At 42.1% G+C, this 70,378-nt stretch overlaps 1 protein-coding gene across 2 annotated transcripts; it reads right to left on the bottom strand.

Moving 5' to 3' along the window:
- Positions 1-10,279: 10,279 nt before the first annotated feature.
- Positions 10,280-36,717, bottom strand: LOC126272051 (uncharacterized). 2 transcript variants are annotated; one of them, XM_049974567.1, is made up of 3 exons: positions 36,629-36,717; positions 21,035-21,198; positions 10,280-10,727 (listed from the first exon to the last, which is right to left on the bottom strand). In XM_049974567.1, exons 1-3 carry the CDS (start codon positions 36,641-36,643, stop codon positions 10,508-10,510), a joined length of 399 nt encoding a protein of 132 aa, XP_049830524.1. In that variant the 5' UTR covers positions 36,644-36,717; the 3' UTR covers positions 10,280-10,507. The 2 variants fall into 2 exon arrangements, with proteins under 2 accessions (XP_049830524.1, XP_049830523.1); XM_049974566.1 differs by having other exon boundaries at positions 21,035-21,201; positions 36,629-36,704.
- Between the last annotated feature and the right edge of the window lie 33,661 nt (positions 36,718-70,378).

The following is a 70,378-nucleotide window of genomic DNA, read 5'->3' as shown; positions in this document are numbered from 1 at the left end:
AAATTTCATACGTAATTTTCGTGGTCTGCGTTTCCTTGTGAATATTTAAAAGCCATCGCGAGCGCTCGTTGTGTGTGTTCATCGCTTACATCAGAAATGCCTGTATTTATCACAGTTTCATCGACAGCCATTTCGACGACATCATGGCATGGACAGTACGCTAGGTACATGTCGCACTTTTCTGCAGTGCCATTCTAATTTCTTGGCGGTAACAGATGGGATGCGTCTGCAGGATTCCACATATTTGTGGCATACGAAGTCCCCTGATATACTGCACTCTCCAAAATGCCTTTTGATCATGCTAACACTGTGGCATTTAAATTACAATTATACATCGGCGAGTGAATGGCACTGTGTTCCTTGCTTAGAGCCAGCAAGTCAATAGCGTACAGTCCCGCAGCTAGTTCATTTGTATGAACTTTAAAGTTATCATCAGGGAAATATCTATGTTGCAGCCACTCAATGAATCGCGTTTTAATGCGAAACTTTGTGGCAGTTTTTCAGTGTCTCCTGCGGTAGATGCCTTATAAACAACAATAACACAGCAGACAATTGCTACAGCGCACTGTCCGCTGCTCCAAATGCCGAAGATAATAGCTAGTAACAGCGCTGGTACAGTACGTGCAAAATATCGTGGCCTCTAGATGCGGGGTATTGTTCATCTCACGCCAGGTGTGGAGCACCCTACGTCATAGTGACGAAACACTACGTCATCGTGACGTAAATAACCGAAATCGACTACATGAGAACGTGTATCGACCTTTGCAGTTGTACCGATAACGTCAAAGCTAAATGTAAATACATGTTTACAAACGAAGTGACAGGAGTTATCTATTATGTTCATCCCAGTTGAATTAATTAGTAAGGGAATCACAAATTTAGCATTGGAGGGCAGTGTGGAGGGTAAAAATCGTAGAGGGAGACCAAGAGATGAATACACTAAGAAGATTCAGAAGGATGTAGGTTGCAGTAGGTACTGGGAGATGAAGAAACTTGCACAGGATATGGCAGCATGGAGAGCTGCATCAAACCAGTCTCGGGACTGAAGGCCACGACAACAACTGTAATCCCAACAATTTGGGATCTGCTTGTGTGTTTCAGGAACATAATGAATGTCTGAACGAAGCAACCATAACGAAACTAAAAAAAAGCTTTTAGTTATTTTTTTAATAATCCGATGAATCGTGCATAAATCGTGTGGATATGAACGTGAAATAATTAATTATTAAGCTGCATTCCAAAGAATGTGGGATGTTATTGTGTGTTTCATGAACATAACGAATATCTGAATGAAGGAATCATAACCATAACGAAAGTGTCTAGGCATTTTTAGTCCGATTAATCATGAATAAATCACGTGTATAAAAACGTGAAATAGGGAGAAATTAAAGTGTTTCGTATTCTTATAAAAGCCAGCGAATTGTACATAATTCATGTGGGCAGAAACATTAAACTGAGAAACTGAATTCCGAATGTTGCTGGAAATATTAAACCATCTAGTTCCATTTAATTTTGCCTTCATGTTGTAAATCAACTAAGAACAATGAACAGTGCAGTTTCAAGACGGACACAACAGTCGATAGGACATCCCGTGAAACTCATAGTGAGGTGTGCCTACTATGAGTAAAACCTACACGTCACTATGACGTAGGACTCTCCTCATCTATCGTGAAGTGAATGCTACCCCTAGATGCGCAATGGGGAGAACGGAGAGCGGCAGCGGTAGAGGGATGGTGGTTGGTGGAAGGGGGGGGGGGGGCGCTCAGAGTGCTGTAGGGGAAACGCCGAGCGCTGGAGGGGAACTGCTGTTCTAAACTGAAGCCTGTGCTCACATTTTTTTTAAATATTAAGTCGGCGTCCTCCAAATCACACTTGCATGGTGACGATTCAGAAAGATCTACTGTCACATCTGCTTTCGTTAGTATCTAAAAAGAATTCCGCCGAAAATACAGCGATTTATTTTCGCCTGGCTTCTTCACCATTTGTAACTTTCAGAGAAGCGCTAAGAGTGGCAAATTTTGAGTAAAACCTACACATTTCTCTGGTTGCTGTGTTGAAACTTGATTCTTTTGCCGAAACACAGAGGAGTTTACACTGTCTCACCTCAGTAACATGTTCCACAGATGCAGTTGTGAGAGAATACTGAAACAGCAAATTATTAAATGCGTAACTGAGGAAAGCTGAAGTCAACAGCTTATAAAAAAGCACATCCTCATTATGAAAAACGAGCAATGTCTTCACATTTGTTGTTCCAAAACCCATAGCCTTTCTCATTTCACCAGCTATTGATGGCTCTTAAAAACTACACTCTTTCATTGAAAAAGTCTGTAGTTATTGGAATAATGAATTGTTACATAACAACGAATGATACAATACTCTTCTCTTTGCATGCTTTTGTCAAAATCGCGTTTTGATATCTGAAACCGTTTATGAAATATGAGAAATGTGGATACTTCATTCCGGTTTAATCGCTGGCGCGGCGCGATCGCAAATGAGTGTGCTACATCAGACCAGTTTTCTCGAGATACCTCTACCCAAGTCTAAAGAAAAATTCAATGTGTTAGCTAAAGTTAATATGCAACAACATATTATGTAACATGCACCAAACACAAAATCAAAGCGACCTCTATTTTTCATTGCACACTTTTCCGAAATCCGAGCAGTGTTTTATTTTCAAGTAAATATCACAATACTCTGACCATTAACAAAATGAGGGGCACATCTTCATGAACCTGACATATAAAGCTATAAGTAAAGAAGAGATGATTTTTTTAGCAAATAGTTTCTGTAAAATCGTTTGAGAAAGATTGTAGTGTGCGCTCTTCGACTCTGTCATCACTGACTGGCCGATAGGTGGAAAACTCTTATATGCTTCCCATTCATTCTGAATCAGTGAATGAACTCGCCCAGTGCTTTGAACGAAAATTAGTCACTGCGCATCGGTCACAGTATCCTGCACAAACTGCTAGGGAATTTCTTACAGCCAAGTTTCATGTGTGGTCACAAACTGGTGCCAAAAATATTGTTCGTTTCTCCTAAAACGGGCCAAACATTGTGCCGATATGTCCATTCTCATGCGTTTTTGATCCAGCATCAAGGCTCGTGGCACCCATCTTGCAGACAACTTTTTCATTTCTAATTCTTCAGTTAAAATGTGATATACCCTTTCAGATGATATCTAGAAAGCGTGAGCAGTTTCACATACTTCCAATCGGCGATCTTCTACGACCATTTTGTGCACTTTTGCAATGACTTCTGGAGTAGTGACACATCTTGTCTTACCACTGCACGGATCATCATCTTAGCCCTCCCGACCAAATTTAAATTCATTTGTCCACTGGGCAACAGTCGAATATGAAGGAGCAGAGTCCTCCAGTGTATTCTGGAAATCTCCATGAATGTCCTTTGCTTTCATACCTTTCTTTGCCAAGTACTTAATCACGTCACCGCCACAGCTCTCTTCCAAGAGCACTGACGTGGCACGTTTTTGCAGGCAACAGTCCAACGAATATCGTTGCGCTAGCGCTGACCTCTTTTGGTGATTCAAGAACTTTTGAAAGCACTCTCGTACATCTACGTCACTACTCTGTTGTTGACAGTTTAGCACTTGCCAGAGGCCTCATCGAACCACCTTCAAACTGTTTCTCTACTGTTCTACTTTCGACAGCACTTAAATCTCCCGGATTTCTGTTACATTATTACTATTACCATTTTTCTCTGTGTAGGTGGGTGTCAACCAGGTATTTTCACATTCGGAGGAGGCAGGTGGTGATCGAAATTTCGTGAAAAAGCTCGCCGCAACGAGAAACACCTTTTTTTTAATCATTGCCGCTCCAAATCGCGTATCATATCCGTGACACTTACTCTACTACTTCGCGGTGATACAAAACGAGCAGCTGTCCTTTCAATTTTTTCAATGTCCTTCGTCAGTCCTATATGTTAAGGATCCCGACACCGCACAGTAATATTCTAGCAGAGGACCGACAAGCATGGTGTAGGCAGTCTTCTTAATAGACCACCCGCATTTTCAAAATGTGTTTAGCCCACAAAACGCAGTCTTTGGTTTGAAACATTTTCTGAAGGATGGTTACAATTTAAATCGTAATCCCTAGGCATAAGGGACCGTCAAATGAAAACGAGACATTTGGAAAAAAGTAGGTAAACTGTTTATTGTTTCAATTCTAATCGCCGTAAGAAAGACTGGACGGCCAATGCCTGCATGGAAAAAATGATTGCGGTTGCCTACGGAACCATGACTGGACCCAGGCGTGCACCTGTTCTTCCGAAGCAAATCTACAGCCACGAATATCTTTCTTCAAGGCTCCAAAAATATGGAAATCGAATGGGGAGAGATCGAGACTGCTTGGATCTATTGGTCTTGCTTGAGTTCAGTTCAGTTTGTACTGCAGTTGAAGTTAATTTAAGTGCTGGCATTTACTGTTTTGTGCTGTATGCTGTTCTGATACTTCTAATTATGGATAAATTTGGAACAAGAAAGAAGGAAAAACCTCTTTTGATTTGTCCATTGCCCTATGGTAAGTTAAAAATACATACGCACCGCTATAATGCTGTAATTACATATCTAGAGCAGTTTGATATTAGCACTGGAGTCGTTATTTGGAGACGCCTAGAACTTCAGGGTTGCAACATTTCCGTATTTCGCAAGGCAGCAGAACCGTAATAAACTTCACAAAAACATTAAATTAAAGTCAGCACATAAAAATACACTTGGATTTTGCGTGCCTTCTTTTGTTGTGATGCATTTTATTGTAGTTGGAAATAATGTTCATCAACCAGCTCCTCCAAATTCTCTGCACCTTAATGTACTGAGCAAGTAACCCCTGTGTTCCAGAGGCGAGGTGGTTCGAGTCCATCCGCCGTCAAACCTGAAATATTTTTCTGTGGTATCTCCATTCTCGATGTATGCAGGTACTGGCGTTGGTCCCTTACTATAGGCCACAGCCAATTTCTTCCGAATTCCTTTCGACAGATTCAACCCCCCCCAAAAAAAGATGTAGACACTCTTTTTAAATGAAAAGAGCTTCGTCGAAGGAGAGCCAAATATCTCTTCGGAGTCTTATTCGTAATATCCTTGGAATGGTGAGCCCAACCGTCACAACTTTAACATAATTGTAAATACACGTAAAATAATTGACAACGTATGTTGTATATCGTAGAGGAGTTTATTGGCATTAAAGACTGTACAACCATATTATCATGGACGAATACAAACTCATTTATGAGGTCGTATATATTAGACGTCTAGTTGAAACTAATGCTTGAATCAATGTTAAGATCCCAGAACTGAAGCTCATAGTATTTTTGTGTTCAATTTTGTTTCAAAAATAAATTTGGTTGCTATAGTTTCATGATGAATGTTGAAATAATAATTTAAAAAAAGTCTTGATCACTGAAGGAAATTGAAGAATTTTAATGAAATGAAAGATACTTTAATAGAATTTGCGACTGAATTCAGGAACCTGGGATGCATTGATGTGATGAAGAAAGTATGAATTTGTTTCAGATAAATTGTATTAAATACAAAATTGTAGTAAGAGACAGATAGCTATTGTGGAAAGAGATTTTAAAACAGAAGACTGTGCTTGTTTTGTTAGCAACGTGTCAATGCATCATATTCTAATTTTAATTTGTTTGCCAGTAGAGTGAAGTTACATATTGCCAAATAAAGACATAAGTAATTGTGCATTTGGGTATTTTGTCTATACAGGCTGTTGCGAAACTGTTCGTTCATATTAATGCAGGAGGTAGAGTATATCAAAACAAATATGTTTAATTATGGTACCTACAGTCCCTGATAGCAGTTTCCGATGCGAGGGCCGATTTTCATGGAAGGTAGTTTGGCTTGCTAATTGCAGAAATGGTATTCTCAGGAACTGCTCGAATATGCGGCCCTTGGCCTGCATGAATGCATAAATTCTCGAACCATTGATGTTATGCATGTCCAAAGATTCCTAGCATATCCGCAATGTTACCAGCAGCGACGCCAATTCTAGCCACGAGGTCTTCTTCCAGTTCCACAATGGGTACATACACGAACTGCTTCATGTGGCCCCAGAGGTAGAAATCCAGACGCTTGAGGTCAAGTGACTTGTGTGGCCAGAGCACAGAGCCACCTCGGCTGATCCATCGATTCCTGAAGATGGCTGTCAGATGAGTCCTCACAGAATGCTGGAATGGCCTGGCACCCCACTGAACTGGAAGTGAATCATGTGACTAGCATTCAGAGGTACATCCTCCAGCAGGTCTGGCGACACATGTTCCACGAATACGCGATATCACCATCTGCTGAGGTGGTATGGAATAACGTGCTGTCCAGTCAACCTATCGCCGAGAATGCCGGCCCACACATTAACGCTGAATTGCTGTTGATGAGCATGTGCCCAAACACGTGAACTGTGGATATTTGAATGTCAGTGCACATTCCCAGTCAGTGACACTGACACAACAGTTCACGTTAGCACCACTAATAAAATGTTCCCTGACATTACAAGTTAACTTCAGAGACCACATCTTCCTTGACGAGACGAGATCCCATACTCTGAGGAGTGTAGGGGACGATGCGGGAGGCTCGCACCGCTGTACTAGGCAAGGTCCTAGTGGAGGTAGTTTGCCATTGCCTTCCTCCGACCGTAATGGGGATGAATTATGATGATACAGACGACTCTGCAACATCCATTCATCTCGAGGCAGGGAACTGAACCCAAGACCCCGTGCACGAGAGGTGAGAACGCTACCATAAGACCACAAGCTGCGGACAATTGTTCCTTATCGAAACAGATTTGTTTCAGGTTCTCTGTCTCCTGTATTAAATTGAACGGAGTTTTGGAATGCCCTGTATATTCTTGAGAATATGGTTATACTTTTTTAAAACAAGTTTCATTTTTTTCTTCATTTAATAGACCAAATAGTATTTGTATGAAGGCTTCCCAAGAGCAAATTATGTACATAAAAGCTATAAATAAATGTGTGTGTTTTCAGCATGAAATGAGAAACATGAACCTTTATAAGATCCTTTTTAAAAACTTGGACCCTCCCCCCTCCCCAGGCTTCAGTATAGAAAGGCACTTCTCCTCCGGTGCTCGGCATTTCCCCTACAGCGCCTATCCACAGCCCCCTTCACTGCCGTTCTCTGCACGTGTGCACTGCCGACTGTGAGTCTGCCAGCCACGTTATTCTGCACGCACTCTACAACCCCCGCCCCCCCCCCCCCAGATTCTTGATTTTTTTGTTAAGTTGAATATTAATTTTCCCTGTGTAGGATAGGGATATTACTTGCTTGTAAGTTTATTTAACATTTTAAAAACTACACATCATTGCAGGAACGACGATCTGTCTCCCACACTGTTAACTGACAGGCTGTCTGTGGTATACGGACAATGGCCAAATAAAATGATTAAAGACTATGACGAAGTCTTGCGGAAAGAAATCCTTTTCAAGTAACTAATTTGAACTGTCCTGCTCGTAATAGAGAAAGATGCGGAATATTCATTTCAACAAATTACAAAAGAAAATTGTGAAGAAATATGGAGAGAGTGGCTCGTTTATTCCCTTTTCAAAAATATCGTTTTTTTTTTCAGTTGGAAAATTTTCAGTGATGATACTACCTCACGTGCCAGTACTTAATGGTTTTCAGACTAGAAAAATATGTCCAGATTTCAACCAAGCATGTAAAATCCACAAACTATGTAAAAGCATACTAATTATGACGAGAATTACACTTGCGTTTGCGTCTAGGCAAAATGCTTGATAAATAAAAACCAGATGTTCATTCAAGCTAAGACTGAATATTCATACGAGGTATTACCTTGTGAAAAACAGTTGATGTTGTCAAGGTGTTGGTGTTTCCTGGAATATAATTATACTTTTTAAAGAAAATGATGGGAATTTCTTGAAAGTAACAGAGCACAACGCTACGTTTGATGTGTTGAACGAGCATTTACGAAGGGTAAGTTCTCATGGAACTAATGTCCACCATCTCAGTAAAATAATAAAAATTTCATTCATTATTCTTTTATCAACAAGTATTCAAGATCATGTTTTAAATGAACTTAAAGAAGCAACGTATTGTCCAGTTATTTGAGATCGTACTGTTGACGTTAAGTTACACAAACAAGTGTCACTGGTCGGCTGCTTCGTTGGACACAACATGGTGAAGAAATAATTAGCAAAGAAACGTTTCTCAGCTTTATTCATAACAGAAAAAGTCTGACTGATGTTCTCTTAAACGTGTCGGTAAGACGGAAGATTCTTTTGAAAAATATGTGAGGCGAAATATACGATAACGTATATACATATGGTAAAATTCAGTACGTAAATTCACCGTTTTTCACTCGTCCGATCGCCATTTAAACTGAGTGTGTCATTAATGAACTTAAATTTAAAAAGTTGGATGTTAAAACCTAAACATTTCTGCGATTATAGATGAAGGTATTGGCAGACTTTTATACGAGAGCAGATCATTAGAAAGCTTTCATGGCGTGGGAATGGATAGATTAGTTTTTCGTTCCATAGATCCGTGTTGAGGAGATCCTCGTGGATGTGGAACATGTCACCTTTTTTTTAAGCTGAAATAACAATACTAATAGTATAAATATATACAACACATCATTTGTTTCTATTAAAAAATTCGCCAATGGAGTAGGAGTTGGCCACGAGTAAGTCTTTCAGGCTGCTTTTAAACTGTAACTAAATTTTTTATGCTTGCTGGCAAATTATTGAAGAAGAGTGTTCCTGAGTAGTGGACCCCTTTTTGAACTAAAGTAAGTACTTTTAAGTCCTTGTGCAGATCATTTTTGTTCCTGGTATTGTATGTATGAACTGAACTGTTTGTTTGAAAAAGAGATATATTATTTAGGACAAATTTTATTAAGAAGTAAATATACTGAGAGGCAGTAGTTAGTATACCCAGTTCTTTGAAGAGGTTTCTACAAGACATCCGTGAGGTTACTCCACAAATAATACGTATTACACGCTTTTGTTTGACTTGAAGAGTTACCCCAAAATATTATACCATATGACATTATGGAATGAAAGTAGGCAAAGTATGCAAGCTTTTTCACTTTTATGTCGCCTATGTCTGCTAACACTCGAATTGCAAATACAGATTTGTTAAGGCGTTTCTGCAGTTCTGTGGTGTGCTCCTCCCAACTGAATTTGTTATCAAGTTGTAATCCCAGGAATTTAAGACTGTCAACCTCTTCTATTTGCTCTTCTTCATACTTTATGCATATGCTGGGTGGAAACCTCTTACAGGTTCTGAATTGCATGTAGTGAATCTTTTCAAAGTTTAATGTCAATGATATTCACCATCTGCAGGCGTGTGACGGCGGGAAACAAAATGTGGCATGTCTGACTCTTGAGACTGTATCAAGTGATGGTGATGAACGTGATATTAATGGAAAGGAACTAAGCTATGATGTTCTGGTATTAACACCCACTGTTCCTGCTGGAATCTCAATTTTACATGACAAATAATTTCGTACATTTCCCCTCTACTTCTGCAAGCTTATGACTCCTCTAGTCTTTGCCAGTTTCCTTTACATGTAACATACAACATACTCGGTTGAACTATGTCTTATGATTAGTATGTCAGTATAAAATTAGATGATATATTTTTATTTCTATCCCTTTTTTCTGACGAAAGGTGAAGTAACTTGTAACTTATGCAAGTACAAAAGTTAAACTACTTAAAAAAAACAGAAATTTGTATTTTCAGTCTTTCTGCTGAATGAAATACATGGCAGATTTTAACTGAAGCTAGAATAATTAGTCAAGTTCTTCTTACTTTCACTAATAGCTTTTATAGATCTCAGAAATATTCGTAAATAGATGTAAATGTTTACTCCTTTTAATATTTAGCATTGGAATAAGATTCAGAAATAAGTTTCTGTTCCAGAGGAATGTCTTATGTAATAGTCAACTATTATCTTTGATATTTGTTGCCAAAGCAACAGAAAACACTTGCACCATCTGCCTTTAGGTATGATTTTATTCTTTTACATCAATATGTAGGAAGTTACTGGGCAGAGTTTTAATATTCTACGATAATTCTCTGCTCCCACTTTTCATCTATGACATTCTAAAGACAACCATTGACTGGACAAAACCAGTTCCAGCAATGTGAAATGGTCATGTGATTGTGTTATAAAAACGCAATTAAACAAAAAAACACAATCAGTGCTTAGTGACTGAAAGATAGTTTCATTTCAAACGTAGGAATTTAACTTAAAGACTTAACACTCTCAAAGAAACTACAATATTAAATCAAAAACCAGCGAACTTTATTAGACATTTACAATATATCAGAGTTCTCCAATTTGGGAATGTTCTGTAATTATGCGACTATTGCTATTGAGAGATGCAGCTATTCAGCCGATGGTGTTACCGCCATACAGACACATTTATTTCGAGATCCACAGCGCCAGGTGTTGCAGAAGTACAGTTGAGCCACCAGTTGGAGAAGGTCCGCGATGGTGGACGCAGGGCCTCACTTCAGCCAGCTGCCGTAGTACACGGAGGCTCCGACAGGTGTTGCTGCAGCCGCCGGTGCCGCCGCCACCACGGGATACGTGTAGTAGGGGTACGTGTAGGCGTACGGGACCGTGTAGTAGGGCACCACGCTCTTCACGTCCGAGCGCCCCACCTGTGGCGACGCCGCCACCGTCACGTACGGGTAGTAGGGCCAGTAGTAGGGCACGGTCGTGTACCTGCCGACCATAAGTGGTTCAAGAGTGCTTCCAGTGGCGTCAAATAAGTCTTATGTCAGAAAATCGCATTTGTTGTGGGATGACTTCATAATTGTTACAATGTTCACTATTGCAATTTCGACCTTAGCTGTAGTTAACATCAATAATAGCAGGCATTTTCAATTAGTAATAGAACAATTTTTTTTCTCAGCCAATTTCCGTTGAAAGAAAAGCAGAATTTGTTGTAGGTCATCGTGGTATATTCCAGCTGCAGCCCCTACGGTTTCATGAAGTTCAGACAGGTGGCAGCGTTATACGTAGCCTCCAGATGGTTTCTGTAAGGGATATGGGTACAAAGCAGAGAGCTTCATTTGCTTTTGCTGGAAAATGAGAGCACTGTAGACTTTCATAGGCGCTTGGTGAGTGTCTACGGAGACCTGACAATAAACAAAAGCATGGTGAGTCGTTGGGCGAGGGGTCTGGCGTCATTGCAAGAAGGTTGCACAGACCTGTCCGATGTTCTGCGTGCTGGCCAGCTGCAGACAGCTGTGACTCCTGCATGCAGACACACCTCATGCACAAGCTCTAGCACACTCGCCTACAACTTGGAGTACTCAAAAGGTGTGTGCCCACTGGGTTCTTTCCCACATAAGAGAAGACCATAAAAGGCTATGAAGGACGATCTGTGCAGGTTTAATTGCACGCTACAAGGCTGATAGTGACAATTTTCTGTCGAACATTGTCACAGGTGATGAAACACGGGCTCATCACTTCGAACTGGAAACAAAACGGCAATCCATGCAGTGGCAGTGAACCAGCGCTCCTCTGAGAAAAGAGTTCAGTTCTTCACCCTCAGCCAGTAAAGTCATGGTCACGTTCTGGGACTCTGAAGGGTTATCCTGTTTAATGTCCTCCCTCATGCTGCAATGATCAACTCAGATGTTTATTTTACTACCCTCAGGAAACTGAAGGAACAAATACAAACTTTGCCCTCCCCATGATAACGCAAGGCGTCACACGAGTCTGCACATCTGAGAGGAGCTCACAAAACTTCATTGGACTGGTATCCCTCATCCACCCTATAGCCCAGATCTCGTACCTTCCATCTGTTTGGCCCAATGAAGGGCGCACTTTTCGGGATGCAGTATGTGGATGATGGGGAGGTTATTGATGCAGCAAGGCGTTGGCTCCGGCATCGATCAGTAGAGTGGCCCAAAACAGGCATGCACGCACTCCAAGTGGATCGTGTAAGACAGTCGAATTGAACGGACATCGTGTTGAAAAATAGGATTTTGTTGGCAAAAGCGTGCGAAATAATATGGTATAATGGAATTCTGAATGAAACCAACAAGCTTTCAGAAAAAAGGGTATGCATTAATTATTGAAAGTCTCTCGTAAAAATAAAAATTATGTGAACCTCGTGTCAGTGTTCGTCACATACACCATCGCAATCTGACAGATAGATTAAGAACTCATCAAACTAAATTCCTGGTTACTGCATGTGTACTCCTGTACACTGCACTGAAGGTAATGTAATGTGTTGGTAGTAGTCCAGTTGCATACGCTGAAGCACCAATACATCTACAGCCACAGGGGTGGCCAAAAATATGGAAACGTCAAAAGCACAACCTATCACCATGTCTAACACGGTGCTTGGAAACCGTTGGAATTCAAAACAGCTTCCAGTCCTCTCGGAATGAATAGATACAAATCGTGTATGGTTTTCAAGGGAATTTCATGCCATTTTTCCTGCACAACAGTGACAAGTTCAGGTAACATTGATGGAGGTGGACAGCGGTCATGCACCCTCCTCTCTGAAGTACATCACAAAAACTCAGTATAGTTGAGATCTGATGACTGTGTTGATTAGAGGAGATGCAACGATTGATCCTTGTGTTCGCAAAACCAGCTGTAGACGATGCGATGTGTATGAACAGGGGGCTCTACGTCTTGGAACACTGTAAGGCGTCGTGGTCTCCTGACCTTCATTGCTTACATATTCCACCCTACAATCATATTCCGCACATCAAGACGCTTCATTCGGATCCAAACTCGCTAAGATAAATTCAATGTTGTATGAATTCATGTAAACGATATGCAAATAACTAATAAATCGCAAGTGCACACCATGGTTGAAATACTCGGGGCTGACATACACACCCGCATTCAAGACACGACGGTTACAAAAACTTTTGGTTCAGGAGAGCAACCGCACGCCAGGAGGCCGGTCTCAACCTACCTACGTCGCCCGGTGACCGCCTGTGGAGCGGACAGCGTTTGCGCAAGTGAAAGGAAGAACCCCACGTTCGGCTTAAAAGTGAATTCCTCTACATTGTGTGGGAGCGCCCAACCTACGCATTCTTTACAAATATAGCATGCATATTAAGATATTTTCACAGGAGGCAGCAAACGCCAAACGCCGATGCTACAGATTTCCGGATTGGTCACCTTAAACAAAACGTCATTCTCCCGTTTTAGAAGAGCAATGCTGATTGGCAGACGATATTCCTGACGCCTTGAGCTGAAGGAGTAATGGAGGAAACTGAAAGATATACCCCTTCACGTCTGGCGTGGAGAGTGGCCGTTCCGTTGTCGCTCTTGGAGCGAGAACACGTAACGAGAGCGTGCGCGCTCGTACGTGTGCTCAAAGAACGAGGAACAAGTCTCTCCTCAGTTCTTCACTGAGAGAGCACCTCTGTCAAGAGCAAATCGGAGTGCGACTCTATATTGAGTCCTTGCGATTAAGCGTTATTCACTGTGTTGACCGCCACACTTATTGTGCGGTGTGAATGGGCAGACTTATGATTAAACGCCTGCAAGCGAATTTTTGAGTGGCATCGCGGTGGACTGGTTATCTGACCGGTGTACCACGCCAATAGTTAGACTAGGGGCAAATAGGAGTTCTTGACTTCATCAAGGCGTAGGGAGAGTTTGATTGGCGAAGGTCAATCCAGATAGAACGAGATTTATCTTATTTGTCAGCAGCGAGCGGCGCAGACAGCAGTCATCGCAGCTTACGGTATTGTGCGCTACAGCTATTGCGAGCCCCATATTTCCTCCACAACAGTTCACTACACAGCATTTCGCACGCCACGGCCTCGACTGTACCTAGCAAGATTCTAACGGATAATTATTCAAGTTGAGTAGACACGGCTCTCAGGCATTCTGCCAAGTGAATAACAATCTTAAACTTTGTATAGAAATTTCATTAGCGAATCCTATCCTTAAGAGGTAACTTCACATTCCGAAAAGAACCAGGAAATAACGTGTTCAGTTCATAACCAAAAGTACCATTGTTATTTCTCAGAATTTTTGCAAAAATAAATAATAATTTTCGTTACTTTCATGTTTTTCTTACACTAACTAGCACTACACCAGTACCCAAATATCCCACTAGTTACGTAAGAAATTTTGTGAATTTTTGAGCCGGCCGCGGTGGTCTCGCGGTTCTAGGCGCGCAGTCTGGAACCGTGCGACTGCTACGGTCGCAGGTTCGAATCCTGCCTCGGGCAGGACGACTGCAGCAGATATTTATTGCTGAAAGTTTTCCAGGCATTTCTCTGTAGAACGTTAGCAAAGTCTGTCTGACTTCTGTAGTAGTTTGGCGGTGGAAATCGCATCTTGCAGGAGCCACAGGGAAAGGGTACATCTCAGATTAATCCGTTGCGCAGAATGACAGAATAGCACCCACCCGCTCACAAGACAGCATCACTGTTGGAGAAGAAACACTGTGCCTTGGGATGGGCCCTATCAGTCAAAATGGTTGCATAATCCTTGGCAGCAATGTGTCCTAGAAGAGTATATCGTGAATCCCATGGAATTGCACAATTTGGCTGCCCAAATCAACCCTGATCGCACGTCATGTTTCACTCTTGGGACGTAAACTCGGCCAGAAGTTGGAAACAACAAAATTACATTCGTCCAACAAAATTACATTCTCCCATTGTTCTGTAGTCCAGGTTTAATGACTCCGCTACCACTTTTCACTGATGAGTGGTTTTGGAATTCCAGTGCTCAATGCTTATGGGATTCCATCCGTGCTGTTTTGATGCTGACACTGTCCGCGGGTGTGACATTCAATATTGTAGTGAGATTGCAAATATCGTCCTCTTATTTTTCGTCGCAGTCGTCCTCAATGACTATCTTTCATGGATAGTCAACACATTTTTGTCCACATTGCGACTTAGTGGTTGGTGATTTTCCGCTTTCCATGTATGCTGTATAAATCGCCGAAACGGTACTTTTTGAAAAGCCAAATTTATTCGTCTACCTTGGTTGCGGAAGCACCTACCGTAAGAGCACCAACAATTTTATCCACGTTCTAAATCAATTATAATGGACTCACAAATACACAGAACACTGTTCTGACGATTACTGACACTTCCAACTCATTGAGGACACTGCACAAATGCCGTTCATGGTCAAATACATCAGCGCAACCTGCAGGTTTGACAAGCACCTGCGTTTACGTTCAAGCAAGCATTTCAAGCGATGTTTCCAAATTTTTGTCCACCCCTGTATGTTTACATCTATACTCATCGAGCAGCCTAACAGTGTGTGGCGGCGTGTACATCTGGTGTCACTATCTTCCCCCTACATTATTCCAGTTACGAATGGCACGTGGACTATCGAGTTTCGCTAAGCCTCCATGTTGTTGTTGTTGTTGTGGTCTTCAGTCCTGAGACTGGTTGGATGCAGCTTTCATGCTACTCTATCCTGTACAAGCTTCTGCATCTCCCAGTATCTACTGCAACATACGTCCTTCTGAATCTGCTAAGTGCATTCATCTCTTGGCCTCCCTCTACGATTTTTACCCTCCACACTGCCCTCCAATACTAAATTGGTAATCCCTTGATGCCTGAGAACATGTCCTACCAACCGATCCCTTCTTCTAGGCAAATTGTGCCACAAACTCCTCTTCTCCCCAATCCTGTTCAATACCTCCTCATTAGTTATGTGATCTAGTCATCTAATCTTCAGCATTCTTCTGTAGCACCACATTTCGAAAGCTTATATTATCTTCTCGCCTAAATTATTTATCGTCCACGTTTCACATCCACACATCGCTACACTCCATACAAATACTTTCAGAAACGACTTACTGACACTTAAATCTATTCTCGATGTTCACAAACTTCTCTTCTTCAGAAACGCTTTCCTTGCCCTCCCCAAATAGCTAAACTCCTTTACTACTTTAAGTGTCTCTTTTCCTAATCTAATTCCCTCAGCATCACCCGACTTAATTCGACTACATTCCATTATCCTCGTTTTGCTTTTGTTGATGTTCGCCTTATATTCCTCTTTCAAGACACTGTCCATTCCGTTCAACTGCTCTTCCAAGTCCTTTAATGTCTCTTACAGAATTACAATGTCATCGGCGAACCTTAAAGTTTTTATTTCTTCCCCATGGATTTTAATACCTACTCCAAATATTTCTTTTGTTTCCTTTACTGATTGCTCAATATACAGATTGAATAACATCGGGGAGAGGCAACAACCCTGTCTGACTCCCTTCTTAACCCTTTCATGCCTCTCGACTGGTTTCTGTACAAATTGTAAATAGCCTTTCGCTCCCTGTATTTTACCCCTGCCACCTTCAGAATTTGAAAGAGAGTATTCCAGTCAACATTGTCGAAAGCTTTCTCTAAGTCTACAAACGCTAGACACGTAGGTTTGCCTTTCCTTAATCTATCTTCTAAGATAAGTCGTAGGGTCAATATTGCCTCAAGTGTTCCAATATTTCTACGGAATTCAAACTGATCTTCCCCGAGGTCGGGTTCTACCAGTTTTTCCATTCGTCTGTAAAGAATTCGCTTTAGTATTTTGCAGCCGTGGCTTATTAATCTGCTAGTTCGGTAACCACCATATGAGCTATAATTTCTATGATTTTCTGATAGTGGACGTTTGACGAGACGTAAGTAGGAGGAACCCGAATTCGTTGACGATGTCGATAACACACGCTTGTGCGGTAGCACTCGACACGGAAATAAGCAAGTTCGAATCCTGGTGGTGGATGAAGTTTTCACTACCAGTGTTTGGCTGGCAAGGGGAGGAGAGGTGTTGGCGTAACGTCTCTACGCCATTGTCCTGGATTAAATTCCAGAGCTCGCCGCAAAGTCCCATGAAGTGAGGATATGTGACACTGTTCATGATGATCCGTCGGTCGGGTACGGACGTTAACCTCAGCGGTCCCATTGGTGCCCTTCGAGAAGTGTACTCCATGTGCTGGCACTGGGTTTGACACTGTCTCTTCCTTCCATCCATAACAAAACAAGCCTAACATTAGGTTATGACATGTTCGATACGCCTGCCCTCATTGGCGATGATGTGGCCCAGACGAAAAGCGAAAGTCTGCATGGCCCGCTGAAGTGTCGGAACATCGATGCTGTCGATAACCTCCTGAATGGCTGCTTTCAGCACAGCAATGGTTTTGGAATTATTGCTGGCGGCCAATCGCCGCCCATGTCTGTGGCCTCTGGGTAGCCCAGAGCCAGAATGTGGTTCCCAAAGTGCTCTTCCAGGACATCATTCTCCTGCTTTGAAGCGGTCGAGTTCCGTCTTACATGAATCGCATCTTGTCGAAATCAGGGTCACTCTGGATAACGGGGATGAAATCGTCTTCCAAAACTTTCAGGTATCGTTCGACAGTCACCGTGTCATCAAGGAATATCGCAACGATTGTCCTGTGACTGGACATTGGATACCAAAAAGTCGCCTATTGAGGGTGAAGAGACTTGTTAAATGCCAAATGCGGATTCTCAGTCCCCCAAATGCGCCAGTTTTGCTTATTGATGAAAACCCATCCAAATGAAAGTGGCTTTCATCGCTAAACCAAAACATACAGCGCACGCTACTTCTCATTATGCCCACCCCCCCCCCCCCCTCCCGCCCCACCAACCATGCAGTTTGAATATCCTAACGCAGACCGTACAGAAGTGCTGTCGATTTTATTTCAGTTCAATAATTGTCACCCTGTATGGAACAAATGATAAATATCTCATGAAAATGTCTTCTCCAAATCATAGATAGTTCTTGCAAAGCAAGAGAAACTGCTTCAATACTCATTTCGCAACAGATAAATAAACTAAGTGACAACACGACATGTCAGTAGCTACATAATGCCTACTGTAGTGCTCTCCACAGTATTATTATTGTAGCTGTTATTATTATTACGGGTAGCACTGGTCAGGCACAAAGCATTGGCAGACAGTTCTTCCAATTTCCGCCAGTTCAGAAAGAAGGAGTCCAGCAACCAAGTGATTTACAAACAGTAAGTATTGTGAATACATTTTAACTTAGTTGATTTTAAATGGGGCTTCAGGAGATGGTCGAAGAAAGTGTCGCTAGCGAAATGAGTGGTGCAGGGAAAAGGTATTTTGTAACAAATGTCTACTCCCACAATTTATAGTTACCTTTGTTTTCTAGTCAGGAGCTGCAAGTAGCATTCGTAGTACATTGGAATTATTTTATCATTCATTGTAGCACACGAACACACAGACACACACACACATACACACACACACACACTAGCATGAACAGGTAGGCTCACTACCCGAACATAACACATGGAAAAGAAATGTGCAATTCAAGATTTAAAATTAGGAAAGTACATTTTTGACTATGGTCACCGTCATCATCATCATTTATTGCATTAACTGGCAACCAAGTGCTTCAGCAAATTAAACAGAAGAAATAACCACAGAGGCAAAAAGGAAGCACAGCATTACACAAGTACAATAAAAAAAGGAAAGTCAGTCAATCACAATTGAGGAGATACGTAGTGCAGACGGTAGTCCAACGTTGCCGGTCTCTGGCTTGGCTATGACAGCAGTAAAAATAAGAACAAGGAACCGAACGGACATGGAGCATGATTTATTATGCGCACTGACTGAGATGAAAAAAGCAAACAATGGAAAGTTTGTTAGAAATAAACAGTACCAACTGTCTCCAAAGCTAAGTAGAATTTATTTTTCTTCATCCTAGAAACAAAAGTATTCAAGGAAATTCTTTCTGAATACAAAGTTTAGTGATGCGCTAATTTTTGTGATAGTGAGGGAGGAGAGATGGGGTACTCAGGGGAAACTGTCAAAGAAAAGTTTGGAGCCCATGCCGTACAGGTTGCAGGAGGTACAGCTCGTCCAGAGGTATTTGTTGTGCAGATTTGTGCATGTTACTGTTGTTGTGGTCTTCAGTCCAGAGACTGGTTTGATGCAGCTCTCCATGCTACTCTATCCTGTGCAAGCAGCTTCATCTCCCAGCCTACATCCTTCTGAATCTGCTCAGTGTATTCATCTCTTGGTCTCCCTCTCCGATTTTTACCCTCCACGCTGCCCTCCAGCACTAAACTGTTGATCCCTTGATGCCTAAGAACATGTCCTACCAACCGATCCCTTCTTCTAGTCAAGTTGTTCCACAAACTCCTCTTCTCCCCAATTCTATTCAATACCTCCTCATTAGTTATGTGATCTACCCACCTAATCTTCAGCATTCTTCTGTAGCACCACATTTCGAAAGCTTCTATTCTCTTCTTGTCATAACTATTTATTATCCATGTTTCACTTCCATACATGACTACACATCATACAAACACTTTCAGAAACGACTTCCTGACATTTAAATCTATACTCGATGTTAAAAATTTCTCTTCTTCAGAAACGCTCTCCTTGCCATTGCCAGTCTACATTTTATATCCTCTCTACTTCGACCATCATCAGTTATTTTGCTCCCCAAATAGCAAAACTCCTTTACTACTTTAAGCATCTCTTTTCCTAATCTAATTACCTCTGCATCGCCCGAGTCAACTGGACTACATTCAATTATCCTCGTTTTGCTTTTGTTGATGTTCATCTTATATCCTCCTTTCAAGACACTGTCCATTCCGATCAACTGTTCTTCCAAGTCCGTTGCCGTCTCTGACAGAATTACAATGTCATCGGCGAACCTCAAAGTTTTTATTTCTTCTCCATGGATTTTAATACCTCCTCCGAATTTTTCTTTTGTTTACTTTAGTGCTCGCTCAATACACAGATTGAATAACATTGGGGAGACGCTACAACCTTGCCTCACTCCCTTCTCAACCACCGCTTCGTTTTCATGCCTCTTGACTGTTATAACTGCCAACTGGTTTCTGTAAAAATTGTAAATGGCCTTTCAAAAAAGAAATGGCAAATGGCTCTGAGCACTATGCGACTTAACCTCTGAGGTCATCAGTCGCCTAGAACTTAGAACTAATTAAACCTAACTAACCTAAGGACATCACACACATCCATGCCCGAGGCACTATTCGAACCTGCGACCGTAGCGGTCGCTCTGTTCCAGATTGTAGCGCCAAGAACCGCACGGCCACTTCGGCCGGCAAATAGCCTTTCACTCAATGTATTTTACCCCTGCCACCTTCAGAATTTGAAAGAGAGTATTCCAGTCAACATCGTCAAAAGCTTTCTCTAAGTCTGCAGATGCTAGAAATGTAGCTTTGCCTTTTCTTAACCTAGCTTCTAGATAACCCGTAAGGTCAGTATTGCCTCATGTGTTCCAACATTTCTACGGAATCCAAACTGATCTTCCACGAGGTTGGCTTCTACCAGTTTTTCCATTCGTATGTACAGAATTGGCGTAAGTATTCTGCAGCTGTGGCTTATTAAACTTTTAGTTCGGTAATTTCGCATCTGTAAACATTTGCTTTCTTTGGGATTGGAATTATTATATTCTTCTTGAATGAGGGTATTTCGCCTGCCCCATACATCTTTCTCGCCAGATGGTAGAGCTTTGTCAGGACTGGCTCTCCCAAGGCTGTCAGTAGTTCTAAAGGAATGTTGTCTACTCCCGGGGCCTTGTTTCGACTTAGATCTTTCAGTGCTCTGTCAAACTCTTCACACAGTATCATATCTCCTATTTTATCTTTATCTACATCCTCTTCCATTTCCATAATATTGCCCTGAAGTACATCTCCCTTGTATAGACCCTCTATATACTCCTTCCACCTTTCTGCTTTCCCTTCTTGCTTGTGCACAGAATGAATAAAATGGGTTCGAGTGCGGGAGCCGTTGACTTCTGGAGACACATTAATTAGATATTTTTTTCCCCTTATTCTACCTGGCACCAACTCACTGTTGAAAATCATAGTATACAAAAAATGTTATAGGAGAGGTGAGATTTTATGGAGAGAAAATTCGTAAGCTCCATATCGCATCCACTAACAGTTCAGCAAAATTGAGGGAACTATGTCGATTCTTGCAATGTTCTTTTTCGTCGATTTGCTGGACTCTGGCTCTGGGACCAGCGTCTTTGGTGTTGGATGGACAGCACATGCTAAGCGGACTGGTACTCACGGGTAGACGGTGGTCACTGGGACGGCGCTTCTTCCTCCGATCTCGACTGCGGCTGTCCTGCTGCCGACGTCCACCACTTTCTCCACTGGTTTGGCTGCTACCACCACTGGTTTCTCCACTGACGCTACATCCTCGGCGATGGCCACACCGACGACCAGCAACAGCTGCTGACATAAAGCAGATCTCTAGCCGCCTGATCACAGGATTCCAAATGAATGGATGAATGAATGAATGAAAACATTTGGCTCACGGCCGGCTACAGCCCGTCTGTAATTGAAACCTCTCGAGTAGCTTGAATACCAAGAGTCGAAATCATCGTGGATTCCGCAAGCTGAAATCCTGTGAAATTCAGCTCGCTCTGTTCTTCCTTGAGATCCACAGCGCGGTAGACAACGTGGCTGATGCCGTGTTCCTTGATTTATGTGCGGCATTTGACACCGTTCCGCATTGCCGTTTAATGAAAAAAAAAATATACGAGCTTACAGAGTATCGAAGTAGACATGCGATTGAATTCAATACTTTCTTGCAGACAGAACTCAACCCGTCGCTCTTAACGGAACTAAATCGACAGATGTAAAGGTAATATCCAGAGTGCCACAGGGAAGTGTGATAGTACCGTTGCTTTTTAAAATATTTATGAATGATCTAGTGGAAAGCGACGGACGCTCTTAAAGGCTATTCGCAGATGATGGAGTTGTCTATAGCGAAGTAGCAACGCCAGAAGATGGTAAGAATTTGCAGAACGACGTGCAGAGAAGTGATGAACGGTGCAGGCTATGCCAGTCGATCCTGAATGTAAATAAATTAACGTATTGCGTAGATAAAAGAAAAGAAATCCACTAACGTACAACTGCACTATTTATGACAAACAGCTAGAGACAGCATCTGCCATAAAATATCTGGGCGTAACTATCCAGAGCGACCTTAAGTGGAATGACCACATATAACAGATAGTGGGAAAAGCAGACACCAGACTCAGATTCAGCGGAAGAATCTTAAGGAAATGTAACTCGACCAAGAAAGAAGTGGCTTATAAGGCACTTGTTCGCCCGATTCTTGAATATTGTTCATCTATCTGGGATCCCTATCAGGTCGGACTGTTAGAGGTGGCAGAGAAGATCCAACGAAGAACGACGCGTTTCGTCACGGGATCGTTTAGCTGGCGAGAGAGCGTTACGGAGATGCCAAACAACCTCCAATGGCAGACGTTACAAGAGAGGCGTTGTGCACCACTGAGAGATTTACTATTGAAATTTCGGGATAGCACTTTTCAGGAGGTGTTGGACAACAAATTTCTCTCTCCCCCCCCCCCCACATACATCTTGCATATTGACCACGAGGAGAAAATTCTAGAAATTAGAGCCAATGCAGAGGCTTACCGACGACCAATCTTCCCACTCGCTATTCGCGAGTGAAACAGGGTTGAAGGAATCAGATACTTGTACCGAAAGTATCCTCCGCCACACACCAGTATGATGTAGACGTAGATGAAAGTAGGTCTCGTGCAGGTGATGGTAATGAGGGTGTGTATAATGTACGCGATGATGATGATGATGTGAGATGGTAGAAAATGAAACCCGTTGGTGGCTCAACACCTACTTCTCTCGAATAACACTTACGGTACTGTCGAGCTTAAAGTCCCTATCATCATTATCAAGAGTGCCCATAGTCTCTCACCTCATAAGATACTGTAAAGAGATTTAGAATTCAACTCAGGATGTTGGTGTAGATACTGGCTATTAGAAACTGTACGTACCACATCTTCTTCCTTGCTGACCAAATACTGTCTACGAAAATGTTTCCATCAACAGGACATGACCCGGCCACCATGTACCATTGCTCAGAGTAACGTATCGAGGAATCATTTCGAATACGTAAGACTGAGAAACGCCCATGTCCTCTATGGCAATGAGTCATTTGTGCGTCTATGGGTGAATGTTGGCCTGAATGTCAGATGAGCCAATGACAAAAGCTATACACATGAGCCATCTATGATCTAAGTAGCGCAACCAATGTGGCTGACTCACGGTCATTGCCAGATGGTCTGCTAGTTATAAACCATATCGATTCAACAGTGTGACACCTTCAAGTCAATCTTATGTATTAATACATATAAACTTCTGTATACTAAATTTATTAACTTCATAATGAGTATGCCTGTAAAAATTGTCACCGACGAGGAAACACTCGTAAAAACGTTCACTGAGAGAGAGAACTTTGCAACAATTTAGATTGGGTTAAGTGATAAGAAGACATTGTTGGTAGGCACCTTCACGAACAATAAAGACTTTGGAAAGATGTGGTTTCACTGGGCTAAAAGAAACATTTTTGGCCCGAGTGATTATTATTTAGTATTAGGATGTTTAGAGCTGAAAAAGACACTCCGATTTGGCGTATAGAGTAAGTATGTTTTCTCAAAATGTGGCAAGTCTCTGTATTGGCTCGAATAAGTGGTAATATGTCAAAAAAGATGGAAAGATTTCTTGTATTCCAGAGAAGTTTTTCTAAGACATACTAAGATGGATGAAGGAGTCGGAGATTCCTTTGATGGCTAAATACACGCCCTCTGAGTTAGGTATTATTGTATTTTGGCTGAAGGATATGCAGTTAAACGAAAACACATCTCAAGACTTCCAATCCAAGTGTTCAGAGAAGTAATTATGATACCGCCAATGGAGGCTGGTGTTAATTTGCTACGTGTGGACCTTCGTTGTAAGTTTTAGAAGTGCCTACAGTGCAACTGTGATTAACAGTAAAACGAACTAAAAGTCTGTAATCATTCATCATAGTTCTCTCTCACAAACTGTCGTAGAGGTTTCGTAATAAATGTCCTGTCTCTGTCATACTAGACCTATAAAAATGTAAATGTGAATTACTTTATTTTTGTTGTTTTTAAAATGTAATACCAAGACATCTCCCACATCCTTGTTAAAGATATTTACAGATGAATAAAACTACAGTAGTACTATCACTGGTGTACTCATGGGTATTGGCATATTAACTACTGCTGTGTGTAAATGAGAGACTTGATTACGTTATTGTGTTGTCGCTAAGGCCAGTATTACACTATCAAATTTATTTGTCCAATATCTTTGTCAAAGAAATTTGATGGTGTAATAGGGAACTTTGTCAAATGTCGTCAAATATTTGATCAAATCTAGGGCCTGGTTGTAGATCTGATCAAAGGACTCGCTTGTCTTCTGTTCACTGCAATGTGACATGTTACCACGTCGAGCGCTAGCATTGCTGCAGCGTTCTGTCATCTGTTGTCTTTTTAATAAACATTGCCAGTAAATACAATTGGTGTGTACCGACAACTAAAAAATTAATAGAGATGTATGAAGCTGATGAGGCGCTTTACAACAAGAGGCACTCTGAATACAAAAATAGATTAAGAAGATAGGAGACCTGACCTGACCTAACCTAACCCAACTCTCTCCTGTAGCAAGGAATCTGAGTGTTACAGTGAACCTGTCTTCTGCAGATATAGCAGTTCTTAAGTGAGAATTGTGCTTTGTGATATGAGGATGCACTTCACTGAGCACATACAGAAATGTATGCTTATCCATTCTTAAGTAATTGATGTATGGCTTGACATCCTCCGCTATAAGTTCACGTAACAAGTTTTGTTGAATGCTTTTATCGTCTCGTCATTTTTTCCCCCGTTTCTGTTCCACATGTGCACACATTGCAACTGTGGTACATGCAACTGCTGCGGCTAATAATAAGTTGTTGTCAGCCATCTTTGACGAGAAACACGATGACAGTGTAATACTCCTTTTTAGAGCCACGTCAAAGATCTTTGTCAAATATATTTGACGAATATTTGATCACATCTTCGATCAAATCTTTGACAAAGAAATTTGATAGTGTAATACTAGCCAAACATCTAATCTTTTCAGTGCAGTGAACAAAATCTAACTATATCATGTCTCTGATGGTCAAATGGTTGATCTCTATGGAAAACTAATGTTGTGAGATGTGTTCATATAGAAGGATAGCTTCTTACGACTGAATGAAAGAGTGCTGCAGCGAACAAGTACTGTGTTTGTTGTGAAGTATAATTATTTGAAACATCCAGTTTTAAGTTGATTCATTTAACATTCTTAAAAGTGATACTAGTATTCAGTGTAATTACTCTATCTTTTCTAATAATTATTTTTCCAAGAATATTACTCTATTCATTAGCTACGATAGAGCTAGTGTACACATAAGACACTAAATACATACAGTACTTTTTTTACCAACTATTAATGCGTTGCCGTTGTAGTTGATTAATTTTGTTCTATATTCAAAGATACGGAAATGACCAGTCAGTAGTTTAATAAACCGATAATTGATGCATGACACTTAAACACTCTATTACTTGTTATTGTCTTATGTTATTTGTGCATTTGGCCAGGTTTACTGTAATGAATATTCATATTAATGTGGCAAAAGTTAATTGTTCGTTTTTCTGACAAAGTTGAGTGCTATTGTTGAGGATAATACCTTGATAAAAGTTTTGACTCATGGGTACTGGCACATTAACTATTTAGGTTCTGTAAGTTGTTATGAACTAATGTCAAGGCTGCACATTCAAGTATTTTTACAATTAACAAATTAAAGTAACTCATTCGTTAAATAAGTTCATAGCAACGAAACAACTAACCCTAGTCATAGTCCTTTGACTTAACGGTTTAAGTGGGTCAAATTCACTATGTAAATTTTAATAAGAATTTCAGAACAAGATTTAATTATTTCCAAATTTCCATACTATATAAAAAAGTGGAGAATGGAGGGAGAGGGGGAATCACAATATGTGTATAACAGTGACCCCAGTTAAGGAAACTGGTTATGGGATTTTGTCAGCCTATGAACAAAAGAGGAATAAGTCGTTTTGCAGCCTCTGGGTGTTGGAAGCCTTTGTACAAATGTAGGTACATTTTGGGCCTGACGATTTACAAATAACAAGTTGCAGTGAATCTCTCAGCTGGGGAGTTTACATTGACTTCAAACTTTCCGGCAAACTGTGTATCAGACTGGGTCTAGAACCCAGAATTTTGACATTTGAGGCCAATAATCTTACCAGCTGAGATTACCAAGTACAACACACGTATCGCCTTCGCTGTTTCAATTCCGCCAGTACCAAACTTAACCAGGAGTGATCCTGTATATCTTGAGGGTTGAAAGAGGGCTGGGAGAGGAGAGTGTCGGTGGTGTTTGGAATAAAGCAGGCTGTTACTGAAAGAACAGAAGCTTGTGAGGATCCTCTTCATTGCTCACTTCGCTGATAATTACTCCTCTCCTTGTCAATGAAGGATTGTTTCGTCTGTTATCTGATGTTTGGTCAGGTTAAATTCATTAAGCGTATTAGATGAAGATGCCACTGTTATTGTAACCTTTATCGAAAGGTGTAACTGAATTATGGCTACAAAATCATCCTACATAATTCAATAAAACTTCAACTTTCACGAATGCTTCAATGTCGGACTACGTTCCCTATTTACGAGCTATTCTTTCGATACGTGACTTTAAAATTCAGTACAATACCTTCCTTTCTTCCGAATACTTCCTGTGACTCAGTGTGCGGGCCCAACCACATCCATAGACTGCATTTTAACGACTGCTGCGCACTCGAAAACAAGCCACCGTAAAACTCATTGTCGAGCCTACAGGCTCCTAAAGGCGCGATGTCGCAACTCACAGAAGTTGTATTTCTTCTTTTATCGTTCGAGATTCAATGTACTAGGGTAAATGGTAAGTGGCGCTTGGATAGCTCAATTGATAATAGCATTACTTCTGAAAGGCAAGGTTTTCTGAATCCCGGTCCTATGCTGATTTAGTCTGCTGGAAGTAGACTCTATGGTTTATCAGTACTGCTGTAATTTTAAAACCTGGGATATTTCATCACTATTCAAGAAAAATCCATGAAATTGCAGTCCGGTTCTATGCATGAATTAGTATTCATAGTAACGTTATTAGAAAACTTAAATGTCATGTACCTGTTTGAAATGTGTGGATTTCAATTGATGGAAAAGTTGAACAGCATTACTGTTGTGTACATAGTTCCGGTAGTCAGCGCATACACAACTTTCCCACTGGAGCGCGCCCTGCTAAGCACAACAGCGGGGGTGCAGCGCTCGACCGTCTCCGTACTACGAGATGGAGCTGCATTAGAGACGGACCAAATTCTGCTTCCGCCGATCCGCGTATTAATATGTAACGCACCCAATTAGATTGCTGCTATCGTAGAACCTTTTCTCCTCGCGGATCGCACTCGCCCAGTAATACCTGAATGCGCGACGTATTATAACGAGTGTACATACCTCTGATTAGTCAGTCTGCATTTGTCTGCACCAGTCTGTAACAGTCTGCATTAGTCTGCACCAGTCTATAGGCAAGTTTCAGTCTGCGCCTAATAAGATTATCATATTCCTCTACATAGCCATGAAGATAAATGTATAGACACTTTGTCAAGTATCAGAGATATGTGAGAATAAGATTAACGTACCAAGACCAAAGGAACTTCAGATTGTCAATTATAAAGAGCATCAAGAATCAAGTTAAGTAAGGTTTATGATTGTTATTATATTAATAAATGTGTATGAAAATTAATCAAGTTCTGTTTAAAGTTGGTCACCGTCAATCTGCTACTCTAAGCGTGCAAGTGGCACTTCTGTCATCTGACCTAACGGCAGAAGATAAACACGCCACGATAAGACCACGAGACATATTGCTGACACTAGCCTACTTCGTTAGAGCGACAAGTCAAACAATCTGATGGTGTGTGTACCGAAGGTCTAACAGTACGCACACCAGAATTACACTCTCCGACCCTCTTTACTTAAATTATTGTTTGAAGACATAGGCAGCTACTTTGAAGTCACGGCAGTGTTCTCAAATGTCATAAGGAGCACAATAATTTTGAAAGACGTTGTCTATGTGTGGAATCTTGGTCTGAAACAAAGGTGCAATAGATTAGACATTCCGCAGAACATCTGGCTATTGCTGTTGTTTCCCAGACAGAGGTGAAAATGTCGTTCGTGTTTGATGTTATATGCAAGATGTTTCACGAGGAGTACCAAATATTTTAGGAGCTGGTAGTAGAGACTAAATCGAATAAAACGTTCCATATCACGTGTATCCAAATTTTAGTGATTACAGCGAAGTTGACCAAAGCGTGTAAAACTTCATGTGAGCGTGCTGTGCTGCATGCGTTGGGTCTGAGGTTCGGTCTGTCTACATGTCTCGGCTTTGCTCGGTCCTTCTTGGAACTACTCGGCACAGCGAGACATTTCAGCTAGCAGTGCGGTGCGATGCGACAGTGTTTCTTCTGGCATTTGGTGCGACATTTTGCGGTCGGCATGACTTTCTTCAGTTCCGTAAAATCGTCGTGTCAGTGCTGTTTATCTTTTGCTGTTTATTAGTTGTGTAAACGAAGTTTGTAAGGCTAGTGGTTGTTTGCACAAAAAGAGGCAGTTTGGCGATCTATCGCCCCGAGATTTAAAAATGAATGGGCATCACGGAAGTGAAATATGAGAATTTCCAATATCCATTATGCCGTCGCATTTTCGCTGGATACTGCAAATTTGCTATGGAACAACGTGACAGCACCATGAAGAAAGAATTTAAACATTTAACTGATGCTAAATAGCAAAAAATTAGAACAATCGACAGACGATTTGTACAGCTTTCATTGTTCTGGATATCAAGAAGCACCTTTTGATAAATTTGTTGGCATGGAACGTGATGAAATTGGTGGTATGCATAGTAAACTTTCTGAAGTCGCTCGCTTTACTACATAAGTTGCAACAGTTTTTGATGGAATTGAACGGAGATCATGCCGACGTTGTACGGGGTGTAACTAAATACCCTTTACAGACCTTGAGGACAGGTTCCTTACATAAAAACAAAAAAATTCTAGTAAATATGGGCTCCAAAACACAGACCTTACGGGCTATGAGCGCTTGTTCATCTTCGATAACGTGAAACACATCTGGCCTACTGCACGCTGCTTTCCATGTTTTGAGAGGAGGTAATATGGACGAAAACAAGAAAAAAAAGTCAAAGTGCCCTGTAAATGTGCGCTCTAAAGTGCATACTAGCTATGGGCACTTGTTCAATAGAAGAGATATGTTTCTGTTCACTGGACATTTTTCTTGTTTTGATCCATATGACCTCCTCCCAAAATACGGAAAGCAAAGAGCTCGCTGTGGAAGAGATGTTTCATTGTGTCGAAGGTGAGCAAGTGCACATAGCTCTTAAGGCATACGTTTTAGAGCCCATGTTTACTAGATTTTTTTTCATGTTTTGATGTAAGGAACGTGTACTCAAAGTATTTAAAGGAAATGGTTGAATCAAGGAGTATGTCCGAACGATTTTCCGATTTAATACCCGATATTGTTGAGATCCTGAAGGAAAAAAGAGAAAGAGAGAATGAAAGTTGTAAGATCAGTAATAGATCCCAGACCTCTCACTTTATGTGGACTTGACTGCACACACTGCTCACATCTAGACGTTGCAAAGTGAGAAAGAAGTTATTTTTGACAACTTGCTAGGGGAGGGGAGGGGGGGGGTGCATTTCAAAAAAATTATCGAATTTTGATTTTGGAAGGGACCTTCTGACAAAAGAAGTCCATTTCCCTGAGCTCATTGGCGTTTAAGGAAACTCGCATTTTGTAGAATACATTTATGCGTTGAAAGAATTACAGAGACAGTGTTTAAAATGTTTTGAGAACACCGCCAAACGTATATCTGTTTCTGACCTGTTTTCGAGACCCTTTGCCTTTCAGTTGAAAACACCCCTTTAAATGTCCAGATGAAACGGATCAATTTGGAATGAAATTCTCGTTTGAAAGGATAATTCTTTCACGAAAATATGTCCAGGAGTTCTGCGTTATTTTCCTCGGCAGGAGTCCCAGTCTACATAATGACGTTACAAACGTAATACAATGTTTGGATCAACATACGTGAAAGGCTTTTTTTCCGATCATGAAACGACTACATGGTGATCCGAGTGAGAAAAAATTTGCGAAATTGTCTGCATCTGTCCGTATGCTAACTGTTTGTAGCAAATATAAATTTTATTATGTCTTCAGTACACCAACACTAAAATAAATGCTGAATTTTTGTTTGTTTGTGGTCTTCTTTGTTATGAAAGAAGAAATAGCGTCTCATGCAACACATTCAATGTTCTTTGCGTAAGCGCATTGCCATCCAAACTTTGCGCGTTCGCAGTCTCCTCTCCACTCAAAGGTCGTGGCGTGATAGGGAGGGATGTTTGCGGCAAGCGATAGAACCCGGCGCGCGAGCGAGAGCACTACACACGTGCAGACGTTTTGGCCGTCCCTGGGTTAAGATACTCAACTGGTTACGGAGATTACTTGCTGCGTGTCGGTTCTCCAGTTCCTATGGCTTTATTTATATTGCCACTTTTCTTTTTAGGTTGTGCTTGAGCTTACGTAATTGATTTTTCCAACTATGATTGTGATTATATTTGTTGGGTTGTTCTACTGTATCATCTAAGCATGTCGTACATGGTTAAAAATGCTGAGTATGCCGATATGGTCTTTGTGTACGTGTTTTGTAATCGAAACACTATTTCTGCGTATAGAGAATATATGATTTCCTAATTAGAGTAATAGCTTCAAGGGTATTTACTCGTGTCTTCACGAAACTACTTGAGAATGGTGCGGTGCGCAAAAGTCATTTCTCATCTGGATGCCCAAATAAACATATTGTGGATGAAGTAGAAGACATTATTCAGGTAGTCCTTCAACAAACAAGCTCAGCATTTGTACACATATTCGTTTCCCACACGCAATTATTTGGTGGATATTACTTATGCATGGCTTCTATTAATTACAATGGTTTAACACTTTCAATAAGGAGAGGAACGTAGAAGATAATAAGTTTGCCTCTGACTAATTGTCAATAAGTGAGCAATCCCATTGATACTGATTACTGATTAAGCCACTTTTACTCGTGATGGTATTTGTGATGTAATATGAAAAACACTGATTTTATTGGGTCTCTTGTGTTACCCCATCGTCTTACAGGGCTCCATGGAAACGAGGTTCCAGCGTTATTTGAAGAGGTTCCTTTGGCTAAAGGGATGGAAATGTTCTTCCATCACGACGGGCTCCCTGCACATTCTAGTCGCCAGGTGACACATCATCTAAATCATACTTCCTCAAAAGATGAATCGGCGGAAATGATCAAGTTTCTTGCCCCCAATGTGGCTCATGGGGTTCATAAAAAGTTGCCAAGACCTCCTCCGAAGGGATACACGCGGTGTTATCAAGAGAATTTGGTGATGCACTGAAGTCAGAGTTGGAATTTATGAAACTTTGAACTTACTCGTTTGCCTTTAACATTTTCAAAAGCATTTCTTTGGGTTACACTTTAACTTAAGTATCTCTGTTGCCAATAGAAATTGGACCTACGTTACGTGGAAACTTTTATGCGAATTAGTCTGTACCACCGCCTCCTAAATATTTGCAATTCTTCCTGTAACACCAGGGCCAGCAACTATGATGGAGTGGTTTTACCCTTGACAACATTTTTAAAAGAATTTAATGCAAACAAAAAACAGAAAATTGTTGCAAATATATCTAACATTAAAATCTGACTTCAGAGAGCCTCATTACCTACATCTAGAACTCAACCAACATCATACATGTTTACGTGATGACAAAAGAGAGACTGTCGTGATGGACAGTTTACATTCACAACTTCCCTTCTTTCTTTGGATTAATACGATGACACTATCATTGGCTGCAAATTTTCGTTTTCAGTTAGTTCACATTGTAACCGTAACCAAGTCTTTTTTTGTCTTATACGACTCTATTCCAACAGTTATTGCTTATTTTTCAGTCTTCTGTTGTAGTTTCCAACCGAGCGAGCAAGGTGGTGGGTTTTCTATTCTTTAATTAGGCCACTGGCTGATTAACTAGAATATTTTATATCGAAAGTATTCAGTATTCTGAGTAGCAGATGTAAATTCTTTTCTAGTTTTCATCAAACATTAGATCATGTTTTATACAAAAGAGGCTAACCATATAGCCTTTACTTTATGGCAGATCCGAAATACCATACCTACTCCTGAAATATAGCAGTTTCTCCTTCACTGTAGTTACTGAAAATGGACAGCGATGGAATCGGTGGGATCACAGTAGGTAATACGTTACATTTTCGGACACCAGCGTTCGCTACAGTTCCATCAAGGAACACAGATTACCTTGATGTGAAGTTAATGGGATTTCTTAGCGTCGAAAACAGAGACTCGCTGAAACATGTAAACAGGGGTGATTATCTCAACAGTAAAATCTCTCCTTACTATCTATCGCATATTCCCGTTAAATTGAGTCGGATTTTTTGAGTTTAAGATGTCATTTATTTCTCTGTTATTCTTCTTGTACAGCATATCACATGCATTTTTTAAGTCCTTGGACAGTGATCACCAGCTGCGCAGAGGCAACAGTAAAAATGTACAAGTAGGAATATTTGGTAAGGCTATTGGCATTCCTTGCTACGATTATGACATTTTCACAAGAGAAGCTGGTACACGTAAGTAAACTTGATCAGTTGTGTCAAGATCCGAGAAGACAGTCGATAAACTTTGACGAACAGAGATTTGCATGTGTTTTTTGAGTAACATTGTCTTTTTGATATGTGTAGCAAACTCTGGTAACTTGAGTAAGCCTTGTTTTATCTGTTGTCTGAATCTCGTTTTCTACGACACAGTTATTACTGAAATGACATGCTGCTTGTTTTTGTCTTTCACGACGTCTTCCGCTGAGTACGATATCACATTTTCAAGAGTACCAGTGGCTCTGCTTTACTGTGTATTATGGTACATTAGTGAGTAAGAAGAAAAGGAAAATTACTGTCGAGTCGACGACGAGGTTGATCGAGACGAAGCATAACCTCGGTGTGAACAAGAACGGCTCAGAGAATCGGGCGTAGCGTACCCAATGAAGCCATCACAGCATTCGCTTCAATTAATGTAGGGAAATCATGAAAAACTTTAATCTACGTCGCAGAGCATTTGCTACCTCCTCCTCCCAAATTTTAATTAAACAATGCACCATCTCATAGAGTCAGAAATAAGAAATACAGGTAGATTCAGAATCCAATCATACGAGGGCAAGCTAAAACCTAATGCCCCAGAAATAATGTGAAAACTCTTCATACATTTTAAATTAAATAAACGTTATTGCCATTCTAAATCTTTATTCATCATGTCTACATACTTATTTTTCAATATAATCACCCTGGTGACGAACACATTTCTTCCAACGAGAGACCAGTTTGTTGAGACCGTCACTGTAGAAGGTTTGACTTTGTTGATGCAGCCACATCACCATCCCTGCCTGCACAGCCTTATCATTATCAAACTGAAGTCCTCGAAGGCGTTCTCTAAGTTTTAGAAACAGATAAAAATCGTATGGGACCAAGTCGACAATGTATGGCAGGGCAGTCGACAAAACATCTATATGTCGATTATTTTTTCAAAAAAAAAGAAAAATCAATAAACATCGGCGGTACTTTCTTTCCCGATGTATCGATATCGAAAAGGCAATATCGGGTGCCAAATTTTTTATTTTATATTGTATTTTTACCTAGTTTTTGGTAAATATTTGAAGTCGATTCTTTGTAATTGTAGTAGAACGTAATTTTGCTTTCACTGTGTGAAGGAGTCCTACTACTTTTTGAGCTTTCATCTTTCTCTTTGACTGTATGAAGCAATCGTAGGTGGCGCAAAGAAACAGTCCGATTGGACTGAGAGGGGAGTGGGGCGGTATGAACAAAATAAGATTTCCGAAGTGAAGAAACAGCCCACCAGTTGTGTTGAAAACAATTTTTAACGCAAGTAGTGCGCCACTTCTTCACATCGGCATTCTTCGAAAACAGTTGCCGAAAATCATGAACAAAACTCGAAACGACAAGATTGGACTTGCGGTGGTCGGAGACGTGTGAGGGAAAACGCTGACGTAATCGGAGCTCGGCGCTACTAACAGAAAGTGCAACGTTTAGCTTCACTACGGAATTTTGACGCTGTAATAGCTGCATCGCTGATGTTTGGAGAAATGAAAAAACCAGGGTTCGACATGAAGTGTTCCACACGAATACGATATGTGACGAAACCGAACGACGGACCCACAGGACACCTTTTTTTTTTTGCCAAGTTACCATTGTTAGGAAGGTGGTTATCGCCAAGCGTTAACCTGCATCGTTTTCCTTTCAATTCTTCCTCTAAGAGGGATAAGCAGGCTGCTAGCTTATTGATGTACAGAATACCTAATAATAAATCAATACTTAAAAATACGGCTTTAAAACTGGCTGTACGCTTACAACGTGCAGCCAATAGGCCAGTGCGTCGATTTTTTTTCCATCTCCCCGTCGATATGTCGATATATACGTAATTTTTCGATGTATCGGTGCCCAAAAACGATATTTCCTTAAATATCGATATATCGGATAGTGATATTTTAAAAATATCAACTGTCCTACTGTATGGAGGATGATCGATGACGGTGAACCCACGGCGCCGTATTGTTGCAGATGTCGTAGCGCTCATGTGCAGTCGTGCATTGTCATGGGCGACACTACTCGATTACAGGACGCTGTTCCTCACGCACATGTCGTTACGTTACACGCTGCCACGTTACACGCGACTGTGCGGAGTCCTGTAGCGGCAAGTCGCTGCAAGTATGCAGACACAAAGACTAACGATGTGGAATAGAAATAACTTTTTTTATTTTATTTAAAAAACTTTAAGAGGAAGGCTGATGAAATTGACCAAAAATTTGAATTTTGGATTTATTTTTTATTTGTTAGTACAAATCATGGACAATAAGTTCCCAAAGTTTCAATGCTGAAATGGCATCCGAAGTGCCTGAAAAGTACTTAAAAAAGTGTGACGCGGACTCCCTGCCACGCCAAGCACTGCAATACCAGCTTAGTGAACAGCGACTCTGTGTATTACTTTCAACCAAACGTGTGCGGGATGCATCTAGAAGGCCGTGATACATACTCTTTTGTTTTATATATCATCTTTGGCCGATCCTGTACTTCTCAAAAAGCGTGTTCATGGCAAAAGCCAAAATCCAAATGAGTCTCTAAATTCACTCATATGAAAACGATGCGCTAAAAACACATTTGCATCTGCTACAGTTGTCATAATTGCTACTTATGATGCAGTTATTATATTTAATGATGGAAATGTCGGGAGGATGAAGGTATTAGTAAGAATGGGCTTTAAGATAGGAAATTTTACTCAAGACAAACTGAGAAAAATAAATTTACAGCGCGTCTTTGCAGCTGAAAAGTCAGTTGAAGACCTGGTAAAGGAAAGAAGACAGACAACAGGAAACCAGAAGAGAAGCCTTGAAGGGAAAGACGACCCAGAGTACAAATGTGGTGCCTTCTGAAGAGGTGACATAAGGAAAAAAGTTAGAATGAACTTTAAATTGCGTTTCCTGAAATGTTTGTTTTTTAAAATTTATGTACCATTTCCTCAGATTCTATGAATTCTAGAATTATGAAATTTTGTACACATATTTCTGTAAACCTAATAAACGTTGACTCAAGAGAAAATTTTGAAATTCTGATTGCAAGCTGAGATATGGGGCAAAGTGCTTGGAATTTTACATGAATTTAAAATTTTACTTGTGGAATTATAATTTAAAAATTATGGAAATTCTACTATTTGACCTATTCAAAAAACGTCGTGAGAGAAGACTACAACATATAGTGAGATGAAACAAGAAATTTTTGTAGATATCTCTTGAATACTTTCTGAGAAAAAGGAACATACTTTATTTTTTGAAAATAAAACTTCAAATTTCATTCAAGAACAAAGTTCAATATATATAATCAAAGGATTTCATATGTAAACGTTTACTTTCATGTAAAGCGTGGTACAAAATTCCATTGCCATATCTCCGAAACTGTGGATTTGCTGCATTTTTTAAATAGTGTGTGCTTTTCATCAACCTCCCCCCTTAAGGGTTATTACATAACAAAACCAGAGTCATTACTTTTCAGCACAACCTCGTATATTTGGGCGACGCTTAGGCCTAAAAGCACTTACGGACATCTCTACACACATTTCATAATAACTTCGGGAGCAGTAGCGACGAAGACAATTTATAAAAAGAAAGGTCACTCGGTCGACAAACTCTAACGTCGGGTAATAACACTTGCGCCCACTATCAGCAGCTGTTGAAAGCCTTAATTGGTTCAGTCATTTTAAAGCGAACTGGAGGAACAGGTTTTTTTTGCGAGTAATATTGTAAGTAACTGTGACTACATGAATTATTTTCTTCGAGGACTAAATAAAACACTCATCAATGAACGAAAATGGCTGAAAGTTATTGAAAAATGTGTTCAGTAACAACTTATCTCGGGGATGTTTTCTTTTCCTTTTTTTTTACTTCATTCACCTTGCAGGTAGCTCTGTAAATAGTTCCGTCTTAACGAGTTATCACCCCTATCTAAATAGTTGCTTTTCATTTTATGATCATAATTAATAATGTAGCAAATAGACTCACTGCACATTATTGTAATCTTCTTGTTTAAAGTACGAAACTGGTGCTCGCTACTTACAAGAAACACCTTCATAGTGACCTGTGTGGCTTGCTTCTGCCCAGGGCTGAGATACTGCTGTCTCGTCAGAGAATCTCTTAGTGTGTTTATATATATGCACTGGAGCAGCCGTTATAATAACACAGTCTCTATCTTAATAGTCTCTGCTCCATCGCGTCTAAAGTCCCTGAGGGAAAATTTGGTTATCAGATAAGCACTTTGTAATGAGCTGCAAAGAGCATAAGTCCTACAATGAATGGAAATGAAGGTAATTAATTTATATTGTCCCTAGCATCAATACAAACCACCCAGCATTAACAAAAGTTTTGTAAAGTAGTGTTATTTCCTGTTCACTGAATGTCATTTCACATTGGACTTTGTTACTTGATTTCATCACATGTAATTAGATCTTGTTGTTGTGGTCTTCAGTCGGAAGACTGGTTTGACGCAGCTCTCCATGCTACTCTATCCTGTGCAAGCCTTATCATCTCCGAGTAACTACTGCAAGCTACAGCCTTCTAAATCTGCTTAGTGTATTCATCTCTTGGTCTCCGTCTATGATTTTTACTCTCCACGCTTCCTTCCAGTACTAAACTGGAGATCCCTTGATGCCTCAGAACGTGTCCTACCACCCGATCCGTTCTTCTACTCAAGTTGTGTCACAAATTCCTCTTCTCCTCAATTCTATTCAGCACCTCCTCATTAGTTACATAATCTACCCATTCTTATCTTCAGCATTCCTCTGTAGTACTACATTTCAAAAGCGTCTATTCTCTTCTTGTCTAGCCGACCGCTGTCGCCGAGCGGTTCTAGGCGCTTCAGTCCGGAACCGCGCTCCTGATACGGTCGCAGGTTCGAATCCTGCCTCGGGCATGGATGTGTGTGATGTCCTTAGGTTAGTTGGGTTTAAGTAGTTCTAAGTCTAGGGGACGGATGACCTCAGATGTTAAGTCCCATAGTGCTCAGACCCATTTGAACCATTTCTCTTCTTGTCTAAACTGTTTATCGTCCATGTATCACATCAATACATGGATACATTCCATATAAATACTTTCGGAAAAGACTTCCTGGCCCTTAAATCTATACTCGATGTTAGCAAATTACTCTGCTTCGGAAACACTTTCTTTGCCACTGCCAGTCTACATTTTATATCCTCTCTGCTTCGGTCATCATCAGTTATTTTGCTGCCCAAGCAACGAAAGTCATCTACTACTTTTAGGCTTAGTTTCCTGATCTAGTTTCTTCGTCGTGTTGTAATTCGAATACACTCCATTATCCTTGTTTTGCTTTTCTTGATGTTCATGTCATATCCTTCTTTCAAGGCAGTGTCCATTGCGTTCGACCGCGCTTCCAAGTGATTGTTGTCTCCGACAGAATTACAATGTCATCGGCAAATAACAGTTTTTATTTTTTATTTCTTCTCCTTCGACTTAAGTTTCTACTCCAAATTTTTGTTTGGTTTCCTTTTGTGCTTGCTGAATGTACAGATTGAATAACATCGGATGTCTGACTCCCTTCTCAGCCAATGCTCCCTTTTCACGCTCCTCAACTGTTATGACTGTCATCTGGGTGCTGTACATGTCGTAAAAATTTTTTCGCTCCCTGTGTTTTACCCCAGCCACCTTCAGAATTTGAAAGGGAGCATTCTAGTCAACATCGTCACCAGCTTTTTCCAAGTCTACAACTGCAAGAAACTTAGGTTTGCCTGTCCTCAACCTAGCTTATAAGATAAGTTTGTAAGATCAATATTGCCTCACGTGTTCTAACATTTCTACGGAATCTAAACTGATTTTCCGCGAGGTCACCTTCTACCAGTTTTTCCATTCTTCAGTAAAGAATTCATGTTAGTATTTTGTAACCATAACTTATTAAACTGACAGCTCGGTAATTTTCACACTTGTCAGCAACTGCTTTCTTTGCAATTCGTGCTATTACATTCTTGTTTAAGTCTGAGAGTATTTCCCCTGCCTCACACAGCTTGCACGCCAGATGGCAGAGTTTTGTCATGAATGGCTCTCACAAGGCTTTCAGTAGCTCTAACGGAATGTTCTCTACTCCCGGGGCCTTGTCTTCACTTAAGTCTCTCAGTGCTTTCTCAAATTCTTCACGCTGCACCATATCTCCCTTTTCATCTTCATCCATTTCCGTAATACTGCCATCAATTTCATGTCCCTTGCATAGACTCTCTGTATACTCCTTTCACCTTTCTGCTTTCCCTTCTTTGCTTGGGGGGTAGTTTTCCATCTGAACTCTTATCATTTATACAGGTGCTTCTTCTTTCTCCAGAGGTCTCTTTAATTTTCCTGTAGATGATATCTATCTTTCCCCTAGTAATATATGCTTCTAAATCCTTAGATTTGGCTTCTAACCACTCCTTTTTAGCCATTTTGCACTCCCGTCAATCTCATTTTCTACACTGAATTCCCTTTCGCCTGCTTAATTTTTACATTTTCTCTTTTCAGCAGTTAAATTCTACATCTCCTGTGTTATCCAAGGATTTCTGCTGGCTTTGTCTTTGTATCTATTTGATCCTCTTTTGCCTTCACTATTTCATCTCTTAAACTACCCATTCGTCTTGTGCTGTGTTCCTTTTCCCTGCCTTGTTAACCGTAGCGTAATGTTTCCTCTGAAACTCTCAACAGCTTCTCGTTCCTTTAACTTATCCTACCTTTTAGCAATTTCTTGAGTTTTAATCTGCAGTTCATAATAAACAAATTGTGGTCAGAATCCACATCTGCCCCTGGAAACGTCTTATAATGTCAAATCTGGTTCCGAAATCTATGTCTAACCATCATACACGCAACTAAAACCTTGCAGTGTCTCCAGATCTTAAACCAAGTGTTAGCGATGATTAAATTATGCTCTCTGCCATATTCTACCAGGTGGCTTCCTCTTTCATCCTTTTGCCCAGTCCGTGTTCATCTTCCATTTTTCCTTTTCTTTCAGCTTCTACTGCCAAATTTCAGGCCCCATCACAGTGAAATTGTGATGTCCATTAACTACCTACACCGTCATACATTTCTTCAATCTTTTCGTCATTTGCGGAGCTAGTTGACATATAAATTTGTACTAGTGTAGTAGGTGTTGGCTTTGTGTCTATCTTGTCTAATACAATGCGTTCACTGCGCTGTTCATAGTATCTGACCCGCATTCCTATTTTCTTATTCATCATTAAACGTGCTCCTACATGACCTCTATTATTTCGTATTTAGAACCCTGTATTCACCTGAACAGAAGTCCTGTTCCACCTGCAACCGAACTTCACTAATTCCCACTATATCTAACTTCAACGTATCCATTTCCCTTTCTACATTTTATAACCTTTCTGCTCGATTAAGGGATCTAACATTCCACGCCCCGATCCGCAGAACGTCAGTTTTCTTTCACCTGACATCTACGTCCTCTTGAGTAGTCCCCGCCCGGAGATCTGAATGGGGGACTTTATTGCCTCCGGAATATTTTACTCAAGAGGATGCCATCATCATTCAGCCATACAGTAGAGCTGCATGTCATCGGAAAAAAATTACGGCTGTAGTTTCCCATTGTTTTCAGCCGTTCGCACTACCAGCACAGCAAGGCCAGATCAATCAATTATCCAGACTGTTGCCCCCTCTTCAGAAACCGCACTTTTGTCTGGCCTCTCAACAGGTACCCCTCCGCAGTAATCTACACTCCTGGAAATGGAAAAAAAAACACATTGACACCGGTGTGTCAGACCCACCATACTTGCTCCGGACACTGCGAGAGGGCTGTACAAGCAATGATCACACGCACGGCACAGCGGAAACACCAGGAACCGCGGTGTTGGCCGTCGAATGGCGCTAGCTGCGCAGCATTTGTGCACCGCCGCCGTCAGTGTCAGCCAGTTCGCCGTGGCATACGGAGCTCCATCGCAGTCTTTAACACTGGTAGCATGCCGCGACAGCGTGGACGTGAAACGTATGTGCTGTTGACGGACTTTGAGCGAGGGCGTACAGTGGGCATACGGGAGGCCGGGTGGACGTACCGCCGAATTGCTCAACATGTGGGGCGTGAGGTCTCCACAGTACATCGATGTTGTCGCCAGTGGTCGGCGGAAGGGGCACGTGCCCGTCGACCTGGGACCGGACCGCAGCGACGCACGGATGCACGCCAAGACCTTAGGATCCTACGCAGTGCCGTAGGGGACCGCACCGCCACTTCCCAGCAAATTAGGGACACTGTTGCTCCTGGGGTATCGGCGAGGACCATTCGCAACCGTCTCCATGAAGCTGGGCTACGATCCCGCAAACCGTTAGGCCGTCTTTCGCTTACGCCCCAACATCGTGCAGCCCGCTTCCAGTGGTGTCGCAACAGGCGTGAATGGAGGGACGAATGGAGACGTGTCGTCTTCAGCGATGAGAGTCGCTTCTGGCTTGGTGCCAATGATGGTCGTATGCGTGTTTGGCGCCGTGCAGGTGAGCGCCACAATCAGGACTGCATACGACAGAGGCACACAGGGCCAACGCCCGGCATCATGGTGTGGGGAGCGATCTCCTACACTGGGCGTACACCTCTGGTGATCGTCGAGGGGACACTGAATAGTGCACGGTACATCCAAACCGTCATCGAACCCATCGTTCTACCATTCCTAGACCGGCAAGGGAACTTGCTGTTCCAACAGGACAATGCACGTCCGCATGTATCCCGTGCCACCCAACGTGCTCTAGAAGGTGTAAGTCAACTACCCTGGCCAGCAAGATCTCCGGATCTGTCCCCCATTGAGCATGTTTGGGACTCGATGAAGCGTCGTCTCACGCGGTCTGCACGTCCAGCACGGACGCTGGTCCAACTGAGGCGCCAGGTGGAAATGGCATGGCAAGCCGTTCCACAGGACTACATCCAGCATCTCTACGTCGTCTCCATGGGAGAATAGCAGCCTGCATTGCTGCGAAAGGTGGATATACACTGTACTAGTGCCGACATTGTGCATGCTCTGTTGCCTGTGCCTATGTGCCTGTGGTTCTGTCAGTGTGATCATGTAATGTGTCTGACCCCATGAATGTGTCAATAAAGTTTCCCCTTCCTGGGACAATGAATTCACGGTGTTCTTATTTCAATTTCCAGGAGTGTATATCGCCGAGGTGCAGTGTCCAACTTAAGAAACATGGTCCCAGACAATTTGGATTTCCTGGTGTTGTCTACAACGAGATTTTGTCAACGTTTTTATGACAATTGGAATACTGATAATTTTTACTTTATGGACCGTCTGACTACAAATGAATGAAACACAATTTTCGTGCCATACGCCTTTCGCCTTTATTTTCTGCAAGGCATCTTCAGTGGCAGGTTGCGCGGACGATTTTCTACATATTATGCTCAGCGGAAATTGTGTGTCATTGAGTTGTAGTCATACGGTCGATAAAGTAAAAATCATCAGTTTACCGTAATATTACATGCAACTGAGGAAGACAAGACTACAAAAATTGAAGATGTCTGTGTGGCAATACTTACTTATAGCTGTATAGACGGCTACTGTCTTCGTCTACAGTGATTCGCAGCTGAGAACTGTGAAAGGCGCTGCCAAGTGTCAGGGAATTCCCGAATTTGACCCGACTGCGTGAGTGTCATAGTAGTAAAAAATGACCGTATTAAAACTTCATGCATGGCGCGGCAATTTTTCACGCAGCTCAGTATTTACGACGTCATATCTCATGAATTATGTGTCGTAGGATTTTGTGTAGGTACACTCATCGGCATATTGGTATGTTGATAATGTCTGCAAAATGTGTTGAGAATGGGGTTGGTAGAAAAAAAGTAATTAACTTAAACACCATGCATAATGCGGCAGTTTTGCACGCATCTCATTGTTTATGACGTTATATCTCCTGGATTGTCGCATGAAGGTGAAGGATATGTGTACCAAGATTGGTTGAAATTGCTTCACTGGTTTTGGAGAAGATGTGGAACATGCACACACACACACACACACACACACACACACACACACACACACACGCACATATACATTTTTATACTACGTATGGATCAGCTTTTTGGTGATGTAGTTCTAGGAATATAAAATTCTTTCTTTTCAAATTTTTCGTCCTCCTTGGTGCATAACATTTTATGAGTTTGCATTTTACGATTGAACACATTTCTTCTCTTATAGTATTGTTAAGTATACCGCCACTTTTATATCTCTTTTTGTAATTGCGGATATCTCATAATGGCGGACCAATTCACAAAAACCATTATATTGCTTTCAATGACGGCCTAGAACTGACCTGTCTGTCGTCGTATCCGCCTTCGAAAAGAAGGAGACAAAAGAAAGCACAAAGAATAAAGTGACCCCTTGCTCTACTTAATGGAAGACTGTAAAATTTATTTAATATTTAGATATCGCTATGATTTATTCCTGCGTTGGAGGCAGGTAAAATAGAGGTACTATATCCTCCTCCTTAAATACGATGGGACAACACTTAAGGAGGCATGCCCATATACAGGGGGAACGTTAGTAAAATCGACAAATTACAGGGACGTGGTCCTGACTAAATGCAGGAAAAAAGATACTGTGAACACGTGTCCGGAAATGCATTGTTGCCACTGTAGATGGCGCTGACGAATAAAAGTTCCTCAGACTGCGTACCGTGACTGTAGTCCACAGACAACAATTATGCAGATTGATGATGCCAGTTCTTGTAAAGGTTGCTTCGTCGATAGAGAGGATTGATAACAAAAGTTCCATAATTGTGATGATCTCATGCAAAAATCATCGACAAAATCCTTCCCAAAGAGGCAAATCCGCTGCTGATAATCCTTGCACTCGTTACAGGTGACACGGATAGTAGCGGTTGTCATGTAGGATACACGTAATCGTACTTGGGTTTACACCATGTTGGCGGGACACTTGCCTGGAGCAAGATGTCTGCCTATTACTCATTATGGCCCTCTTTAACTGTCGGCGGTCTCTGTCAGTCAATAGACGAGGTCGACCTGTACGCTTTTGTGCTGTACGTGTCCCTTCACGTTTCCACTTTACTATGACATCGGAAACAGCGGACCTACGGATGTTTAGAAGTGTGGAAATCTCGCCTAAAGACGTATGACGCAAGTGACACCCAGTCACCTGACCACGTTCGAAGTCCGTGAGTTCCACAGAGCTACCCATTCTACTCTCTAACGATGTCTAATGACTACTGAGCTCGTTGATATGGAGTACCTGGCAGTAGGTGGGAGCACAATGTACCTAATGTGGAAAATGTATGTTTTGGGGGTGTCCGGATACTTTTGATCACATAGTGTACAGTGTGAATCACTTAAAACTTGCACCGCAATATTGCGGAAATAGAAAGTGCTATTAATTTGCTGCTTTCACAGAATGGATTGGTAGTCAGCGGCTCGTATTGTCAGCCAATCAGCATATTGTAATAATATTTAAAAAGTGTATTTTTCGCGCAAATATGCTTATTAATATTAACAGACTAAAATTGGCGTAGATGAGAATGTCAATGGTGTTTGTTTGCAGGATTCCAGTGCGAGTTGTTTACGAGTTATCGTATTTTGAAAAGCTTCCACACCGGCACGTGTTTGTGCCATTCAACCTGCGTTATTGCTAGGTACGATGTTGTTAAGTTTTCTTACAGCGTGCTTGTGTGTTCTTTGAGTGCATTGCGACTTGCTAGTCAGTTGATATATGACAGTCCAAGGGAGTGGACGATGGGATTTACAAATGCAGAAAAAAAAACCGAGATGCGCATGGAGTAGGTGAGTGTAGGAAGAATGCAGTTTGTTCTTGCACGGTGTATGCAGCAAGGTATCGCAGTGGATGTCAACCAACCTGACATGTCATGGCCCTAGGACCACGTTGGCGTGTCAAGTTGCCAGTATTATTTTTCAAAATCATTAAGACAGTATATATTCATTCAATACCCTCTTGAAGATGAGCTTTGGAAACCTTGCAGCTTGGAAACCAATTCTACACACTTCCTTCAGATTCCAGCACATTTCGGAACTTATTCCTTCTTTTCACAACGTTACATATCACACGATCACAAATGATTAACCGATTGCTGGTGTGTGTTTGTGTGTGTGTGTGTGGGGGGGGGGGGGGTTTAGATGTACAACACATTGAAAAACGTACAGCAGAGTGGCCGAAAAGGACTGGACTCGCGCCCCTTCCCCATGCGAGTCTAGTATTTCAACTACTCGCTTCAAGTACTTAATAATGGAGGGCCGCTTACTCGAACACGATACTATGGGTTCCATGACAACGAGATCCAAAGAAATCCCGTACGAAAGAGGTACTGACAAAGTGTATTAACTAAGGTTTGTTTGTCTTTGTAACAATATTTATGTCCACGTGTAAAATATTATGTAAAGACAGCAATCTGTTGTAGTTTGTATGACAATTTATTTAAAATTTCGTTTGTATTGAGACATGTTACTTGGATTCATCCAGATTTTGTGCTTTACGAAGCAAGTAACAAAATCTACTAACTTCTGAGGACTAACGGGTGTTCACAAAGTAACTACGCAGTGCCATGTTGTGGTGTGCAAAGCAATGACTGAAATAACTGTCAATTATTAATAGAACATTTTCCGTTGTTTGACATGTCTGAACCGTATTTGACCAGGTATTTGTATTTGATCGCAGGTCTGGATTGATTGTAGACCAACGTGTTGCAGTGTGACATCATTGTGCTCTAGGTAATCATGCTGACGATTGAACAAAGAGCGTTTCTTGTGGAGCACGTGTTCCGCAATAGAGACAAGTTACCTCATCAGTAGAAGCTACATTTGCAGCATAGTTCCCAGGAGTGAATATGCCTAACCGCAATGCTGTACGGAACATCAAGTTTCGAAAGAAAGGAAGCGTTCATAATGCTCTAATATCAGGCAGGCCATCCACATCCACATCCGAAGAGAAGGTGGCGGATGTGCAACACATGATGCTACAAAGTCCAAAGAAATCGGTTAGACGACTAGTTGAGCAGGCCCACGTGTCTGTGGGTTCCGCACGTAAGATTCTCCGGATGTCACTGTCCTCGTATCCGTATAAAATGTCAGTCGTGCAAGAAATGGACACTGATCTCCCGGCGCGTGTAAACTTTTCAACTGATTTCTGTCCTTCGTGCAGGACAATGGTGAGGGGATTTTGACACAACGTTTTTCACGGATGAGGCATGGTTTCACCTCTCCTATTACGTGAATAGCCAGAGTAGTCTTGTATGGACTAGGGAGTCTCCACTGCATGATCAAAAGGTTGGTGTTTGGTGCGCCATGACTTCCATCATTTGGCCGATCTTCTTTCAGGACATTTTCAATGCAGAACGGTACTGAACCTGCATTCTGGAGCCCTTGCTATATGGACTGAATGAGGACGAAAATGAGAGTGCCTGGTTACAACAGGATGGGGCGACTGCACATACCGCCCACAAGGCTATGAACTCGAGGACTCTGGCCACGGTTTCACCCGACTTGCTTTCTATGCGGTACGTTGAAGGGAAAGGCCTATGAAGGCAATCCGCACGCCATATACGTACTCCAAGCTGCACTGAGGCATTTGGAACGTAATTCCCAATGTTATGCACCAAGAACAAGGAGAAACGTGTGCAGCAGTGTCTTCAAGTTCAAAGTGATCACTTCCAGTAACTCTTACAGATTCCATGAGTTTAATACGGCAAGTTATGAACTTCATTGTTACTTTTTGAACACCAAATTCGTGGCATTCGTATAAATACTTTTATCCACCTCTGACTAAGTAAAATTAACAGCCGGGGTAAAAAGAGTACCGGACTGAATAATCAGATGGACAAGTGAGTATCCTGAACAAATCGGGCAAAAAAAAAAAAAAAAGAAATGATCGTATTGCATTGCAGGTCGGGAGGCCCCATCCGGGGAAGTTCGACGGCCGAGTGCGAGTCTTAAGCCCAGTTTACCCGACGATATTGGGTAGCGTCACTCTTTGAGTGGAATGAGTTACACGCAAGTGGTTTCATATATGACTGTAGACACGGCGACACCAGTAGACACTTAAAGTTTCATCGTTTTGTGGGTCCCTGAGTCGTGTCTGAAATGAAAGTTTAGGCAGCTGCATGCCGCACGAGTTGTGATGGAGTTAAAGCTTGTTGCGTGGAATCGCTGCATAAGAAAAAAATAAGAAACATGTATCGATTCGTGACTGGAAAAAGAAAAGACGTCAGCTCGGTTGCTCAGCATCCTTGCTGAAATAATTTATAACAGAAGATCGAAGAAGTTCTTTTAATTATCTTAGAATGTCACCAGAACTGTTCACGTTTCTTCTTAATGAAGTTAATTATGCGATAAGAAATAAAGGTACTGTAATGCATGAAGAACTGTAGACAGAACTGAAATTACGTGTCATATTGCGTGCATTACAATCGAGAACACTCGGCATGCTATAAGATATGGTTTTAGTTGGTGATGACACTATTTCACTAGCGCCAATAATGATTAACATTGACAGTAATAATTATTAACATTAGCAACAATAATTACTCGAAGCAGGCCGCATTAAGAAGAGAATGGTTTGCAAACGACTCTCTTGAAGACAGATCTTTACAGTGGCAGTTTTTCAAAATTGTAACATATGTGAATGGGGAGCACTGCAGCGATGTTTTAAATAGATATATGTTGAATAAAGAGTGCAGCTTCTTGAATTTGTAGAACCTTCCTTCCTGTCAAGAATATTCCTTAACAAAGAGTTGGCCAACTCGAACGATGGGATTTTAGTCCTGTAGACGAAAGCATCGCCACAGCTAGAATTACACTTGCTTGCATTTTTCTTAATTCAGTTGTATATATGTTACTAACTCAATAAATTTTGCCCTGCAGCTCAGATATTGTCAAACCATCCATGTTATGATAGCACATGACAGTCTCAGCGGCAGCAATATGTTGCTTTTTTTGTAATCAGCATCACTGAAATCCCACAAACACCTATGCAAATCATAGATATCCAAAAAGCGAACATTATTCTCCGTTGCCTACTTCATATTTCAATTTGTCTACACTCTACGAACACACATAACTTCAAAACGCATGCAACTAGTGACGCCAAAGTTGAAACACGCCGAAAGTGTTAACGAGTTGCAAAAACGCGCGGAGCGCATGCGCAGTGGCCGGTAGCGCAGTTGCCTGCAACCTAATGTCGTGTAAACTAGGCTTTATTCTAGTCGCCGCCACATTGGGCGACCCGCGTTCCAGTGATGAGGATGCAGGACAACACCAAGTCCACGAGCGGATAAAGTCTCCAACCCAGCCGGGAATTGAACCCGGGCCCGCTGCATGGGAGGCAAGCACGTCGCCACCTCTTTTTATCCTATTTTGTTCGATATTTTTCCTTGGATTTGTTCGCGGCAGACGTCCTATGATACCCGTTCTATTTCATCGTGGATACAATCACTCATTTCTTAATTACTGGAGGCAGCTAAGTCTCTGACCGTACACGCTGAGGTACCGTGCCGGCTACCACTCAGCTCAGCAGGCGGACAGCGCACCGGGAAAACACCGGTGATGCGTTGAACGAGCGATGGCTTAATCTGCAGATGTGGAGTGGCGTGAGTCTGCCTTCACTTCCTGGCCTGGTCGTAGGTCGCAGGTTGCGTGACGGAGGGCAGCTGAGCAGTTCGGCGCTGCGCCCGTTGCGCCACCGCCTCATCGCCTCACTGTTATAATGAGTTTTGAATTGTACCCCATTTGTCTAGCGGCTGCTGGTGGCGTTCTGTTAGCGGGAATCCCGCCAATGAAACGGTTCCGTTTTGTCCCTAGACGACTTCAGAGGTTTGGAATAATAAGAAACTAATTTCGGTACAATAACTGTTCAGTTCTGCTTCAGCGTTTCTGCACATTCGGTTTCGTGAATTAGCCTGTGAAACAGCTGTTCAAATGGTTCAAATGGCTCTGAGCACTATGGGACTTAACATCTGTGGTCATCAGTCCCCTAGAACTTAGAACTACTTAAACCTAACTAACCTAAGGACATCACACATATCCATGCCCGAGGCAGGATTCGAACCTGCGACCGTAGCAGTCGCGCGGTTCCGGACTGAGCGCCTAGAACCGCTAGACCACCGCGGCCGGCCGAAACAGCTGTCATATTAGTTAAACAGTATCTCCTATCTCCGTGTTACCCTTACTCAGATTCAGACATAGCGTAAATGGTACAGTATTACTTCTATTGCGCAGTGGGGCATTGTAGATGACAGAAATACGCGTCAGTATACGTTATCGGTCAGTATGGTTTATGTCGAGACTCAGAGGGCCTTAGACACGGGTTCACAGGTAGATGCCGTGTTTCTTGACTTCCGTAAGGCGTTCGACACAGTTCCCCACAGTCGTTTAATGAACAAAGTAAGAGCATATGGACTATCAGACCAATTGTGTGATTGGATTGAAGATTTCCTAGATAACAGAACGCAGCATGTCATTCTCAATGGAGAGAAGTCTTCCGAAGTAAGAGTGATTTCAGGTGTGCCGCAGGGGAGTGTCGTATGATCTTTGCTATTCAAAATATACATAAATGACCTTGTGGATGACATCGGAAGTTCACTGACGCTTTTTGCAGACGATGCTGTGGTGTATCGAGAGGTTGTAACAATGGAAAATTGTACTGAAATGCAGGAGGATCTGCAGCGAATTGACGCATGGTGCAGGGAATGGCAATTGAATCTGAATGTAGACAAGTGTAATGTGATGCGAATACATAGAAAGATAGGTCCCTTATCATTTAGCTACAAAATAGCAGGTCAGCAACTGCAAGCAGTTAATTCCATAAATTATCTGGGAGTACGCATTAGGAGTGACTTAAAAAGGAATGATCATATAAAGTTGATCGTCGGTAAAGCAGATGCCAGACTGAGATTCATTGGAAGAATCCTAAGGAAATGCAATCCGAAAACAAAGGAAGTAGGTTACAGTACGCTTGTCCGCCCACTGCTTGAATACTGCTCAGCAGTGTGGGATCCGTACCAGATAGGGTTGATAGAAGTTAGAGAAGGTCCAACGGAGAGCAGCGCGCTTCGTTACAGGATCATTTAGTAATTGCGAAAGCGTTACGGAGATGATAGATAAATTCCAGTGGAAGACTCTGCAGGAGAGACGCTCAGTAGCTCGGAACGGGCTTTTGTTAAAGTTTCGAAAACATACCTTTACTAAAGAGTCAAACAGTATATTGCTCCCTCCTACGTATATCTCGCGAAGAGCCCATAGGATAAAATCAGAGACATTAGAGCCCACACAGAAGCATACCGACAATCCTTCTTTCCACGAACAATACGAGACTGGAATAGAAGGGAGAACCGATAGAGGTACTCAGGGTACCCTCCGCCACACACCGTCAGGTGGCTTTCGGAGTATGGATGTAGATGTAGATGTAGATGTCGTCAGAGTTACAACGCACATAATCTCTCAATGTAGATTTCTTATTGGTACCCTAGTTCGTCTCACTAGGTCTGGACACAGGATTATTGTTTTTACGATACACATTAAAATTATTAGCTTGGGAAAGGTAACGTTGTGAGTGGCTACGTTATTCATGTACACGGACGTAGGTCTAGACGCAATGATGATTTACTAGTTTCCAAACAAGACGGCGCAGTGGTTAAGGCGTTGAACTTTGTAACCTCCCCTCGAAAACTGACGTAATATCAGCACTGCAGATAGACCAGAGGGCGACAGTACACTGTACTAACACGTTCCAAAAAACCTGCGCGAAAACGCGATTTTTCAGGAGGACATATCTCGGGTTCTACTGGTCACAGAGATAAAAGGTATGCAGTTTTGGGTATTCCTTGGTCTAATGACCACTTGTATACTTATCGGAAGGAAGGACATACTGTAGTTCTCCTACAGTACAGGAAAACTGAACAAATTAGTTGGTTCTTTTGCATTAAGTATGGTCTGAGTGGTCCTAGGCGGTTTATAAAAGCATAATTTGTTCTTGGGCGGTTCCTGAGGAAACCTCTGAAAATTATGAGTCTTAGGTATCAAAAGCACTATAACTCGTCCCATGAAAAGAGAAGTGTCGAAGTCTAGAAAATTTTTCTGTTGTTACAATCTGTTGGTAATCAGGTACAATCTTGTTGTCCTTATTGACAAGGATTGACAGAGTGCTTTGAAAGTGAAACACAGACGAAAGTATTGATTAAATTTATTATTATTCAACTCCTTAAGTATTAGTAGCAGGATGCTTACATGCTAAGCTGCTGCGAACAAGAAGTCTAACCAAGAAGAAATGCTCACAAAAGATAGGAGGCGATTCGTGCTTCTTTTATTTACAAAGGAATGTCGAAATTCACATCAGCGATTGCAATAGAAATATGATTGCAATATCTTTGTGTAACATCGAAGTAGCTACTTGCAGTGCCCCCTTGAATGGCTTGTGACATTATTGGCGTCAACGCCCATTCAACAGTAATTCTGATTTACCTTCCGTAAGATGGTATCTGTAAGTTGTAGCTCGTGGTCTTGCGATAGCGTTCTCGCTTCCTGCGCACGGGGTACGGGGTTCGATTCCCGGCGGGTCATGGATTTTCTCTACTGGGTGTTGTGTGTTCATCGTCATTTCATCATTGACTCGCAAGTCGCCGAAGTGCCGTTAACGAAAAAGGACTTGCAATACGTCGGCCGAACTTCCCTGCATGGGGCCTCCCGGCCTACAATGCCATACGATCATTTCATTTCATGTAAGTTGTAATACTTGCTGCAGTGCGACATTTCATTCAGCATGAAGTTACACTATTTTTTATGTTTCTCGCATTACATGAAAACTCTAAAATAACTGACAGAGATAGTACATTAGTTTTTTGTTGAATAATTACTTTCGGAACAATCATTATTATGTATAATTTAGTATTTCAATATGTAACACATCACATATTTATCATTTGCATTAACGACTAGAATTCAATATGCTCCTGATATTTAAACAAGTATTGGCTGGAAAATTACAGTTTCAAAGCGAACTATGACTCGAATAAAGTTAACTAATCTTATCAGTTCTCGTGAATACCGTATCATTACGTCGGCGATTACAAAGGTTACGTAGTATGAATTTATTTCTTGCTTTACAAATCTGAGGTGTAACAGTTCATATTGGTTATGCTCTGGTTGTAGGTTGGCACAGAATGATTAGATATGATAGATCGAGGAACTAGGTGAGGTGATGTTGTCAGATGAGACAGAACATAGCTGAATGATTAGACTTTGGCAGGAAAGTAGACGAAACAGGTGGCCCATAGTTTCTGATCTGTCGTGTATGACTCATACAGCTTTGCATTGCAGAATCACATGAAACAACTGTACATCTGGATTACTGCTACGTAGAGATAAACTTACACAGATTACTTGATTAATAAGAAGTTTTTTTATATGTTACACAATAATAATAAGAAATTCCTCGCACATGGAATGGATTTGGGCTCTGCTGGGGGGGGGGGGGAGGAGGGGTGGGGAGAGGATCGAAGGTTGTAAAAATACTTTGCATTTTCTTATATGTCACTTTTGCTTACGCAGAGTTCAGTTACATATGTCGTGATGAACTAGTTGTTGAAGTAAAGTCATTATTTAATCCTATATCACACACTTCTTTAGTGTTCTGTCGGCAAGTTCTTTTTGTTTTCAAAACGTACATTCCTATTCAACAATGCCGGGGTGCCGACGGTTCATAGAGAAGACAATCCGGGGGAAATCGAAGCACAGCGGCAGTTAGATGCAGCCCTGATTGCCAGCTTCGGCGCGTCATAGCAGTGCATCCATCAGTGTGTTTCCACATCTTGCAAACAGACGTCACACTTGACACCGAACAACCCCATCACAAAGCTTGTACCACACCTCCAGACTCATTCCTGAGTATTTCACGGGTGAGTAACACATTTCGTTGCAAGCATGCGCTGGCACTATTCTAGTTTATTTTGCACTTCACAACTACATGCCGCGACACAGTGCTAGCTCAGACCGTGCCATCTTAAATTGTAGTATTCATCACTGTTTATTTTGGAAATTTGTGGTAAGTTCCTATGGGACCAAACTGCTGAGACCATCGGTCCCTAGGCTTCCTCAGTACTTAAGCTAACTTATGCAAAGGACAAAACACACACACACACCAATGTCCGAGGGAGGACTCGAACCTCCGACAGGGCGACCGTGCGAGGGAAAAGGGGGGGGGGGGGTGGCAGCGCGGCCGTGACAAGGCGCCCTAGACTGCGCGGCTATCCCGCGCGGCATCGCTGTATATATCACGTCATTTACTCACAGTCGCAAGAGTCTTGTTTCCTAGGAACTGATATCACATCTTAATAGATCAATAGTTCAACATGAAGTCCACATCGTACTGACCAGTAAGAATCTTTATATTAGGAACATTTACAGACAGAGTAGGCCGACAGTGCACTTGTAAAGTGACAAGTCCAAAGGGTGTCAAGTCAATACATGTAACACTGACAGGGAAACTAAACACGAAAGAAAATCAAGGCTCTGTGGAGGTATCGATCTCGACGCAGTGTCTAGACACCCGCCGCCACGAGAAGAAAACTACACTCCTGGAAATTGAAATAAGAACACCGTGAATTCATTGTCCCAGGAAGGGGAAACTTTAATGACACATTCCTGGGGTCAGATACATCACATGATCACACTGACAGAACCACAGGCACATAGACACAGGCAACAGAGCATGCACAATGTCGGCACTAGTACAGTGTATATCCACCTTTCGCAGCAATGCAGGCTGCTATTCTCCCATGGAGACGATCGTAGAGATGCTGGATGTAGTCCTGTGGAACGGCTTGCCATGCCATTTCCACCTGGCGTCTCAGTTGGACCAGCGTCCGTGCTGGATGTGCAGACCGCGTGAGACGACGCTTCATCCAGTCCCAAACATGCTCAATGGGGGACATATCCGGAGATCTTGCTGGCCAGGGTAGTTGACTTACACCTTCTAGAGCACGTTGGGTGGCACGGGATACATGCGGACGTGCATTGTCCTGTTGGAATAGCAAGTTCCCTTGCCGGTCTAGGAATGGTAGAACGATGGGTTCGATGACGGTTTGGATGTACCGTGCACTATTCAGTGTCCCCTCGACGATCACCAGAGGTGTACGGCCAGTGTAGGAGATCGCTCCCCACACCATGATGCCGGGTGTTGGCCCTGTGTGCCTCGGTCGTATGCAGTCCTGACTGTGGCGCTCACCTGCACGGCGCCAAACACGCATACGACCATCATTGGCACCAAGGCAGAAGCGACTCTCATTGCTGAAGACGACACGTCTCCATTCGTCCCTCCATTCACGCCTGTCGCGACTCCACTGGAGGCGGGCTGCACGATGTTGGGGCGTGAGCGGAAGACGGCCTAACGGTGTGCGGGACCGTAGCCCAGCTTCATGGAGACGGCTGCGAATGGTCCTCGCCGATACCCCGGGAGCAACAGTGTCCCTAATTTGCTGGGAAGTGGCGGTGCGGTCCCCTACGGCACTGCGTAGGATCCTATGGTCTTGGCGTGCATCAGTGCGTCGTTGCGGTCCGGTCCCAGGTCGACGGGCACGTGCACCTTCCGCCGACCACTGGCGACAACATCGATGTACTGTGGAGACCTCACGCCCCACGTGTTGAGCAATTCGGCGGTACGTCCACCCGGCCTCCCGCTTGCCCACTATAGGCCCTCGCTCAAAGTCCGTCTACTGCACATACGGTTCACGTCCACGCTGTCGCGGCATGCTACCAGTGTTAAAGACTGCGATGGAGCTCCGTATGCCACGGCAAACTGGCTGACACTGACGGCGGCGGTGCACAAATGCTAGCGCCATTCGACGGCCAACACCGCGGTTCCTGGTGTGTCCGCTGTGTCGTGCGTGTGATCATTGCTTGTACAGCCCTCTCGCAGTGTCCGGAGCAAGTATGGTGGGTCTGACACACCGGTGTCAATGTGTTCTTTTTCCATTTCCAGGAGTGTATATTTCAATTAGTTGTGTTGGCTATTGAAGTTGTTTATGTTGGCTAATAAAATTAACGTAGATATGTGCGCTGCATTCGTTATTTATGGTAGTCGTAAATTCTTGTGTACTACGATCATTGGCTAGCTGGTGTGGCCGATCGGTTCTAGGCGCTACAATCTGGAACCGCGTGACCACTACGGTCGCAGGTTCGAATCCTGCCTCGGGCATGGATGTGTGTGTTGTCCTTAGGTTAGTTAGGTTTAAGTAGTTCTAAGTTCTAGGGAACTGATGACCTGAGTAGTTAAGTCCCATAGTGCTCAGAGCCATCAACTACGATCTAATTACACCTCCAATCTGAGCAGATTCCAAAATCGCGAGAAACAGAGAAATCATGCTGATATAAAAGTTGCTTCTTTTACTTAAGACTAATATTTATAACGTTTTGTTGAGTAATATATCTAAATTATTTTTCTTAAATTTTATACGACTACCTATGGTAACATATAAAGGTTATGTGAATCTATACAGGTTGGTATCTGTAGCACATTCTCAACGCGCCAAGATTTATTTGCTGACTTCAGAACTGCTGGAACGGCATTTTGAGTGATTAATCATCTAGCTTAACTGCTAGATACAATAGATCTTGTGATTAAGTGCTCACACCGTAAGAATTACTTGAACGAATAGATCGGCGTTACGCTTCTTTTCTTCTGTTACCTCCGTGTCAACACATTAACATCTTAGAGAAACGGTACGTTCCGTTATTCTTAGTTGTTATATGTAACTGTCTTAAATAAATTTCCTTATTTTGTTCCTTGATCTGCTTCGTGAAATTACTGATTATCATTATATTGCAAGTGTTGAATCATACTGGGTACTGACCAAGTAACATGCTTAAAGTAACACGGTGGTGTTTGTTTTTAAATCATCTTACGACTGCTGTATCTGCTAATAAGTTTACTACTCCAAGCAGGGCAACGCCTAGCAATATAGTGCACTTCGCCCGTATAATCAGTAAGAGTAATACTCCTTTCTCCTTCACTGTTCTAAACTTTCTTCTGGTATTTTGAACTGTTTCTAATATGATCTTTTTAAGTATTTCCTTAGTCGAGACAAGTCTTACATCTCATCATCGCTTTAACAATTAGCACTTTACAATTCAGATTTAACACATAACAAACAGTTACAGTAAGTACTAAACATTCCGTGAGGATTAGTTCAGTTTTCACTGGTGAAAGTATTCAGTTTATGATGGGCATGCAGCTTAATTTATTTCGTTTGCCGTACCTTATTCGTGACCTTTGTGGTTTTGTTGTTCCATAGGGCGGTGCATGTGTGGTGACAAAAGGTTTTGTTTGTGGTGGGTGCGGACTTCCATATTATACAGTATTAGTATGTTTTAGTAACACCAAGTTTACTTAATGAATACAAGGACATAGCTTAACAACAAATCTCTCAGTTCTTCTTATCGATAGTGGTGGATTCAGCAATCTTACCTTCCGCTAAACTTTCTACGTCTTTAACTAAACCAGTGTGGTGCATTGTGTTTTTGTCGTTAAGTAATTTCACTCTCAAATCCTGACAGTATTGACCATTCCCTAATTTTGTTTTTAAACGAATCTACAACAATTTCTTGACCATTGATGTTTAGGATACATTTTCCCGTAGAGAAGTCGATAATTGCATCCTTATCAGCCAAGAAATCGTGCCCAAAATGCATTCGACTTCCAATTTATTCATGATTAGGAATAGGCATTTTACTACTCCCATTCACTAGTTTCGCATCCCCTTGTGCCTGCATCTCGAGGTTTTACACTCTACACCAATAGCCCCAGTAATCGTACAATTTTGCACTGGATAGTTTAGCACTTTACTAATCTCACATATTTTATTCAACGTATTAGACAGCAAAACACTCACCATACCACATGTGTCTTACATATCTGCTCAATATTTTACCCACTACTGCAGGGACCACGGCCTATACAATGCCTTTAAGATAACGATATTTGGAATGATTTGTGGTTAATTCTTTTGCGATGTTCAAATCACCATTACAACGTAACAAGTGTACTTCATGGTACCCCATCCCTTGGTTTAATTTTTGTAGTCACGTTTAAGATTACAAGGGGTGGTTACTTCACCAGTTAGTTCACTTTTGAAGTTTCCATGTCACGCAATTCTAAGTGGTTTATTTATATGTTGGTCTGTGTTTGTCATGCTGAGAGTACGGTGCTAATCCGGGATGATAGTAACTATCTGGATTTTGCGCCAAATCTTATCTTATTAACACCTGGCGGACAGCACTCTGTGTGTTCCATGGAACGAGGCAGTGGCGTAACCATCGGTTGCGTCACCGGATGACGCTTTCGACCGGCGACAACAAAACTTTGCCGTGGCGGGAAGTTATCCGTGCCGTGCAGTTTTTGTTGTTATTATTGGTTTTATTCCTTGTATCAACTGTGAACATCTGCAATTGTTCTTCGTCAGACAAGTATTCACGGATTAAAATTGAATGCTAACACGGCACTGCCCCCATCCCGTAGAACATACATTTGGTTGACAGATCTGCTTTTTCATCTTGCTACTGAATACCGTATTTCTATCTCCTGTAAATTTTCTGGCTCCATCTTAGTTACCTTCCCTATCTTTATCATGGCATTTACAAAATGACTGAAGTCACGTGTGTCAATTTACATAAACAAAATTATGCCGACGCACAACTGAATTAGTAAGCGGAACAAGAATATTCTCGAGCACAGCTCCAACAAAATGCAACAGTCGAGTATCGCTGCACCATTACATGCGTTTGTTATGAATTCATCCATCTTGTTCAACTAAGCTACTGCTCATTGTTAAGTGTAAATCTATTACAAATTTACAGAAAAGCCAAATTGTGTGTGAGTACTCTACGCTCAGATAGGATAAGCAGGAAGAACACTCTTTGCGTAAGCAAATTAATAGACGATGCCTTCCTTGTTACTTTACAATGACGTGCAGACCCCAAAATATTTTCGGATTTTGTATTCGTTTCAATGTTCAAATATCCAGTTTTGTTGTATGATTATTATCTTCGTATTCTTCTTTGATGCATTTTCAGATTTTATTTATTCATTGTCTTCTGTACATTGTATATGACAGGAAATAAAGAGTAATTATAACAAGAATTATTATAACATAAACAGTCAATTTTTACAACTTGTCTCGGCATAATCGGTGTTTCAAATTCATGTGACGTGCACTGAGGGCCGATGTCCGACACTATGAATTCCGGCAAACCTTGAAAGGTGGCTTTCATTTGTGACATTCAGTTCGCAGATTATTCTACATATTTGGAGTAAATAAATCCATATAATGGTTAATTAGTCTTATTAGGTGGATTAGAAAGAGAGATACGCGATGATTGGACACATGTCAGGAATAATACGGGCTTTGGTAATTTAGTTGCATGCTGTAGGTGTAAGCAAAGTGGATTTGCCAGTGGAGGCGGGGAGGCAAAGTGCAGGGGCCGGGGGTCCCAGTGGATGCGGCCGCTGACCTGCAAGCATCAAAAGGAACGCCCCCGAGTGCCAGGTGAGAGAGAGGGGGGAAATGTCGAGCAGACAGAGAGCGTCCAACGTATGCGCTCGCGCCGCCCGGTCGCGCGCTGTTTTAGCGGCAAATGGGCTGAGCTCTGCTTGGGCAGATCATAAGAAAGTGCGGGAAACGCTGAGGGTTAACGCCCGCTGTTTGAACAGAGAAATTATTGGATAGGTGGAGAAATTGTATCACTCCGTGAGGGAGATGTGGGAGGCCTTTGCAGCTTCGGGATTGGCTGATTAGAGTTTGGCGGCACGATTGTCGCAAGAGCATCGTGCAGAGAGCGACAGGAGGGAGAGCGTCTTGTGCCGTGAAAGCGGACGGTCGAAAAGTTCGGTAGCTCTGAGGTAGGGACTTAGATTCTTAATACTGTGCTGTGTATGATCGAGAGTGTGCAGCTACAGTAGGACATCAGCGTCCACGATAGGCACTCCATTGACTACTAGTATAATTGCAGTTGATTCCACCTTATAGGCTGGCAGTCACCATTGAACGTAGTCAACCAGCGCACAGAGCTATCATACTGGTATTGCACGTCAGTACAAGACACACTGGGCTGCACCTTAAAGGTTGTTGAGCCTGTCTTGAAAGCGTTATATACCATTTAGAGGAAATATAGGGCTTGTGTTATTAACAGTTTGTAACCTCCCCACAAAATAAAATAATATGAATAATACTCTCATTTAGTGTAACTACCCAACAGTGAAAATATAATACAATGTGACAAATCTATAACCTTTCAATAATTGACAGTCAATTTAACCTGGTAAATTTTGGACGTCAGCAATGCTGCGTCATGGCCCTGATACATCATTCTGAATAAACTGAAAAATCTTACCTTAATTAGATCGCCGGATAACGCGTATATATCTGCTCCTATAAGAAATTTTCCTGGCGCAGCTAAGTGCAATGCTGGCCGATAGATTTGTCTTATAAAAAAGGAACGAACTGGCTTTTCTTTTCAATAATCGGGATTGCCAAGGATTGGAGAAATTAGTGAATTTTTTAAATTGAGATAAATGTCAAAAGTTACTTTTTATGAGAAAGATTATTATTAACAGATTTTTTTAAAAACATTTGCATGGGACTTGATGTAACAATACTACATATGCGCGAGGCTGCTTTTACCTTATCCTACAACGCTCAGGCTCCGCCATCGCTGCACACGACCGGCCCAGCCAACACGATACACTAGACCAGACTGCTCGCTAGCAGCAACATACTGCTACTGATACACAGTTCCTACTGCAGTCACTACTACTCTTTGGTCTCAGATTCTCTTCTAGCTTACATATCGCAGGCAGCGCGTGAGCAATACATCAAAATTACATCAGCTCGATTGCGCTAGCAACAAATTCTTTAATTATGGACCTCTTACAAGTTTCTGAGTAGTTTATTCTGCTCAAGATATTTGAGAGACTTATCCTAATTCAGTGACTTCGCAGCTGCAGTCGTCGCCCCAGCAGTACCGACAGAGCCAGCACGCTGGTAGACGGTATTGTGAAACTTGCAGCAGCGGCAGTAAAGTTCAGAAATAGTTGCTGGGTCGTGTTCTTGCCATCCACTGAGCATCCGTCCAGTTTTGCTTACGATTCGTTATTGGTTATTTGTCTTTTTGCATGTTGTTTGGTGTGGCTCTTGGTGGTGGTGTCCGAAGTGCGTATTATTTCAGACACAAAAGAGTTTATAGGAACGCAATCAGATCGCATTTACCATTTGCTTATCCAGGGGCATAATTAAATCTAACTTCGCATCAACTTAACATTGAGATTATAGGAACGCAGTCAGATCGCATTTACCATTTGCTTATCCAGGGGCACAATGAAATCTATCTTCGGATCAACTTAACATTAAGAGCTGAGAGCCAATCTTACCAGTGTAGTGTATCTAAGAACAGTGTACAATTTGTTTAATTTGTTTTCATTCATGATTTGTTCAATATGATCTAATTTCTGTCGTGAGATAATTTACAATAAATACAAGTTATTTACAATATCGCTTTTGATTCAGTAGTAGGTGATAGTTAGCCGTCACTGTCACATTAATATATTGTATTGATGTTTAATTTCGGCCTCTACCCCAATACGAACGCGTACAACCTTCGAGACAAAACATAGAGGGCAACGCCGGAACCGTGCTACGTGACGTGTCGAGTTCATTGGCACAGCAAAGGAGACTTGCTATAAGAGTCTACCACAATCAACCAACGAGTGTTCCAAAAAGGTCCCGCAAAGTCTACGTGCACTCGGTGCCATGGTGTTGTGACTTAGGCCAAACAGAGAATTTTTGTGGCGGAGCAGACTGATTTTCCGCACATGCGTGACACTGTTACGTCGTCTGTTCTATTTGGATGCCCATACCCTGCCTCCCCCCCCTCCCCCCCCCCCCCCCATTAACCATGGATCTTGCTGTTGGCGGGGAGGCTTGTGTGCCTCAGTGATACAGATAGCCGTACCATAGGTGCACCCACAATGGAGAGGTATCTGTTGAGAGGCCAGACAAACGTGTGGTTCCTGAAAGGGGCAGCAGCCTTTTCAGTAGTTGCAGGGGCAATAGTCTGATTGACTGATTCGGCCTTGTATCATCAACCAAAACGACCTTACTGTGCTGGTACTGCAAACAGCTGAAAGTAACGGGAAACTACACCCGTAATTTTTCCCGAGGATGCTGAGGGAATTAAACTAGGAATTGGGACACTTAAATTAATAAATGAGTTTTGCTATGTACACTCCGTCTTCAGCCTACGAGTGGCCTACCGGGACCATCCGATCGCGTTGTTATCCTCGGTGGAGGATGCGGATAGGAGGGGCGTGGGGTCAGCACACCCCTCTCCCGCTCGTAAGATGGTATTCTTGACCGAAGCCGCTACTATTCGGTCGAGTAGTTCCTCAATTGGCATCACGAGGCTGAGTGCACCCCGAAAAATGGCAACAGCGCATGGCGACCTGGATAGTCACCCATCCAAGTGCCGACAGCGCTTAAGTTCGGTGATCTCACGGGAACCGGTGTATCCACTGCGGCAAGGCCGTTGCCCAGTTCTGCTATGTGGGAAGAAAAATAACTGATGATGGTCGAATTAGGTAGGATATAAAATATACACTGGATATGGCAAGGAAAGCGTTTCTCAAGAAGAGAAATTTGTTAACATCGAGTATAGCTTTGTCAGGAAGTCTTTCCTGAAAGTATTTGTATGTAGTATAGCCGTGTATGTAAGTGAAGCATGGACGATAACTAGTTTAGACAAGAAGAGAATAGAAGCTTTCGAAACGTGGTGCTACAGAAGAATGCTGAAGATTAGATGAGTAGATCACGTAAGTAATGAGAAGGTACTGAATAGAATTGGAGAGAAGAGTAATTTGTGCCTCAACTTGACTAGAAGAACGGATCGGTTGGTAGGACACGTTCTGAGGCATCAAGGGATCACCAATTTAGCATTGGAAGGGAGCGTGGAGGGTAAAAATCGTAGGGGGAGACCAAGATATGAATACACTAAGCAGATTCAGAAGTCTGTAGGTTGCAGTAGTTACTCGAAGATGAAGAGAGTAGCATGGAGAGCTGCATCAAACCAGTCTCTGGACTGAAGACCACAATAACAACAACAAACCTGGCAAGTAAAGCGTCGACGCGCTAATTGTTTCGGACGAACAATCCCCCAGTGTCCGTGGTGAAGTAACTCCAACACGTCTTTCTGCAAAGCTTTCGGGATCAACACACGTGATTGTCCACTGTCATTTTGAACAAGAATCACACATTGCTGTATAGCGAGGCTATGCCGACGTGCAAAGTATCGGTGCACTACACCGTGCTTTATGCTATGCAATGAGCGATGGCAAGATGTACGAATGTATTTTAGCAAAACGTTCAAGTCTGAATCAGTTTCCTTGGCCTGTGCGGTTTTCCTATACTTCAGAGGAAACAACTGAAGCAATTCAGAATCCTGAGCATCGATATGACAAGACGCAGCAGAAGCGTCAAATTGTATATCAGGGCCAATCGGAAGACGCGAAAGTGCGTTTGCTTTAGCCTGTTGAGCTGTCGGACGATACACTATCTCGAACTGGTATTGAGACAACAACAAAGGCCAACATTGCAATTTTTGGGCAGTTAATACAGGAACCGGCTTCATAGGATGAAACAAGGACTGCAATGGCTTGTGATCCGTTACTAAGAAGAATTTTCTGCCATACAAATAGTGGTGGAATTTGGTGACTCCATACACACTAACCAATGCCTTTTTCTGTATTAGTGAATAGTTACACTGAGCTTTGGGCAACATTTTTGTTGCGAAAGCAATAGACCTGCCTTTATCACCAATTCTGTGTGAAAGCATTGCACCGATTCAATAACACGAAGCGTCAACTTGCAACTCAACTAGTTTGTCGGGATCAAAGTCAACCACAAGCACTGAGCAATGCATCTTTAAATTTTTGAAAAACTTCTTAGCACTAATCTGCCCAAACAAAGCAGCCGTTCTTGCGACGCAATAGATGCAATGGAGCTGCGATTTGTGCAGCTTTTGTTATGAACCGAATATAATCGTTCATTTTCCCTAAGACTGACTGCAAATCCGTTTCATTGCAAGATACTGGCAGGTCACGTATGGCTAACAAATGCAACTGAAGAGGTTGTACACTTTGACATTTTATAATAACACTCGAAACAAAGCACGCAAATTTGCAATGTGTTCTGCTGGTGTACGACCTGCTACGACAATATCGTCAAAATAGTTGAACAGTTTGGTACTTGAGCAGTCAGCTGTGCCGAATACCATTGGAAAATGGCGAGTGCGGAAGAACTGCAAAAAGACAGAAGAGTTTTCACAACACACACTTTTTGAGATTCTTCATCTAGTGGTAATTGAAGATATGCGTCACGCAAATCAGTTTTTGAAAAGTAGTGATCAGCGCCTAATCTGTTCATGAGATCACCTGGGCGTGCCAAAGAATACGTATCAATCACAGTTTGTGGGTTGACTGTAGACTTAAAGTCAACATAGCGGCGATTGCAACCTGGTTTGGGGAGCAAAACCAGTGGACTTGCCCATCGACTAGCTTGTCTTGACGCAATAGCTCTGCTATTTTGCAGTTCTTTAAGTTCAGCAGCCACTTTGTCCCGTAATGCAATGGGAACAGTTCTGGCTCGGAAAAATTTCGGCTGAGCATTGTCTTTCATAGTAATATGTCCAAGAAATTGTTAGCTTTGCCTAAAATTTCAGAAAAGAGTTCAGGGAATTCGTTCAGCAAGATAGCTGTGCTGTCTTTGGCATTGAATGCAGTCACTGACAACACATTGTGTTGAATTTGAAAGCTAAACAAACCAAATAAATCAATGCCAAATTTGTTCTCACAGTGACATGATTGTAGCACAGTGACAGTCACAATTCGTGTTTGTGAGCGAAACAAGGCAGGCAAAGTACATTTTCCGAGAATGGGAACGTCTTGTTCATTGTAAGTCGTCAGGTGCGTGCTAGTTTTAGACAGGTGTGGGGAGCCTAACATTTCATGTGTGTTATGATTCAGCAGTGTAACAGAGGCACCAAGTGAAATTTCACACGTTACCCACTAAGATGCATATAAACAAAAAGATTGTTGGACTAGCACAGCAGGGTAGATACTGTTTGCATGCTAGTTTTGCTAATGCGTGCAGCAGGCTTTGAATACAATGCATTAACGTCATGGGCCTTGTGACTAGATTCTTACGTTCGTTCCGTTGCAAACATACGGATTTTACATGACCTCTCTTGCCACAAGCATAACACTGTGCTTTTCTGGACGGGCAGTCTGGGCGTGTGTGCCGTGAGTAGCACTGAGAGCATGACTTGATTCTATTCACCAATGTAGCCGCCTGTTTAGAAAGCTGTTTACGCGACTTGGCGCATGCGTGTGTTGCTGCCTACTGAACTGGTCGTGAGCAAGGGTCGTGTCATCCCGACAGATTTGTGGCTGCTCAAATTTATGGCCGCTACAGGACCTGAATCATACTGATCTAGAATTTGCGCTACGCGATGAAATGTTGGATCAGTCCTCTAAGGCTGACGTCAGTTACATCGTACACAATCGCATCATGCAACGTAACATCTGAATATAAAGCACCACAAGCACATTTGAATTTTCATTTCCTCATCATACCCTGCAAATCTGTTGCCCACTCGCAATAATTTTGTTCTGACCTTTTCTTGTAACGAAAGACTTGGTACCTAGCTTATACAACCTGATCACAGGAAAGTTCACTCGGAGAGGCGTTAGGCAACAATTTGTGAATGAGGTGAAAGACTGCACTTCCTACCATTGACAAAAAGTAATGTAGTTTAATAACACATGAATCTTTATGAGCAATGATGTTGGCTTCAAATTGTTGGAGCCACTCGAGCCATTTCCCTTCTTTTTATTAAGTTGGCGAAAAGGGTATGACACTCGGAGCTACAGTAGTTGCACGTTACGCTGCATTGGTGGCTTGATTTGCGAGTTAACTGCTGTGTTTAGAAGGGTTGCAGTCTGCTACGTCTCAAACTGAAACATCTGTGTTAGATGTGTTTCATCTATCACTTGAGCTGAGGCGCCTGAGCAGGGGATGGAAGAGGTGGGTTGCTCGTTTAGAAATAGGCAAATGCAATAAACAGACCATGCAAGCAATAAAAATAAGCACACAAGCAAAGAAAATTTCTGCAGCGCCCACCTGAAAGTGGAGACAGTAGAAAAAAGGGCTCTAAGCACTATGAGACTTAACATCTGAGGTCATCAGTCCCGTAGACTTAGAACTACTTAAACCTAACTAACCTAAGGACATCATCCACATCCAAACCCGAGGCAGGATTCGAACCTGCGACCGTAGCAGCAGCGCAGTTCCGGACTGAAGCATCTAGAACCGCTCGGCCACAGCGAGAGGAACAGTAGCAGTGGCAGTCAAAAGAGAGGAGATGTGATGATCAGTGAGAGACAGTGGCAGTAAAAGAGAAAGGGAAATGTTTGGAGATGGTAGCAGTGAAAGGGGAGGCAGAGAAGACAGTGGAAATAAAAAAAGAGAGATGAGCGGAGACGATAAGTAGGATTGGGAGGTCTGGACTCCCCCTCGCCCCCTGCCGCCTCCCCCCGCCCCCTCTCCCAGACTGGCGATCTTAAACATGAAAAAATTTGGCCACTTTCCCTAATCTCCTACACTCATTTGTTAAAGTTTCCTAGCCGAGAACTCAGCTGCAAGGAAATATTTGGAAAGGAGACCATGATGGTTGAAGAGAAAGTCAGCAAACTACAAGCGAGAAAGAAACAGCGACAATGACAGAAATAGAATGGAACAAAGACAGTTGGAGGAGGACAGAGAGACAGTAAAGGATGAAAGTGACAGTGAAGAAGACAGTGGTAAGGAAGAACGAGAGAAATGGATGAAGAGAGTGACAGTGGACGAGACAGACAGGAAAAAGTGCCAAATGGAGGAAAAGGAGACAGTGGGAAAGAGACACTGGAGCGGTGAGAGGGAAATGCTTCACTACAAAGTGAGACTGGGAAGAAGAATTTTGGAATGTTATGTGATAAAAGAGCACAAGTATGTTCGCTTGCCAAAATTTTTGGCGAGGAAGGTGGAATGAGGATTGATGTCGAAAATACGTAGTTCGTATCTTCAAATTCGTAGCAGCAGTTCTGGATTTTTTTAAATGAATTGACATAAATTATTGAAGACCTTCAGTCTCAGGTATGGCTTCATTGTTTATATGCGTGTTTAATATACATTATAGTTCAAACACGGGCGCTAACAATGAGCAACACTTCGGCATACACAATAATAAACAAGTACGCCTTTCATAACATGTCTGACAAGCAACTCGCTTTCTACTATAGGTAAAGTTACATCCAGATTCATCGTTAAAAGATTGGCTGAGAGTGGACATGTAACTGATGCCAGTCAACTGCAAGTAGTGTTGTGCAGGAAGGCGTCTGCAAGCAGCGTTGTGTATAAAGGCGTAAAGGGAGAACAGTGTACGTATTTTTACTTATTTCTTTTAGGAACGTTTCCCCGCCAGTGTTTGTTCTCTGAAGTATGCAGTTGATTTGTTCAGAACTACTGACAATTAGACTCATACAATGCTTGGCTTACTCTGACGGAAAAAACAGTCGCAACACCGAGGAACAAGTAATGTAGAGCAATGAAGTTCCGGGAATTCATTTTGTCTAGCTAACGAGTCTAAGTGATTACTGTTGCAAGGTCACAAGTTAATGTAAGTGAGAGATAAGCCATTGCAGATGTGAAATGCTGGTTCATCCGTAACCGGTGTAAATGTCAGAATGTTGGATGCAAGTATGCAAACGAACGCGCGTTGTTTTTGTACAGGTGTCGGATATCATGCCCGTTGCATCTGATCGCTCAATACAGAAGTGGTTATTGCTCGTTGTGGATGGTGGTGGAGATGTTGTCCAGTGATGCCCCATATGTGCTCGACTGGAGAAAGGTCTGGTGATCGACTAGGCCAAGGCATCATGCTTACACTCTGTAGAGAATGTTGGGTTAGAACAGCGGTATGTGAGCGAAAAAGATTGAATAATCAACGAAAGGATAATGTTCTACGAGTCGGGGCGTGGAATGTCAGAAGCTTGAACGTGGTAGGGAAACTAGAAAATCTGAAAAGGAAAACGCAAAGGCTCAATCTAGATATAGTAGGGGTCAGTGAAGTGAAGTGGAAGGAAGAGTATCGGGTAATATCAACAGCTGCTGAAAATGGTATAACAGGTGTAGGATTCGTTATGAATAGGAAGGTAGGGCAGAGGGTCTGTTACTGTGAACAGTTCAGTGACCGGGTTGTTCTAATCAGAATCGACAGCAGACCAACACCGACAACGATAGTTCAGGTATACATGCCGACGTCGCAAGCTGAAGATGAACAGATAGAGAAAGTGTATGAGGATATTGAAAGGGTAATGCAGTATGTAAAGGGGGACGAAAATCTAATAGTCATGGGAGACTGGAATGCAGTTGTAGGGGGAGGAGTAGAAGAAAAGGTTACAGGAGAATATGGGCTTGGGACAAGGAATGAAAGAGGAGGAAGACTAATTGAGTTCTGTAACAAGTTTCAGTTAGTAATAGCGAATACCCTGTTCAAGAATCACAAGAGGAGGAGGTATACTTGGAAAAGGCCGGGAGATACGGGAAGATTTCAATTAGATTACATCATGGTCAAACAGAGATTCCGAAATCAGATACTGGATTGTAAGGCGTACCCAGGAGCAGATATAGACTCAGATCACAATATAGTAGTGATGAAGAGTAGGCTGAAGTTCAAGGCATTAGTCAGGAAGAATCAATACGCTACGAAGTGGGATACGGAAGTTCAAAGGAATGACGAGATACGTTTGAAGTTCTCTAACGCTATAGATACAGCAATAAGGAATAGTGCAGTAGGCAACACAATTGAAGGGGAATGGACGTCTCTAAAAAGGGCCATCACAGAAGTTGGGAAGGAAAACATAGGTACAAAGAAGGTAGCTGCGAAGAAACCATGGGTAACAGAGGAAATACTTCAGTTGATTGATGAAAGGAGGAAGTACAAACATGTTCCGGGAAAATCAGGAATACAGAAATACAAGTCGCTGAGGAATGAAATAAATAGGAAGTGCAGGGAAGCTAAGACGAAATGGCTGCAGAAAAAATGTGAAGACATCGAAAAAGATATGATTGTCGGAAGGACAGACTCAGCATACAGGAAAGTCAAAACAACCTTTAGTGACATTAAAAGCAACGGTGGTAACATTAAGAGTGCAACGGGAATTCCACTGTTAAATGCAGAGGAGAGAGCAGATAGGTGGAAAGAATACATTGAAAGCCTCTATGAGGGTGAAGATTTGTCTGATGTGATAGAAGAAGAAACAGGAGTCGATTTAGAAGAGATAGGGGATCCAGTATTAGAATCGGAATTTAAAAGAGCTTTGGAGGACTTACGGTCAAATAAGGCAGAAGGGATAGATAACATTCCATCAGAATTTCTAAAATCATTAGGGGAAGTGGCAACTAAACGACTATTCACATTGGTGTGTAGAATGTATGAGTCTGGCGACATACCATCTGACTTTCGGAAAAGCATCATCCACACAATTCCGAAGACAGCAAGAGCTGACAAGTGCGAGAATTATCGCACAATCAGCTTAACAGCTTATGCATCGAAGCTGCTTACAAGAATAATATACAGAAGAATGGAAAAGAAAACTGAGAATGTGCTAGGTGACGACCAGTTTGGCTTTAGGAAAAGTAAAGGCACGAGGGAGACAATTCTGACGTTACGGCTAATAATGGAAGCAAGGCTAAAGAAAAATCAAGACACGTTCATAGGATTTGTCGACCTGGAAAAAGCGTTCGACAATATAAAATGGTGCAAGCTCTTCAAGATTCTGAAAAAAGTAGGGGTAAGCTATAGGGAGAGACGGGTCATATACAATATGTACAACAACCAAGAGGGAATAATAAGAGTGGACGATCAAGAACGAAGTGCTCGTATTAAGAAGGGAGTAAGACAAGGCTGTAGCCTTTCGCTCGTACTCTTCAATCTGTACATCGAGGAAGCAATGATGGAAATAACAGAAAGGTTCAGGAGTGGAATTAAAATACAAGGTGAAAGGATATCAATGATACGATTCGCTGATGACATTGCTATCCTGAGTGAAAGTGAAGAAGAATTAAATGATCTGCTGAACGGAATGAACAGTCTAATGAGTACACAGTATGGTTTGAGAGTAAATCGGAGAAAGACGAAGGTAATGAGAAGTAGTAGAAATGAGAACAGCGAGAAACTTAACATCAGGATTTTTGGTCACGAAGTCAATGAAGTTAAGGAATTCTGCTACCTAGGCAGTAAAATAACCAGTGACGGACGGAGCAAGGAGGACATCAAAAGCAGACTCGCTATGGCAAAAAGGCATTTCTGGCCAAGAGAAGTCTACTAATATCAAATACCGGCCTTAATTTGAGGAAGAAATTTCTGAGGATGTACGTCTGGAGTACAGCATTGTATGGTAGTGAAACATGGACTGTGGGGAAACCGGAACAGGACTGTGGGAAAACCGGAACAGAAGAGAATCGAAGCATTTGAGATGTGGTGCTATAGACGAATGTTGAAAAGTAGGTGGACTGATAAGGTGAGGAATGAGAAGGTTCTACTCAGAATCGGAGAGGAATTGAATATGTGGAAAACACTGATAAGGAGAATCGACAGGATGATAGGACATCTGCTAAGACATGAGGGAATGACTTCCACGGTACTAGAGGGAGCTGTAGAGGGCAAAAACTGTAGAGGAAGACAGAGATTGGAATACGTCAAGCAAATAATTGAGGACGTAGGTTGCAAGTGTTACTCTAAGATGAAGAGGTTAGCACAGGAAAGGAATTCGTGGCGGGCCGCATCAAACCAGTCAGTACACTGATGACCAAAAAAAATGTGAGCGAGTGTTATCCTGTTGGAAAAAACCTCTGGAATGTTGTTCATGAATAGCAGAGAAACAGGTCGAATCAGTAGACTGACTTACGGATTCGCAGGGAGGGTGTATGGGCTAACTACGAGAGTGCTCCAGCGGTCCTACGAAATCGCAACCCAGACTGTGTAGGTACAGTGTGTCTAGGCCACAGACACGTTCGTTGCAGATGCTCACCTGGCCTGCTCCTAGGTAAAACACAGCCATGAATGGCAATGATGTCGAACCGGTTTTCATCAGAAAACACAACAGACCTCCACTCCACTCTCCAATGAACTCTGGCTTGACACCACTGAAGTCGCAAACTGAGGTGCTTTGGGGTCAGCGGAATGCACGCTACAACGCGTCTGGCTCGGAACTGTCCGTGAAATAACCGATTTGCAACAATTCATTGTGTCACTGTGGTGCCAACTGCCGTTCGAATTGCTGTTACATACGAGGGTCACACCGAAAGAAATGCACGCTATTTTTTCTTCAAATCCATCTTTTATTCTACATGTTTGAAAGTTTTACAGAGTGCAGATATATCCTTTAGGAACAATATTTTCATTTCTCCACATAATTTACATCCCTCTCAACTGTCTTACGCCATCTTGGAACCAGCGCCTGTATACCCGCATGGTAAAATTCTGAACCAACCTGTTGGAGCCACTGTTTGGCAGCGTGCACAAGGGAGCCATCATCTTCAAACATTGTTTCATGAAGAAAGTCTTTCAGTTTCCCAAACAGAAGATAGTCACATGGAGCCAGGTCAGGACTGTAAGGCGGGTGTTTCAGTGTTGTCCATCCGAGTTTTGTGGTCGCGCACATGGTTTTTTGACTGAGATGTGGCC

Source organism: Schistocerca gregaria, chromosome 5 (genome assembly GCF_023897955.1).
Source record: "Schistocerca gregaria isolate iqSchGreg1 chromosome 5, iqSchGreg1.2, whole genome shotgun sequence".
Classification (NCBI taxonomy): domain Eukaryota; kingdom Metazoa; phylum Arthropoda; class Insecta; order Orthoptera; family Acrididae; genus Schistocerca; species Schistocerca gregaria.
This window is presented reverse-complemented; position numbering and strand designations above follow the sequence as displayed.

Bases quoted from the DNA above. Each gene is read 5' to 3' on its own strand.
- LOC126272051 (XM_049974566.1), bottom strand. The intron at 10,728-21,034 runs GTGAGTACCAGT...TATGGTCGGCAG, and splicing joins CCAGTGACCACCGTCTACCC to GTACACGACCGTGCCCTACT.